The sequence below is a fragment of the Dermacentor andersoni genome, chromosome 3 (genome assembly GCF_023375885.2).
Source record: "Dermacentor andersoni chromosome 3, qqDerAnde1_hic_scaffold, whole genome shotgun sequence".
NCBI classification, from domain to species: Eukaryota; Metazoa; Arthropoda; class Arachnida; order Ixodida; family Ixodidae; genus Dermacentor; species Dermacentor andersoni.
In genome coordinates, this window is record NC_092816.1 from 100,684,843 (window position 1) to 100,756,931 (window position 72,089).

Below are 72,089 nucleotides of genomic sequence, written 5' to 3' on the forward strand. Positions count from 1 at the left end.
AACGGGGCACGAGTTAATCTTTTTTTACCTGTAATCTGCTCGACATGCTACGAAAGGCATTAGGAAGGAACTGCGACCCATCCAGTTTTCCATTCACATTTCGTTGCTCATGTGCTTCCAATGGTGGCTACTTATTGTCTTCTGTATTCCTGTGGCGGCAAATATTATTAATTTGCAATTACCCTGCCGTATGAAGGCTAGTGAAAGGAGCGACATGCATTTAGCTTTTCTCAAGTGTTTTCCTGTCATATGTCTAGTTTTTAAACATGCGGAATAGATATTTATAGTATTGCTGAGCCGTGAATGCGCCAATGTGGAACACCTCGCAACATACCGTATCTTTGCCTTGATTTCAGTGTCGCGAACTACTTTGGACGGCAACATTCAACATAAAAGAACCTGAAGTTTCCTAATAGGGCCATTTTCTACGACTGGAATTTGAGTCCGCTAACACTGTACTTCGTTTGCAATGCTGTCGCGCCTCTAGAATATAATAGTTTATATTAACCTGCTCTATTGTGTGCATTGCGATGCGCGATTATTACAATTGTGTAACTTGTGTAACAAAGTTTCCTGGAGATCATAAGCACTTTTTTATGAAGGCGCTTTGCATATAAGAGTAAAAAACCGCCTCGATGCGGGCGAATTATATTCGTAAATGTGGCCTGAGGTATATATTCCAGCAAAGAGGACCTGTGACAGCAAGAGACCTGGGAAATTTGATGTAGAATGTGGGCTATAATTACTTCGACGACCGCGGGCCCTATAACGTAAAACTATTCCAACATATTTTTATTCCAATCTCCTGACGTCAAATTTGCGTAAGCGCCGAAGCAAGCATCGGGTGGTCACCCGCAGGGTTGTCTGAACAAACCAATGAAATGCTCCCCTCATTCATAGGAGGTTCTTTTTGTTTGTTTGAAAAACGAATAACATTGCCTGCACTGAGTGGCTTGGCTTATTTAATTGGCTCACAAGAGGCGAGGAGCATGCTCAAGTGTAGAGGGATTCGATGGGGCCGAGCCAGTGCATTGAATATCGATAACCGGATGAAGAGGGTGGTGCCGGTGTCTGCGATTGGTCCGCTTTCTCTTACTTAGCTTGCGGTGGCTCGTCGACAATCGCGGCGGCATGCAACGGAAGCTTAATAATGACGCTAAAACGTATCCTCAGCAAAAAAGAGTTGGCAGAACGAGGTCGTAAACGTGCCGAAAGTGCTCGAAAGCGTTACACGGCCACGCAGAAACCTTTATTACACGCAAATATGCTCTCCGGCAGGTGCGAGTAGCCAGTGCCCGAGCGATCGACGGCAGCCATCTTTTATTCCCTTCGGAACGGGGCAGCCTGCAGCTATTCAGAAGAAAATTCAGTTTTGTTCGGCATATTAATGCATCTTTAACGCGTACACGTCACTTTAACGCGGTGAGTTTTCGCGGTTTTGTGGTGTCGCGGGACAGGCAGGAGAAGTGGGTGCAGCCCGGAAACGTTTGACCAATTGTCGATAGCTAATGGCGAAAAGGCGTCGAATGAGAAATAACTCTTTTTCTTTTGCGCGGTTAAATCATGCATAATCAGTATGTACACGTCATATCAGATGGGGAGCTATCGCGGTTTTCGTGACGTAGCGTAACAAACAGGTGGAGTGAGACTGGTCCAAAAAAGGTTTTGACCAATCTCGGAGGCCTGACTGCAGAAATGGAATAGAAAAGTTTGGAATAGTTTTCCGTTATAGCGCCCCACTTTTGTTGAAATTCACAACTGCCGCAACAAAAGCAAATATTTCAGGTGAGCCGATCAAATGAGTGACGAAGTACATTGACGCTCAATCTTAGTACTAACAAACAAAGGCAACAATATTTTCTTGGCCTAGCCATTCGACGCTCCCTTTAGTTGTGCACTGCATTGCTGACAAACATAAGCGCATGTAGAAGCCATGGTGCAGTACCTCTTCAGACTCGAAAACATTCGTCTGGATAATCATAGTAGCCCTCTTAATTGAGGTGTTATGACACGTGCATGTTACCGGTTAACCGCGTGACAGAATGGCATAGAGTTGTCGCAACGTATCCTGCCGCCACCATGCTCGCTGAACAGCGATACTGGCAGCTCTCTTAGACACGTACTAGAGCCTGAATTTCCTCCTTCTGCGGCCAGCAAGTGCCTCTTGTTTCTAGATTATTGAACATTACACCACAAATGTTCAGAAGTAGCTTTTTTATTTCTGCGAGGAATTCTTCAGCCTTGGTCGTCGTATCGCTTTGACCAGACAAGTGCTGCACGATGCTACTTTTGCTGCACATTCTGGCACCTATAATGTCCCAGGTGGTGAACAGAAGCTCCGATCATCTCTGTAAAAACAAAATACACATAAAATCACAAACCAGTTATGCGGTCTGCGACACCTTCATGGCGAACAAGCATTAAGTCTATACTGCATATCAGTAGGTGAGGTTAGGTAAGCACTCGCAGACCTCAAACCCTTATGAACGTCATGATTAGAAGCATGTGTAGAAGACTTTGTCTGTTATATCGTTGACAAAACTCAATATCTTATGAGCAACCGCAGAATATACGCCGTTTGAAAGCACACCTATTTTATGTGATGTACGTGCACAGATTGCATACATCGTTGCGCGAAGTTCCCCATCAAGAAAAAAGGTTCGTCTCTCGTCCAACGGGAATATACTCTTGCCTTATGTTCACGTTCATCCACGTCCAGGACATACTGTAGGCGACTCACATTTTTTGACGTGACCGACGTAGCCGAAGGCTTCCAATCCGTAGCCGTAATTGAGTCCGTAGGGGCTGAGGCCATAGACGTACCGTAGAGGGTTGTAGTTGTACCGGTGGCTATAGGTGTAGCGGGTTGGATAGTAACCGTGTGTGTAGGCGGGAACGTGATGAACGACACCGGTCACAGCTGTGGGCACGGAAGCGTGGACAGTATGAACAGCCGTCGCAGCGGGAGTGTAGGTTGAAACCTTGGCAACGGTATGTGGCACGCCGGGATTCGTGGTCTGGTAGCTTGTCACTCGGGTGGCCTTGGAAACGGCAGGAGTGTGGTGGACGGTAGTGGCCACGGCCGGAGCCGCCACCACCGCAGGAGCCGCTACCACTGTCGGTGCCACGAAAACTTTTGTGGATGTGGGAAATGCGGGCACGGCTACAAACCCGGCAAAAGCAGTGCTGACCAAGGCCAGGAGCAGGTACGAGTGAACCTGCGAAAGATCACGTTCAATTTGGCAACCACCACGTCAAACGGTTCCTGAAGAGTGTCTGTTTGGAAATTGCTGACATTGGCATAAGAAAATGCGGCTGTCAAAATTTACTGGCGTAAAGAAGTAGTTATATGTTTATAGAAATGTTAGATGTAAACCTCTCGTGGTCGTACCATGTACCAAACGCGTGATGAGCAGAGAACTTTGAGACCGGTGTAAGCTGTACAATTGCTTAGAAAAAAAGTTACAATGCCGGAATCGTAGTACACAATATTCGCAGAATTGGTGTCGGATGTAGCAGCCGAAAGATTGGCTATTTGCAAGAGAGCTTCAGGATATTCTACTTGTGTCAAAAACAAAAAAGCTTTATACTTTGATGACTGACTTCAAGAAATATGTACGCGACTTTAAATAGTGTCCTTCAAATCGAACGCCACAGGGTATGGAAGACACTTTCCCTTCTGTTCAAGATTACACGGAGTACATTCGGCGTGATATGTTTGCGAGCAGCGGGAGCTGAGAAGCATCTGAATACTTACACAGCCAAAGTACCGAGCCTAGAATTCGTATTGCCAGATTTTACTGGCATACGAAAACAACATAATGTTGTACAATTTTACTGGCTGTGGTCGCAAGGTGCTCCGAGCTTCGACATTTTCTCAAATCCTGTGTCCCGAGTGTCGTTTGCGCCCTACAGGTTTCTACAAAGATCTCTACAGGGAATTCCAGCGCGGCCATCGTTCAACAATGATGGGATTTATGACTAGCACTTAGATAAATATACGTGCTTGTCATTTTAATCACTAATGTGACACAATTGTTTCTTCTTACTTTTATCTTTCGAAATTTCGCAGCACTCATTTCTAAGCGCACGTGCGTAATCATTGTAAAGCGTAGCTCAATTTGAAAAACGCAAAGTTGTTTCAAGCCAGAAGCATGAAGTTAGCTAACTACATGCACTATCATTCCTACGCTGGTGGAACCGCGATACTCGCAGCTCTTGTAGACATTAGCGCCAGAGTTTTAGTTATTGTAGGAAAAACTCTATTCGTTGCGCAAGTCCTGCTAACAGGAAAAGGATGCAACCACGGCTCCGCTAATAACTTCTAAGAACAGAGATAGCTTGCTTACAGTGACCATTTTGTTGGTTGGCTGAAGTTGCCTCTGCAGAAGTGACTCGAGTGATGGGGAGGTGGCGGCTGGCCTCTTATATACCTGCCTAAGGCAAGACTAACGAGCTCCTTTTTTGTTCTTGCTTGGCGCTTCAACAAATAAATGAAAAAAAGAAAAAAGAACTTGGGATGTAACCATAAAAATTTTGCGAAACAAGCCCATAGTCACTGAAGTAGAACATTGACCTGGGAACCAGTCTGTTTCCATGTGGAATTTCAAGCGCATTACACTCTGCATCACTTGCCGGTCTTTCCTGGCCACTTATCAGCGCAGCGAACTTGACATACGAGGCGCTCCGAGTGTCTGTGTATTGCAATGCACTATTAATTCCTCATTTCCGATGAGATGTCCATTCGCGTTAGCAAAAAAAGAAATTCTTCTGCTCCCCTACATGGCAGCGCATTCTTAAAGTATAGAATTGCAATCCGGGGGCGCCCAGTTAATTCTTGCCGACGTCCAGAGTGGGTCGCCACCCCGAGAGATGAAAATCTCCCCTTAAGTCCCTTAAATGGTTATCAAGTCGAGTCCGGCCTTTTGAAAGATTCAGTAGGATAGAGACATTCGCATATTTTTGTGGCTTTCGTTATTCTCTCGTCGGAAAATTTTTAAGCATTTCCGTATTGTTTACGATCTAGCCACATGCTGACCACTCATCTCGTCAAGAAAGGTTGCGTTTTTTTTTCTCCGCAATTTCTCTATTGCATCAGTCGCCTTAATAGTTGTTCAGTAGTCGGTCGTCATTTCAGGGAAAAAGACAAAATTATGGCATTTGGCAGTACGTTCTGATATGGAATAAAAAATAAAGTCAACGTGCAAAGACTAGATTAGGTGGAAACTAGTTAGAATTAGTAGCAAATATACTGCGACAAGACAAAATTTCCCGATCATTTCCTTGACGCTTAGAGACATTCTCTCATCGTGTTCGACTGAACGTGGTATACACGAATAATTATCTGTAGCGCATAGGGCTTACCACTAACCGCTACTGTGATAACTGTAGCAACTTCGAGACAGCGAAGCACATATTACTAGAACGCCCCGCGTACCGCGAAGAGAGAATTGTTTGAGCAAAAAATGGACGTAATTTAACAAGATGCGTTAACATTACCCAGCATCTTACGTCGAACGCCCGGCCCTTCAAAACAGTGGCCGGTTTTGGATTTATTGTACAGGTACCTGTCAGAAATTAGTCTAATATTAGGAAGGCTTTCAAGATTGAACATTTCATATACAAAAGCCTAAATTTACCCGCAATGTCACCTGTAAATATTAGTATCAGGTCCACATGCGCATTTCATGTTTATTTTGATTCTCTTTTTTTTTCCGCTCTCCTCTGGAATCCTTTAATCCCATTCACCATCCCTATACAGAGTAGCATGCCAGCGGTTGTGTACGCGCCGGCAAAAATCTCTGTTCTCCTAATAAAGAGTCTCTCTCTCTCACTCTCTCTCTCTCTCTCTGTGTGTGTGGGACAATATGACTTAGAGATGCAAAAGCACAGGCCAGAACCACGATACTGAGTTATAATTAAATCTACGTAAACAGAGAGCTGTCGTAGATGTAACATTTCCGTGTGCGCACGTAGGAAGAGCTTGAGGCTTTCATCGCAGGGAGAGTGATCGGCATACACATATATGTCATACCATGGAATAGCTGTGAATATTGCGACAGCATCCGATGACCAGGAAATCGCTGCAACAGACCACATGTGCACAACCAGACAACTCAAGAACGTTGGTAATCATGTTGAAGATGTATTACGTGTTCCACGCCTTAATCAAGATTCATGAATTCATGCATATATGCATTCTTAAATCTCGTTTCCACTCTTTTTCTTGGTCGTATATTTGCGCATGATGGCATGTCCCACAGTGTTGTCTTTTTTTTTAAAGAAAGAACAGGGTAAAACAAGCGCATCTAAGGCTGTGTTTTTTTACGTACTGGTACAAACTACTTTGTTATATGTACCCAAATAAAGACAAGGCGACCTAATGATTTAGCGTCCGTGTCATCATTAGGCTCCATATCTTCAGACTAGCGCTGTAGTATCAGAGAGAAATCTTGCACTTTGCAACAACGCAAATTCTAAAATTCTGGCAGTAATTTTTGGAGTAATAGTCCAGAATGTACATCAGAAGTGTCTTCCAATGCAATGTAGAAAGCCGAGAAAGACGTCATGTTTGGTTGTCGGATTTGAATATCTTCTCAGTTGACTTTGTGTCAGCAGCGTGCTCTATAGTATCAAATATATCTGTGTCTACACGGAGGTAACAGCTACAGTCGACGGGATAAAATAATTAGAGTGGTACCGGAAGTAGGCCTTTGCAATAAAGAATGCAAGAAAGTGTTACAGATTGTGTCATACCTTTTCACCACGAAGTAAAGTGGGGAAATGTTAAGCCAGTATTAAACCTCCACATTTTGGAGGAAAAGTTCGTTCACGGCTTGCGGCAACTGCAGGTAACATCGAAGAAAATATTCTTGGCCTAGTTGCTGTATACGAATGAGTTAAGGTTTCGGCTCGGGGGTAGAGTGCGAAATTGATTAAAGAGCGCAACTTAAGACAAAACGAAGACAAAACACAGAATTTTGGCTATCAATAAGAATAATTTCGAAAAATTTGCAATCTTATATACTACAAGAAAAAGCGACAATAAAGTCACACGATGCAGAGACCACATGATCACACATAAAGAACTCTGAACAAGAAAAGAAATAAGCTTGTCAATATTCAATGGAAATGAGTGTCATCAATAGGAACCTATTTACCCCTCCAAAGACTTACAGGAAAGGATGAAGCAATAAAGTTGAATGCACATAATGTCCATGTCATCGCCCTTTTCATTCTTTTGTGCTCGTCAGCGTGTAGCTGCAGTTAATCTTATATTTCACGAAGTAACAAACAAAGTGTTTTCTCCAGTCATCTCCAATGTAGAGCAACAAATCCTCTAGATGAAATTGCGCGGCCAGGCACAGAAAAAATCTATGGGTTTCAAAAGGCAGTTATTGTAGCACAGGTTTCTATTATGGTGTTGGCTCCCCATTTTGCAGACATTTAATACAATGTGGCTAACAGGATGGAGCGATAAAAGAAGGCATACTGAAAACAAAAGACGGCCCTGAATGCCTGCCGGAAATGTCAGTACGATTCTCCAAAAGTGCTTGAAGCAATTGTTCACGTGAACGCGTACATTTCTCCGTTGCCAAGCCCATGCCCATGGCGTGCCTTCTATGTCTTTTGTTGCATCAAATGTGTCTTATGCTGAAAAGTCAATGCGGTGAAATAACCACAGGTTTTGCTATTTACTTCAGTTGCTATCTTGCATCCGAGTTTCCAACGTTTCCAACTGGTTTAGCAACAAGCGATGACCCATTGTCGCGTGGACCAACCCGGACATCGGAGATCGATTTGCGCGGCAACGCACCGTCGCTACCACTAAACACCTCGCTCCGAGATGCCGTATAAAGCCGTTCCAATCGTAATAGTTTAGCCCATCGTGGTGAGCTTTCGACCCCGCCAAATGAAAGTTGAATTTCATTGCAAGCTATTTCTCTTATGCAGCTAAAATTACACCTTTTCTTTATCAAGCAATCAAGCTTCTTTCCGGTATGTCACTCTTTAGACAGCCGAAAACTTCATAGCACAATTTAAAGGCAACTACAGCGTGTATGGTTATCCTAGACAGCCATTTCTTATTTTAGACTGCGGGTAATGTAAAGTTCAGTGTGAGGAGCCAAGGCCACCTCCTGCATTACTATGTATCACGTTATAGCGCGTGCGCATATCTTTGTGCATCGGCTTTCTATCTGCAAAGCAAACCTAATAAAATACTTCGCAAGGTTGTTCTGTGGTAATCATGAGGGGTAGTTACGCTAATACACGGTTTTATAGACACAGCTAGCTGTTAGTGTGTACATTCGCTATGAACTGGCTTTCGCAAATGTATCATTTAGGGCGACATCGATCACACTTGAATTTGTGCTAATGAAAGACGAGGAGAGGCTGCCTCCAGAATATTTTGTTATTACTCGAGCAGATTTGTCTACACAACAAGCGAGAAAAAATAAACTGCGCATCGCTAGCAATCTACTCAGCGGTGGTATATCTATTCAATGTGGTTGGCGAGGACACCGTGTAGGCCAATTATATAAAGTCTTCCTACAAACGGCGAACAGTAACTGATGCGAGGAGTAATGTGTCATTGCTGTTATGGGCTTTTAGTTAAAAAACATCAAAATTCTCTTTTTTCCTCCTACAAAGCATATGAACCCCAGGCTTTATGACCCGCAGTACAGACAAAGGAGATTCATATATCCAGTTCTGAAGTTCGAATGAACAAGCCAAATGCAACGTCTTCATATTCATTTTCTTAGATTTCCTAAAATATTTATTCGCCTCACACGTTCACCGAGATCGCTCTAAGGTAGCAGAGGAAATTTCTGTTATGTCCTAGGGTACGAGTTTCTTCTTCTCGTCGTGAAACAAGGCAATGTCGTTGCGTGGGCTTTAGAAGCAAAATTTTAAAGTAGAAAAATAAACTTTAAGGTAGACAAACAAACTAAGCTGAAGATGTGTTTCCGTTTATGTTAAAGAGGAGTGACAGCGAGCTAAAATTAGACGAACGCTGGAGTCGAGGTAAAAAAATATTACGTAGATAAGAGGAGGACGCCGAGCGCCTCGAACATGCACGAACGCTAGGCAGCCGCTGAGTGCCCACGTTGCGATAATGATCGCCCTTAATGGATGAGCTGCGGTTGTTGTTTCCGCAGCCACTCACTCACCCAGAGTGTATAAATTACCAGCTGTGCCTCATTAAATCTAATTTCCAAGCGTCCTTTTCCCTTAGCAGAGACACCGTAGAGGTCACTGAACACGAAGAGCACAACCTTTGGCCCGAAAGTGCCGACGCTCGCCTTTGCGTGGTTGCGGCTGAAGTTGCTGTTTGCTTATTTGTACATTTTTTCGGAAAGACGACCTGCACAAGTTAATTCAAGAGAGCTTGCATCTTGGGGCCTCGCTGCAGTTCAATTACATGAGGCTACTTCCCTTACTTTTTTTTTCGTTTGTGATATTTGTATCCGCTCCCTATATGACTCTTTCTGCTCGCTGTTCGCTTTTTAAAGTTGTTTTGCTTCTTCCCAACTTCAACCCAAAATACTTACGAAGCGCGGCGCTCGGCTGGTATATAAAGGTATATCGACCGTTTCTACGACAGCAATTCATCCTTTTACGGACTCTCCAATAGCACACCAAAGCAACCACCATGACCACCGTAAGTTCAATCTCGTTCTAGTGTTGGTTCTGCCTTTCTCGTTCGTCGGTCAAATTCAGCGACAAACGGTAAAATTCTTCTTCTGCAAACGCCAAGAGGCATTCAGCATTAAGGGTTTTTTATGAATGAGTATATGTCAGTGTGTTAGAGCAACTGCTTCTCTTAGAATTACAACGCAAGTACGTCACATGGAGTAATCGTTTGATGCCTGCAGGCATGTCATATTTATCGGAATTTCTTCTTAGAATTAAGTTATTTAAGAGAGGCGTTTAGCAAGCCTCCCGAAATTGCGAAACGGGGGTTCTCTGGTGGAGTGTTTAAAAAAAAAGAAACCAGCGGCATTTGAACATGTTCACGCAAAGGTGTATCGAATTAAGTTATGTCGAGGTAAAAAACACTTTATCTTACCTTTACTCCTTTCTCCAAATCTTTGTGTCCACAATGAGCGCAGTCGTCTAGTCACTGCGTCGATTGACATTCCTATTTTACTTTTTTTTTTTTCACTGTCAGCTCTTCCTCGTCATTGCTATGGTCGGCACGGCCTGCGCCGGACACATTCCAACACACGCGGTGCCGGTGGCATCTCTCGCCACGACATACCATCACTCCATCGTCGCGGCACCGGCTTACGTAGCCGCCGCAGTTCCCGCCGTGTCCACCACCGTCCACCACACTCCAGCCGTGTCCAAGGCCACTCGAGTGACCAGCTACCAGACTACCCAGCCCGGAGTGCCACACACAGTGGCCAAGGTATCCACTTACACCCCCGCTGCCACGGCCGTTCATACTGTCCACGCTTCGGTACCCACTGCGGTGACCGGTGTGGTTCATCCCGCTCCAGCCTACACGTATGGCTACTATCCTGCACGCTACAGCTACGCCCACCGCTACGGCTACCACCCGCTTCGCTACGGCTACGTCCACGGCCTTACCCCATATGGTCTCAACTATGGCTACGGACTGGACGCATTCGGCTACGTCTCACCTGTCAAGAAATGTGAGAGCACTACCTATTGTTTGCTACCACACATTAAGCTTTAAAAAAATTAGGATTACTGCTTGAAATGTATTCTGCTTGCCAGTTCTTTGTATAAACTTGGATTTGTAAGGGCAGCAAAGATTGTAACAGAGCATTTTCTATGCTACTATCGTTAGTCATTACCTGCAAAGAATACGCAGTCGAATAAATATTATAGATGGTGCGCAGTGCGGCCGCTTGCAAGAACCTGTAAATATCATTTTCTCCCAATACTAAAAAAAAAGTATTTGGCCTGCAGGTAACGTTAAGGGAGCTCAACATGTTGGTTATTGAGAATGATGTCATTGTTGTCTTCTTCACAGAAACGCCAAAGCCAGCACCTTGCGACAACGTCACCTTCCGTGGAACAGATGCGAAACTCGAGAAGCGACTGCTAATGATGTGGTGAAAGTCCCAGTACAGTTTGTTGTTCTGTGTTTGTGTCGTAGGGATGAGTTCCTCAGAAAAATAAACAAGATTTCCTCAGCCATCTGCCTTTCGGATCAGCCGACCATGAGCATTTTTGGCCTCCGTCCTTGCTGACGATCAATTAACACTTTCCCTCGCGTAGCCAACCACTGATACTTGCGTCGAAATAATCAAGCATTACCCAAGCAATGAAAAAAAAGAGAGAAATTGCGTTTCCTTAATATACACAAGCGACGCTTTGATGTGTGTGCCCGCGATTTTTCTTTACACCTAGAAGTAGCTCCACCATTTATATTTCAGGCGTTAGTGGTCTTTATTGAGCAGCGGAAAATGTGTGATCACAAGAATGTGAACAAGAGTAACTGTATAATTCCTGGATATGAATCAGATAGCTCTGCAGAAAACCCTGTATAAGCTCCGTGGTTGTCTATGAATACTCTCAATATGCAAAATGTTATTTAAATACCCTGTCGTAAAGACTACCAAAGTCACAAATGGAACCTGTGGGCATGTAAAAAATGTTTGGCGCATCGTTGCATGCTTTTAGTAGGCAGTTTAGTGCAGGCGCTACTTTGCGTGCAAGTTTAACTCAGCATCTACTATATTTCGCTTCTATAGGCCTTTTCGTTGCCTTTTGGTCATCGTTGAGCTACCACTCGCAAGCTGTGTGGATGTCCTCTTCAAAGCTGGTCCTGACATGTTTCACAAGTGTCGGGACAGGAGAAATAGAGAGCAATATCATTTATTAGTCCCAAAGGAACTGAGGCACCAGTCTAGGCCCCATGGTAGGCTCATGCGAAAAGAAATGTTCTTGCCGAAAGCTTTTGTTACAGCTAACACATCAAAGTTCCCTTGAAGAGCTCAAGGAGTAACTGCTCTTAGTCTTTCCAGACAATATGAATATTGCATGAGTGAAGCTGTATTTGTATTTGGAGAATAAGTTCTCTTACAAGAGGCCTCAGCTTTGATGAAGAGATTTGTTGCTGCTCTATTGCTGTCTAGAAATTTACTGAGGAATTGAGCGCTGAAATGACGGGGCACAAAGAAGTCAAATGTACCCAAACTTCGCTTGTCGTCGTCACTGTATTCTATTCTCAAGTAATAAACTACCAATACGTTTAATCATTTATGGTATTCACATGAAAGATAAGCGCATTACGTGCGATTGTAGTCGTACAGTTAATTGCACCATCATTCAGTATTCCTCACAGAGAGCCACCAGCCACAGCGCTCGCTTTTGATTATTATAACCATAACTATTTTGTTGCGAAATGCATGAATAACAAAGTCAGATATGGTCTGTAAAATGGGCACAATGTCCATGTGAGTCAAAAGGCAGGAGATGGGTTTTGCAATCCCTGACGAAACGTACGACCAAAATTTATTCGTTAATTACGCGGCAAACGACAATGTCCTTGTCCAAGCTGCACAAACCGGACAAATTCCGCAATAGTGAATTAGCTCGTACACTCGATTTGCAGGCCTACCGTCTTTCAGCTAAACTCAAGCACTGCCTTGTCTGTGTTCACAGTCTCGGCGGCTGCCGATGCAAGTTTGTTTTATTGAGCTACATGTCAAACAGTTGAATTTCTTCAGGCTACTTAGATGTATTTCTAAAATTATTGACTCGCATTCTCAATGACTTTGACCAGCCATGCGCGTTTCCAAATGCGAAATCCCTTAAAATTGATCGAAAATTGTTGTTTAATGTAACCCTGGTAGACCTTTACGGAACGTGTCATGCGTTATCAAGCGGCTGCCGAAACAGAGTAGCTATACCGCAACATTTGCTTGGAATTTCAGTGCATTGTTGACCTATGCACTATATGAATATTTGACTTTAAGAAATTGTTCTAAAGACCTGAGGTCGTCTCAAAATACATGGTCGCAACAGTTCTTAAAACAAAATCCGCCCAATCGGCCACGATTCATGCTGTGGTGAACAAGTTCCGTCTTCGGCAAGCCGGTGCATACTTTTTAAAATGAGCCGAGCTATGCACAATGACGAGGTACGTTTTTGTCTGCCGTCACAAGTTTCTGAATCAAAGTGCAGCGCTGATCCGCCATAAACTATAGCCAACGTCCCCTTCTCCCTCCTTAGTACATACAATGTGGTTCTTGGCATTCACAATACATAGCATAAAATGACAAACACGGCAAATCGCCGAGGAAACACGTAAAGCTGCGTTCATGAAGCATTCCAAGTTCATTTATTTCATTGGCAGCAGTTGTTGTCGAGTGACAAACTTGTCTTGAGAGTGCCTCGGCATTCAAGCAACTGTTCCCGAAGACGACAGAAATATAGCTCATTGAGGAAAATATCAGGACAGTAGGCTCCATCTGCGCAGCAAACATAAGAAAAGTAAAACATAACTGTTTTCAGTCCTTCCACGCTATGCAACCAAATCATGGATGGCATAATATTAGTACGTGAAATATAATATATTATACCAAGGGCATCAGGAATACTAAACAGGGGCTACTACTAATGTGTCGTTTTCTTTAGAATAATATTGAAGAAAAGAGTGCTCAGCTCGGCCGCACAAGAAGAAAAACGGACACAAAGTTAGTGGGTCGCCGTCACAGCTCTCTGTTATACAAGAATTATCTGCCAGAGAGCCAAACTATCCACCAGACTGCGTGTCATGTTAGCCGTTCTCTAGTACATAATGTAAGATTAAATGTTTCCTTGATTACGACGAAGACGCATTAAGGCGCCGTAGCCAACAGAAGGGCACATGGGATGAAGAACGGCGCATTAGCTTCAATAACCAAAGCCGGCATATGCGGCGATGTGTGCATGGTTATATAGGGTATGTGCCCAAGTCATTTTTACTGGTAAAGTTGGGTTCACTCGACGTTGGGTTCACTCGACGACAGGTAATCGTAACAGCTGTTACGATTACCTTCTGTTGGCGAACGCTGAATTTTTAACTAACGTTATTTTTAAGCTAGCACACACTGTCAGTAGCTATTTATTTGACAAATACAAAAATAAGACCAACCTAGCTTTTCTGGGAGTAACCAACGTATCCGACGGTGTCCAGCCTTCGTCCATAGCTGAATCCGTACGGGGTTGCACCATAGGTGTAAGGGTAGCGAATAGGTTGGGGCTCGACACGGTGGCTATAGCGGGGCAAGTAAGTATAACCGGGCACTTGGACACCACCAGTCACCGCGACGGGAACTGCGGTGTGGACCCCGTGGACGGCCGCGGGTGTGTAGCTAGACACACTTCCCACACTATGTGGGACTCCCGGCCGAGCAGTCTCAAAGCTGGTCACACGCGAGGCTTCGGACACGGTAGGCGCCTGATGCACGGCGGTAGACACCACGGGTGCCACGTAAGGAGCGGCTGCCACGCCGCCATCGTAGCGGTGGCTGTAGCGTGGCAAGTAGGTGTAACCAGGTACATGTACGGCACCAGTCACGGCGGTAGGAACCGCGGCGTGGACAGTCTGGACAGCAGCGGGAGTGTAGCTGGAGACTGCGGCCACAGTGTGCGGGACCCCCGGCCGAGCAGTCTCAAAGCTGGTCACACGCGAGGCTTCGGACACGGTAGGCGCCTGGTGTACGGCGGTAGACACCACCGGTGCCACGTAAGGAGTGGTTGCCACGCGGCCATCGTAGCGGTGGCTGTAGCGTGGCAAGTAGGTGTAACCAGGTACATGTACGGCACCAGTCACGGCGGTAGGAACCGAGGCGTGGACAGTCTGGACAGCAGCGGGAGTGTAGCTGGAGACTGCGGCCACAGTGTGCGGGACCCCCGGCCGAGCAGTCTCAAAGCTGGTCACACGCGAGGCTTCGGACACGGTAGGCGCCTGGTGCACGGCGGTAGACACCACCGGTGCCACATAAGGAGTGGCTGCCACGCGGCCATCGTAGCGGTGGCTGTAGCGTGGCAAGTAGGTGTAACCAGGTACATGTACGGCACCAGTCACGGCGGTAGGAACCGAGGCGTGGACAGTCTGGACAGCAGCGGGAGTGTAGCTGGAGACTGCGGCCACAGTGTGCGGGACCCCCGGCCGAGCAGTCTCAAAGCTGGTCACACGCGAGGCTTCGGACACGGTAGGCGCCTGGTGCACGGCGGTAGACACAACCGGTGCCACGTAAGGAGTGGCTGCCACGCTGCCATCGTAGCGGTGGCTGTAGCGTGGCAAGTAGGTGTAACCAGGTACATGTACGGCACCAGTCACGGCGGTAGGAACCGAGGCGTGGACCGCGTGTACGCCAGCGGGTGTATAGCTAGATACTCTCGCCACGGTGTGGGGTACTCCTGGTCGAGCAGTCTCAAAGCTGGTCACACGGGAGGCTTCTGACAAGGTCGGGGCGTGGTGTACGGCAGTAGACACAACGGGTGCTACGTAAGGATCGGCTGCCAGGCCGGTTGCTGGCACGCCGATGGTGGCGACGCTGTGGCCAAAGGCCGCACTGGCCAGGGCAATGATGAAGAAGTACTGCAAAAATCAATGAGAAGTTTGGTTACCTGTAGAGGAAACATCATGAGGGGTGTGTTCGTCACCGAAACACTCATGTTGGACCTGCGTGGCGTCACAACTACTCTGGCCCTATGGGATAGTGCTCCTTGTTTGAAGTGCTTTCAGGAGGTGGCAGGACTTGCATCGATGGCTCCCTCAGAAATTGTAACTTTCCTACAAATCTTTCAGGCGTGGTGAAATGAGCCATGATAAACACTTGTTGTCAGTAGCGCAATGAAAATTATGGGTCTTCAAGATGGCACAATCTCGCATGCTATGTGAATTGTTCTGGCGAAAATCCATGCCCTCATGACACCACCTGAAGTCAACTCATATAAACACTCTTCTCCGGCACTCATCGCAGGTAATTTTTACTCAGTGCTGCTGGTCATCGAGAAACACGGTAGGGGCTTGATAGAAAGCATTCGTAGGCTTCGATCATGACGTTTCTTCTAAAAAAATTATTTCATGAGCAATAGATGTTCACAGCGGTATCATTCACAAATAATTCACTAGGTGTCTTTACTAAACATACTGATGCCAGATGAAAAGAAGTAAGGAATATCAACCAAACTTACTGTTTTCATGGTCTAAGATGCTTTAGTTGTAGAAGCTCCTCCAACATTGATCTGGTAGAGGGACCACCCCGAACCTCCTTTTATACATCTCAACGACACGCTTTACAAAAAGAAAAATTGTAAAGGAAACTTTTGTACGTAGACGTGGAGCTCCTGAGGGTATGGGTGAGACAGGCATTTCGAAGTGAGAGAGTGTAAGATGATCTGATCATCATGAGCGACACACGTGGCAGTGAGAGTGCGAAACAGATCTCTGTGATTTGGAATATTCAGTGCGAGTTGTATTTTGCCAATAAACTCTAAACGTTGTTCATAGAATGAATAAAAGGAAAGGTTTCGAACAGCATTTACGCCTTTACTTCGTTTCAAACAGACTCGGCTTCGCGGTAGTTATGCATCGGACTTAATGTCAAGGACGTATTCACATTAGAGTTGATCCTATAACATTTAACGACGGACATACCGGAGCAGGCGTGAGGTAATGGAAGGTGCTCGAAGATAACATTTACAGTTTAGCCTTTCTAGCTTTAAATTTCGTTGCGCAGATAGTGCTGGTCTCGTATTGGGGTGATGCAGCAGACGTGTCCCAGATGTCACTGATAGCCTGCGGGGATTTCTCGTAAGAAGTCGGCGTCTAATTGGACCTAAGTTTAGCGGCTGTCGGCAATATTTTCTCCTCTGTTTTACGCTTTTTCTTACGCGCATGCCTGGAAAGTAAGATGTATCGCGCTAACGGTTGTTGTAGACTTGGTGAAATGCGTAGCACCATTTGCTCTATAGGTTCGGAAGCATTTTTTTGCGAAGAAGCCTGATAGTGGGCATGGTCTGATTCAACGACACGGCAGCTCCGAAAGATTTCAGGACGGGGATGAAAACGCTGTAAAAATGAGAATGCTTCACGAAAGCCCTTTGCACAGGCTATGCCCTGTCACTCAAATGCAAATACCAAGCTCAACTGTTGGGTAGCCGGTACAAAAGTGTGTATGAATTCCACCCGCACGTGAGCTTTGCTTGTGCCAACGACGAGTGAGACAGTTTTATCAGTCATAATTTGTTTGTAGCAAATAGCATCAGCAGACTTGAGCCCACATTTAAACTAGATCTATGCCGCGGGTATTTCTTGTCAACACAAACTACGAAGCTTTCTCTTTTCTCCGTGTGGCATGGTAAGGCTGCTTTTTAGGTGGATGCATAATGTGAAAGACGTCTTTTATGGGTAATCAAGCTTTCAAAGTATTCCAAGAATGTCTTTCGCTACGGTTGGATTTCCGTTCTGTACTTTGGCTGCATTATTGGTTATGTTCATATCGTTGTGACTCATTGATACATGTCCCTTCTACCCCTACGATGTCCAAATTAAGTATAGCTAACCACAGACCTCTCTGACTTTTACTGCGAAGCTGTCTATAGCTAGGATCCGGGCTTTTATGAGGTCCGCGCAGGAGTAACTATCCCCAAAAATGAGAGTGAAAGAGCCAACAACAACAGCAAACACATATCGCCGCTCGCGTCGAAGCTCGGTTCAACGGCCACCTGTGTCTTAAACGGCGCTCCGTCGCAGCTGTGTCTCTGTGAATGTATGACGTAGTGCGTGACGTAGTGTGCGTCTGGTAAGGTGACCAAGGGGAATTTTACAGCGAAAGTGTATAAGGCTCATGTCCCGGGTATAGTGGCGTATGCAAGGAGAAATTATCATTGTCAGCAATGTTTCGCGAGTCGTCAGCTTCTTGGTTGGCGACCCTTGGCGCAACCGCACGAACACGTGCCACTGCTCGCGCGTTGGTCATCATCGTCGTCTTCCACAGCTAGCTGCGTTGTGCAAAAAACTATCATCATCACCAATGGCTCTTTCGAGTACGGCTGACCTCACATGTCTATAGGTGAACGACTTAATTGATCTCAGTTTCCTTCCTCGGGTACAATTTTCTGGCTTCATTGTGCAAAAAACTGTCATCATCAGCAATGCTTCGAGCGTCGTCGTCTTCTTCCACAGTTAGCTCGTTGCCGCCCCTCGGAGCAACCGCGCGAAAGCGCTCGTGGCACTGCTCAAGCGTTCGTCGTCATCGTCTTCCACAGCTGGCTCCGTTGCCACTCCCTGTCGATCCCTGCGTGGGAGACGGCCACTGCGCGCTGACTAGCGTCCTGCAGGACCTTTATTAAAGTTTGTCCTATCCAATAATTCCATTGTATAAGTTCACTTCTCTTTTGTCATCGTAATAGGGAGGCCGCGTTTACGGTGATATGAGCTTATGGTATCAGTATGGTATGTTCACGAGGGTATGAGCCAGAGCCATTCATTGTTTTACGTGAATTTAGTAACACAGGTGATACGTGACTGTGTCTTGCGTCACGATGACCACAGATTAGGACAATAAGTTTGTACCGTTGTTCGATATGTTGTGTCTCCTCTGTGTTGTGCGCTAAACAGCTTCGTTGGTAATCCACCTTCACAAAGTGCAGTGGCTCATGGACTTTATTATATCTGAAACAAGGTCCATATGAAGCCGTTTCCACAGTTCACACAAGCTGTGATGATATTCAACAAGCTTCGATTAGACATAAATAAGCCACAGCCTTGTGCGCAAGTGATGCAAGGTCCACTCATTGATACCGTAATCTATAGATCCTATGATAATTCTCATGTGCACCATTTCCATGCCAATTTTTACTCATGTAACCACAGCGACCAGTTCCTAAACGCTGAGTTATTGACCAGCCGCTGTAGCCTTGTAACCTCATAATGCTTCCAAGTAATCTTGTCCCGAAAGTGAACGAACACAAGTGACAGTTAAAGAGACAAGTGGGACCGAATTCACAAAGCTTTTCATTCGCGAGTAGTGTATTCCATTGGCTGGCTGTCTTCTCTAAGACAATGGCCTGAATCAGGATTGCCTTGTGAATACAAGCCCCGCTTACTCTATCGCTTCTGCTTCCCCAGTCTTTCAAATTTAGTTATTTCCTACAAGCCGGAACATGTAGCACACTAAGATATGATTTTATTTATGTGCTCAAAGTTGACATGAAGGAATTAAGTCGGGTGACGTGAGCAGGAAACATGCCGAGTCACCGGTTCTAGCCACGAATGCGCAAGAGCAAAGAGCAGAGTAGGCGAGAGGTCTTTTGTTGTAGACAGTGGAAGAGGCACACGATTTTAGATCCCGTTGATCCATGGTACAAATCTAGACCAAACACACAGCAAAAACATTGCCTCAGCAAAACTTTCTCTTTGTTCTCACGTGTTTACTATACGTGTCTTGTTTTTCATGTTCCTCTTTCTGATTCAGCATCACTTGTAGCCATTGGTTCAGCATCACTCGTAGCCGTAATACTAGCACTTTGTCGCACATGAAATGTGCGACACGAATGCGTGTACGGGCCGATCCCGTAAACAATCCGCGTTCGCATGCACAGTCCATATTAAACTCAAATGGTCTGAGGACAGCCAAATGAGTTGTAGCGCAATAATAATAGAAAAAGAGAAGCTACGGGGCTCTTTTTTTATGTCAGACGAGATACAACGGCACCAGCCTAAAGGTGAACCCACGCTTCATCTGAAAAAGGCTTTGACAAGCACCGCATGGCTAGTTCTTCCCATTTACAAGGTATTACTGCAATATCACGACGCTCATTCCTTGGCATTGCGTGTAACAAGTATATCAAGATTATGTTTCATCACATGAGGAATCTATAGTCGGTGACAACCTCTAAATTATAAACAAGGTCCTCCTGAAAAAACGCAGCATACCTATCCTTCATCTTTGAGAGCGCCGAGCCAGCAGGAGTCCACCCACATTTATATACAATAAACAAGGTTCGCTTTTTTTTTCTAAGACAAGGTGTATTACGTGTTTAAAACAGCATTCTTTCGGTACACATCTGTGTTTTTGTCACTGCTTTCAGCATTAAACATGAATGTCTAGAGCAAAGCATATGGTTGATCCATACCTCTACCTAAGATAATGTTTTAGTTGAAACAACGAGCTTTTATTTTCCACTTAGCAGAGCGTGTACACCCGGTGACAAAATATTGCGGGCCACGAGATTTCAGAAAAAGCTGAATATCTACGCAAACTCACAGCACGGTTTGATATTTGCATTTCGGGCCTCGACTAGAATACGCTAACAATATTGTCGTATGCAGTTTTACTGGTATCGCTACAGGTGGCTCGGGAATTGAACGTTTTCGGTGATCCCACAGTCCGTGAACTTTTGTCTCCAGGTGTACATTAGCAGAGCAAAGTCATTCAACTGTCAGTAGCTTTCAGCTGGCTCGGCTCTCTTTCAGCGGTGAAGGGCAGGTGCACTACATTTCTGTGCTTGCGGCTTGTTTGTCACCGGCTATAGTCACACAAACTAAGAAATCAGCATTTTCTGCGCCGTACATAGCGTTCCCGCGCTTGAAAAACCTGCTTCAATCATCCGCGATTGCATGCGCATAGTAGCGTTTCTCAACGCATCTACCTTTTACGGCTAGTTCATAACGTTCCGCGTCTGCTTCCCAGAGAACCAAGTGGGAAGTAGACTCCCGTAATTACTTCGCAACAACTGAACTGCTGTGGTGTTCACATTTGAGCAGGCTTAAACTCTGCAATGGTAGACCGCCACAGAGATTCGTAATTTTCCCAACTTTTACAAATTTCTTGCGGTGGTTACAGGTCTTGTGGCCTTTATCAAACGAAGCGTTACTACAAGGAGAAGTGTATGAGAAGTGTATCCGGACACCAGGGGCATAGCCAGGGGGGCGGGCTTATGGGGCTTCAGCCCCCCCCCCCCCGATCTCTTTTCGTGCTGTCATAAACCGCCGACCAAAACAACCCCCGGCGCAGGAAATTATTCTGGATTTCGTCTAGAATCTATTTTTCACGCTCGAAAAGTCATTTACACGTGAAGATTGTGAGCTCGGGCTGGATTTCGTGGCAACGGCCGTGCATATGGAGTCACATAGCTAAAGAGCCCCATCGGAGCACCAAGTTTTGAGGACGTTTTGATGGATAGCGGGGTCATCGCGGCATCTCACGGATGACGCCGAATCTACGGAGCGCATTGATTTGAATTCCGAAGCTATATGGGTATAAAGATCACATAAACTTTTGATGTGAAAGGTGCATCGACATTTCCAAAGTCGTGCTTTAGATTTTAAATTACGCATCATTGTGGATTTAATATAAATATTTGACGCGAAAGGTGCATTGACTTCTCTAATGTCGTACATGGAACCATACGAGACACGCCAAATCAACAAACTATCAGACAAGTTGACAAAGCGCGCAGCGAAGTCCCATCAAACGAAGAGTTGCGATGGTTCATTTGTGACCTCATGTCAGAGAAAAGAATAACATTTTTTTTCACCTGCGCCAAAGCATCCATGTCAAGACACTAAAGCCAGCAAAGGTAACTACGTTCTTATTTATTTTTTCTTCTTTGACTTTTATACGCGAGTACACATTGAGCCTCACCAATTTTCTTGTTGTCACTAACCGCGGGCTGCCAGAGCCAGCCAGTGGTGAGGCATTTTTCACGTGTTGCCCTGACAACCACGCGGCGCACTTCGATGTGCTTTCGTTTTTTTCTGGCCGAGTAGATTTTGGCCTCACAGAGTTTTGGGCGCTTTCTGGCTAGCAGACGAGAAAAAGAAACAATGGTCGCACGCCACCATCACTGAGAGGACTCGACGTATTGCAACGCGTTCGCTTGAGCGCAGCCTCTCCGGAAAGTCTTGTCTCGCCGGTGTAGGATATCGACCAGTATACATATGGTTCTCATATACATATGGCTCTCAGTATGCAGTCTCTCACGTTTTCTTCTTTCTTCCTTCAGTAGCCACATTAGGGGCCCAAAGTAGGCATTCGATTGTGGTCAACATGCTTTCCTTTGCGTTTTTTTTTTTTTATTTCGGTGTCCCCGCCCCACAAAAAGGAAAGATACGTTGCGGCGCAGCGAATTGCTGCATGGTGAAACTTCGATTTTCTTACTTCTTCTTTTCAGAAAGTAATGAGCCACGGGACTCTTATGTTGCCGGATACTCTTACTATATTATTGCGATGGAAATTATATGGACACTCAAGGCGCATTCCTGTCGACGACGACGCCGTCATGTTCCGTATGAAGTCCAAGCGCGATAAGATCGTACCGCGCGCCGCATGCCTTATGCGCGAGTGAAAGCGTAAGGGGAGGGGGGGATGGGATGAGCCGACGATTGTTGGTCAGTCTTGTGGACGTAACGGAGAAAAACGGGGAGAATGCGCGTCGCCTTTCTGTCGCGCGCGATGTATCGAAGGGAGTGGAGGAACGCGGGGGGGAGGGGGGGGATGCCTTAGGATTCTGTGATCTGTGATAGCGCAACATGTTTATTTGCCTTGTTTGATGCGCTAAACGGGGTGTTTCAGCGAACTTTAGCCGCAGTTAAAAAATGTGCCGATGCACTTTAAGACGACGCGACCAAATGCATGTTGCTCACTTTTGTATGCAGTGTGTCACACTATTTCTTGTATTTGTTTAATTAAATGATTAGTCAAGAAAATTTTACCGACTTCTGAAGCGACGAAGCTAGGAAAAAAATTACAATTAGGAAGTTGCAGAGCCGTTTACAAAACATCCAAATAAGCAGTTTCTATCTATCTATTAAGTATCAGTGTTTTTCGGCTTACTGCAGATGCCCGCGAAATAGAAAAGAAATACAACGTGACATTGCAGCTTGCGCGTCGTGATTGCACTACTCCCAAACGTTCTGCGCACAAACAGCCATGGGTGCGCTGCCATTTGAAAAGCGACAGGGCAGAGACGCAAGCGTTGGCTGTTCGAGTTAAGCTAGCAACTGTTATCGCTTGCGCTGCGTAAAGCGACTTACGGACGTGGTGGTGGTCGTAGTTTGAGACAGCGATAAACAGGCTATCGTGTATCGGATGTTAAAGCGCGAGCAATTTCGTAATACCTTGTTCCAACGAGGAAAAAGCAAACATGATCTTCGTCCCAGAAGCTGCAGGCGGACAGAGACGGCAGGCTGCGAGAAACTGGCACCCGTGTACGCAGCCCAGCCCGATGACAATCATCAACACCTACGAGTCGCTGAAGCAAACCAGAAGCTTCACAAGAGGCAGATATTTTCAGTCATAAATAATGAGGTTCGCTAACACGTTTTGTCTTTCATGGCGGCTAATCCACACACTAGCACGCGCAGCGTGGCCCACAGCTCGGTCTGCCCAACTCATCTGGATGATGTTGAAAACAGCTGGACTGCGCCTTTGTCATCCGCAGCTGCATCAATGCCTGAAGTCAAGGGATCTCCAAAAGAGACTCGAGTTTGTGAATTGGATTTTGATTCAGGAGGAGCAGGATTCTGTCTTTCTCACCAAGGTACTCTGGAGTGACGAGGCGAACTTTTCCCGAAATTGCCAAGTAAATATCCACAACGCTATTGGAGTGAACAAAATCCTCACTGGCTAGGAAGATTCCGCCACCAATATCAGTGGTATTTTAACGTTTGGTGCGGAATCTATGACAGCACAGTCATGGGTCCAGTGTTTTTTGACGACACTCTGACCTGCAGTAGGTATGCGAGTTCCTCAAAGAACCGGTTGAAGACTTCTACTGCAACATGACACTAGCCCGGCTTGACGCAATGTGGTATTAGCGCGACGGAGCCCCAGACCATAGCTGCAGTCAAGCACGAGCATCGCTTGGTGTTACCTTCCCAGGGCAATGGATAGGGAGAAACGGGCCTGTCCCTTGGCCGGCAAGGTCACCCGACCTCAACCCTGCTGACGTTTGCTTGTGGGGCTATAGCAAGGATCACGTATACGCGACGGAAATGACGACTCCAGAACCCTTAGAGGAGAAGATAATTGAAGTCTACCATAGCATTCCACCGACGTTGATCAAGGCAGCGACAGCAAGCCTTCTCAGAAGTTCCCAGTGTTGTATCACTGCAGACGGTGACCTCTTCGAGCACTTGCTGGGAAAGCGCATGAAGAATAAACGTAAATTCACTGAAAGACTGCGTCTGGCCATTTAAGATACAGTTATTCTACCATTTTCAGCCGGTCTGAAAACTGAGTTTCTTTATATTTAGGGGCGTTCAATTTGCTTACAGCTATCGCGAAATAACGGACTTATTGTTTTTGGTAGCACACGCGATAACCGCTGCGTCTGCTTATAGCTCTAATGAACTTTCGCGAGGGGAGTATAGCTGGCGTAAATGGCACACCCAACGCCTACGTCGCTGCCCTGTCGCCGTTTAAACGGCAGTTCGCCTATCGCTGGTTGCGCGCGAAAGGTTTGGGAGCAGTCCAATCACGACGTGCTAGCCGGCATGCCACTTGGTGTTTTGTATTTCGCGGGCATCATTAGTAAGCGGAAATACACTAATACTTAATAAACAGAAAGAGAGAAACTGTTTATTGGGACATTTTGTCAACCGCTTTCCAACTTCCTAATTGGAATTTTTTTACTAGCTTCGTTACTTCACAAGTTGGTTGATTAATTTTGGCTAAATATCCAATCAAGTAAAATACAGAAATAGCGTAACACACTACGCAGAAAATGGAGCAACATGCATTTGGTCGCGTCGTCTTAGAGTACATCGGCATATTTTTAAACTCTGGCTAAAATCAGCTGAGACACCCTGTATACATTGACTTTTGCTTAGTTACGTAGATTTATTGGAGACATACGTATATTTAAATATCTTGGTGCGAGCTTTTGTGGATACGTGCACTGAACTTTGTTTTCAGCGACACTTTTTGGCCCTTTATCAAGCTTTATCTTCGCATTTGTGTATTCCATTGTATCTTCGTATTTCTAGTGTATATTATGCAGAACTCCTGCTTTTTATATGTTATCTTGTTGCGACTATAATTTCAGTGCAATTACAATACACGACCGGTGACAGCTGCTCCTGAGCAATACATTGGAGCGAAGGACAGCGTCATTGCGATTTTTCCCTGGCCGTTGCATATGTACATAAATGTAAACAAGGTTCTTGAATGACAAAGCTCCACTGAAATAGTTGTCCTCAACTCGTTCATTTCACGGCCTTTACATTTATCATATCAGCGGCATGCGCTGCTTTGTTGGTTCCGAACTGACATAGTTCTAAAGTTCGTGTGATATTTTCTTTACTTATTAAATAGATAAAATACGTGGAAGCGTTCATATCAGCTAATGGCGCATATTTGGGGACACAGGAATATATTCTTTTTTGTGAAAAAAATACATATTTTACTTGTCTTGATAGTGCGTAGCGTCCGATTCGCTTGCATCATCTTTGGCAATGACAATGCAGTTGTTATTCATGTAATTGGATCCCTCGACAAATTCTGTAAGGAGGAGGCCGAGCTGGAACGTGAGCTCCCCCCCCCCCCGCTCCTCGAACAATATTTCTGGCTATGCCACTGCCGGCCACGTCATAGAATTTTCGTAATAGGGGCCCTATTACGTCGCAGAGAAGAATATTGTCGTACCACTGTGCCCGCTCTCAGTACAAACCGGCAGAAATTGGGCCTGCGGTAGCTCTAGCTGCAAAATGCAGGATTGTAGACTGCCGCACAGGCCACAAACATAGAAAAGAGAAAATTCCAGGCCGCGACACTCGTCCCCTAGACCTTGAGCGCGCTAACCACTTTGTATGGAAACTGAACAGCACGATGCTCGCCAACTGTTGGAAACGCAAAGCTCTGCAAGGTCAGTCTTATCTTGAACACTGATGAGCGGGCGCACGCATTCACCGAATGTGATCTTTATGGCTTGCTTGGTCGCGGCTAATTTGTATGCATCCCTCCCACTGACAGGACAGAGTGAAGAGGCCATCGATAACAAGCAGTTCATTTAGCGTGAAGCAAAACAAAAAAGGAAGCTTTATTGAAGCTATCTGCTGTAAGCACCCTGTTGTACTCGATCGTTTCTTTTTGCTTTTTATGGTCATTATAGTTGTTTTCGTGCGGAGCGCAAAGATTTTAGCTATCGAGTTTGTTTTTCGTCTAGGCAGGGCAGAATCTATGCAGCTTATTTTGTTTTATTTTTTTTTTACATTTAGTTGACTCATCCTCTATTCCTGATGATCAGCCAATCGTCTGTTCATCCAGGTGTCTCTATAACGCGACACTTTCGGCTCACCTTGCCCCCTCCCCTCACGACCCGAGGCACTTTTCTCCTGCTGCTGATTCTTTTTTCTAAACTTTGCTTTAGCGCCTCAACCAAACGTATAAAAGCATGCTCTTGACGGTCGCTCTAGTAGATCTTCGTTGGAAGGCCTACAATCAAGAAACCCTCAACCATGATAACCGTAAGCTCCGCATGCATTTGTCATTTCCAGACATCCTGCACGAGCATTTCTCGCCTACCAGCAGTCAGTTTTTCGTGCAAGCTTGAAGCGTTCTTGCACTGGCTTTCGGCGCAACAACGCCACTTCGACTAAGAGGAATGGGTTTTTGAAAAACATCCTGAACTGCATCCTTGTACATTTGTCTGAGCTGAGTTTACCTCGCTTATGAAGATGGTGATTATAAGATTTATCATGCTAGAATAAGAGCCGGTTTGGAAATCTCACAAGACCGCGCATCGAGCATGATTTCGTCGCTTAGTGAAAGCTAACAGAAACTTTTGACAGCTTGGCTACATCATATTAGGTCAGAAAGTACTTGACGATCGTTTAGAAGCTAGGTGGGGGGGGAGGGGGCGAGGGCAAGTGCATAAGCATGCAGCTTATTTTGTCACGCGTAGTAGTTTTCACCCGATAACATCGGCGCTTGTGTTGGAGAGCCACTTTTGACCACAACTTTTCTCTCGCTGCATTTTTCGGTAAAAATACGTCTCTCCATCTATGTCGCAGTTCTTCCTCGTCATTGCCCTGGCCAGTGCGGCCTTCGGTGACAGCGTCGCCACCATCGGCTTGCCAGTGGCAGGCCTGGCAGCCGCTCCTTACGGAGCACCCGTCGTGTCCACCGCCGTGCACCACGCGCCTGCAACCGTGTCTGAAGCCTCCCGTGTGACCAGCTTCGAGACTCCTCAGCCGGGAGTCCCGCACACCGTGGCGAGAGTGTCGAGCTATGCACCCGCTGCGGTCCATGCGGTCCACGCCCCGGTTCCCGCAGCGCTGACCGGCGCCGTACACGTGCCGGGTTACACCTACTTGCCACGCTACAGCCACCGCTACGATACCCAGCCGCTGCACTACCCATACGCCTACGGGGCGACCCCGTATGGAGTTGGCTACGGACAGAGGCTTGGCACCGTTGGATACGTCGGATACACCTAGAAATGCTAGGTGCGACTTTTGTTTTGTATCTGTCAAAGAAATAGTTACTGATTGTCCTTAACCGACAATATATACTAGGTACCGTGAAACCCCGAATTTGTCGGTGACAACCGTACGGACACTTAGTATGTAGCCATGCAAACATTATCCTCTTCAGTCAGTTCTTGTTCAATGGGTTGGGGATGTGCACAAGTAAGGTTCAGAGTATGATGCAAGTCAATGAATTGCCGTATCCATTTTTTTAGCATCATTGCCTATGCAGTGCAAGATTTATTTGGGTAAATTTTATTCACTCGAGTATTTTTATTAAAGTGTAGGAATCGGGCATACATGAAGTGAAATTTGAAGCCTAACCCGATTCACTATCACTGTCCAAATAATTGAGAAATGATTAATTGCTCTACCGCTTTGCACTACGTCGCGTTCCAAGATATTGTGATTGCACCGTATTCTGATCCCACAGTATGCGAAATACGGGCTCCTGTCTGAGTAACGTACAGACGTATTCCCAGAAGCGACGAACAGATGTTTTGTATATCATGCATAATTCTGACGCAGCGGCGGCTCTTTCTTTTAGTCTGCGGAGCACCAGCTCGTTAAGTACAAGTGACCGATGCTCATTTGAGAGCTTGCAGCCTTAAGTCATGGAAACTGATAACATGACTTGACCAAGACAGCAGCATCGGCATTACACGACGCGCACACATATAAGTAGACGCCGGTATCTTGTGGGGAGAATGTTGTACGTTTCATATGATTACTGTTAAACAGCATGCAAGCTTTTCAATAAGAGCATTCAGCTTTTGCATTTGATGCGCTGCTACAGGCAAAAGTCTACCGGCTTGAGCATCAAGACATTGATATCTATGGCACAAGAGCATAATATCTGGTTACCTTATTGCACATTGTGCTGCTGTGAAACATATGTGGGATATATACGCAAAATTCACTGCGGTATTCCCAGTACTACATTCATCAACAAATAGCAATAATGTGTTTTCGTTTTCTTCCGTGCTCTCTTTGGCAGATTCGTAAAGTGGAAGGAGGATCCCCGCACAATCAACAGCTTGCTAGCTTCTCAGGCGACAACTACTCCGCACGAAGCATTGTAATAAATATTTGATGTCAAATGTATCGTCATGTCCGCTGTGGTCTCGAATCGTTATTGCTCGTCCTGCTCACAGCTTTGATGAAAATGCTTATGAACAGGCCTCATACAAAAAGCCAAAAACACAGCCCCCCCCCCCCCCCCAAGAAAAAAAAAATAAGCCTGGTTGGCTGTTTGCTTGTTGCACTTTGGTCAAGAATCTTCTCTTAAAATACCTTAGCAATCAAGAAGCGCGAAACAGGCAAATAAAAAAAAACACGGGTGCGGACTGACAACTCATTGTTTCGTTACACCGACGACATTATTACACACACATACAAATACACATGGCGCGTACGAGTCGCACCCGTCATCAATATCATTTTCCATGTTTTGCGAGACCATAGAAGTTTGGCTTACACGCGAGGGAGAATTCTACAAGGAAGCAATCAGAACAAAAAGAACATTGCAGTAGCTGTGCCTACAGATCGCCCTTAGCGAAATAAAACCGAAGGATATAAGCACAATAGTAGCAATTCATGAATTAGATCCTAAAGAATCAAGGAAAAGTGCGATGCAAAACTGGAAATATTGGGCACGAGCCCAGTCATGAAATGATAGCAGCGACATTGAATGGGAACGAAGATGGGGAGTTCTCCCAACAAAGATTCACTTAGCACGCTGCGGCATATCACAGGCGGAGAAATGCACCAACTGCGAAATCTGGTGTCTCAGAAACATTTTCCAGGAATGTGCACCTGCAAAGGAGGTATGGAGAGTGGCTGCGGCGAACTTCAGAACGCGATTGTTGAAATCGGAAATACAGAAAACCCTCTACGAGAAGTTGGTAACTATCACGATTATGTTCAACCTCTAGAAGAGGAAAGGGCCGGCGGAGGCAAAAAGAAAACCTCAACGGGCACTATATCCAGTATTGTAAAATGACAGAATAATGATGAGCGAAATAGTAAATAAGGAACTTGCCACAAACGGCTTGGATCAATGTTTAAGGAAGTGGCCTACTCGCTTTTGGATAATAAGAAGACACTGTCGAAGCGCCGGTTCAAAGTGTTTTCTCTGCCCTATGATGTGATGTATATGGCAATAAAGCAATTCAGTAAATAGAAAGTACGATTTTATTTGAAGACTCAGGGCAGTAATTGAAATATTGATTGTACCATATAGTGAATCGACAATTTGTTGTAGTGGTGACTGATGAATGGGTGTGCGCACAAATAACCTTCTCTTTGTGTAGTTTTCGACGACCGTGGTTCTTGTAGCCAGGTGGCCAGAAGTATTCACTGAATATACATGTACGTAGGTACCCGTGATTTCTGTGTGGTCTCGTACGCATAATCATCTTTGCATATACACATCTCGCAGCATCACTACAAAACTATGTAAAGCCACATCAACATTGTACATAACCACTGTGTATACTGTATATATTGAACATCATTTTGTGTAGTTTGACAATTAGATTATGTGTAACTGAGTTTCCGTGGGTCCATGTGGTTATATGTTAGTGAGCGAGGACTCGGACACCTCTTTAAAAACGTGCCGTCTACACAAGTCTTCGTACTTTGTACATATTAACGCGAAAGCGTTAAGGAGCTCGTGTCGCAGAAAATCCGGTGTCGTCGGCGTCCGCGTCGGCGGCGTTGGCCGTGAACGAAAAACCCGGAAGGCAATTGATAAATATAAACAACTTGCAAGATGGGCTGGGTGGGAATCGAAACAGGGACTCCGGAGTGTGAGACAGAGACGATACTACTCAGCCATGAGTTCGATGATTCAAAGCGAGACAAAAGCGCCTCTAGTGAATGCGGCGTTGCCTTAGAAACGTACTGTAGAATGTTATACTGCAGTGTATATTGGTAATTATGAGCATGTAAATTACGGAACCCACAGGTAAAGGAGTAGCGAAGTACGCTTTCGCTATATTTCTTCTGTGCTTGGCAAACACGCAGATACATCTTTCGGCAAACATAGAAGGCACCCTCCTCGCATTGTACGGCGTTGCCCCGACAGCTGGCGTGCCACTCGCCCGCTTCTCCCTTTCGTCTCGTTTGAGCGCATTGGGGCTGGGCGGGGACCGGTGCGAGGATGCCCCGGTGTGCCCTTGCGTTTTATAAGTTTTCTCGCTCTCTCCCCTTCAAACTTCCAGCGTGCGTCACTCGAACCCTCGTGTTTAGGCGACGTGGCTCCTCTTTCCGCTCACAGCGCGATTCCTAGGTGCAGCGTCCGATGCGGGACGCCTCTGACGTGATTGCTGCGCCGTACCGCGTCTGGTGGGAAAGCATCCCCTGCGATGTGTGCCGTGCTGCTGGCGAGCAGTCATGCATCTGCGTGGTGCTCCCAAGCGAGATAGAGGACGATCCCATCGAGGCCTCAGCCCCATGATCGCGTCCGCCTTCGTGGCGCGTCGTGGTCCGGCTGTCCGTGCCGATCTCGGCGTTCGGCTCGCGCAGATCGTTTATTCCTCCGAGACACCGCGTTCTTTGGTTCGTTCCGCTTGCTCGGGCGCAAGTTTCGTTGCCGCGCCGAACGCCGAACGTGATTGGTGGGTGTAAAGTCAGATGTGGGGCGCCTCGTAAGTTGTGCTGTGGACTTAGAGCTGTTGTATATGAAAGCTATGTCTGTGTGACTCAAGAGCATGCCGAGCGAATGACTGGGCGGTGCGAACATGGTGCGATAACGCTATAGCGTTCCACTCTTGAATACGAAGCTTAAGCGTCCTCCAATTTTTATCATCCTGATCGAATTTGCCGTCGTTGTGACTAAAAGTTCGTACCATCTTTTGTTGAAATAATTTTTTTCTAAAACACCACGACATATATACAACAGTTCTGTCTACAAAACGTCGGCTGAGGCATTAGCACGTCTTTCGAGGCGGATTGTGCAAGAGAGTATGGACCCTTTTGTTAAATGTTTTTTTCTGCGTAGGTACTTTGAGATAGTATGTAGGTTCTACAAAGTAGTATCTCGTTGCCCTGCCGTAACGATTGGCTCCGAAGACACCGTGCTTGCCCAGAATGTATGCCACGATATCTACAACATTTCTGTCAAGAAAATTTCGGCAGCGGCGCATAGCACAGCTTCCGAGTGGCAATGCGAAAGCATAACGGTTTCTCTCGTTAAATGTTTTTTTCCCGAACGTTCCTTGCCCGTGCAAACTTTCACCTGCGTTCTACAGATAGAGGCGCGTTCGTAGACCGACATTATCGGCGCGCGGGCGGGCGGGCGTCGCCCGACGCCAGGCGCGTCGCTGCTTGTTGGTCGCGTCTGGTTACGTTGGCTGCGCGAAGTATAGACTCCGCTGTTATCACCAACGTGACATAACGTGTGCGCTCGCTCAAGCTACGTCGGAATACATTTAGCCGTGAAGGCCAAATCAAAACGCGCCAAGCGTCTCAACGCACTCACTTGCCTGTGAGGAGTTCATAACTCGAATGACCGCTCAGTGGCGTCTAACTGGACTATAATGCCTTTTATTTTACACGTTCATTTTGTATGCTCATGACGTGGCGCCACCTACTTCCCATTGGCTGCACCATCACCTGCCCAATGACGCATGCACTAGGCCGCACCTTTATTCCGCCAGAGTACTGCGACGTGTCTTCGGCAATGATTCAAGAATTAGACAAACCACTAGTTAGCCAAAACCGTGGCGGCGGCGAAGCGTGGTCGTCTTGCACCCCGGAGGCCCGGGTTCCATACCCACCCAGATTAAGATTTAGCAAATTTCCGTTTCAAAGCCACTCATTTCCTTTGTACACAGTAAGCTCTCTGAGAAATGTGACGTCAATCCGCGCATTCTCTTTGCGTCTTCAACCATTATTGGTGCCAAGGCTCGGTGCCAACGCCGACGATGCGACGACGCCGGATTTGCGCGTAATGAGGCATATTGACACGTGTGCTTGTTTATCGGAGGAGGAGGAGGAGGAGGGGGAGGAAAAACTTTATTGATTATTCAAAAGGAAGAGGCGAAAGGAAAATGGTAGGCTGGGAGGGAAGCGGCTGGGTGGGCCCCTTTTCCCGGGCACCAGTGATTCTGTCTACGCTCTCCGCCTGGTCCAAGAGGCCCCTTTGGGCCCCCAGCCCCGGCCGGTCGACGAGGATCTCCCACGTCTCCCTACTGTAGGTAAGCACCTCAGGGTGACCGCGTTTCATTGTCTAACAAATCTCATGGCTCAGCGGAGGACGAGCCTGCATGTGTCGTAAGTTTCTGGTATGTTATCGATGGTACTAGAGTAATCGCTGGTGCCCACGTGTCTTCCAGAAAGTTATACACCCTTCGCGTCACGCTTACATGCAGCCAGATAACACAAGGTTCGGTGACAACAACAGCGCATAAAACCATTGATAACATTCCAGAAACTTCCGATACATGCAGGCGCGTCCTGCGCGGAGCGATAACATTTTTTAGACGATGAAACACGGTCACCAGATAAACCAGCACACGTGTCAATACAATTTGAGGACACCTAATAACTGGAGGACACTTAACAACGCCAATAGGAATGCGCATGGCAAGAATTACAGTTCATGAGCGGACTTGCCCGGCCACCTTCCTTATTTTCCAACAGTGTTTACGAGATGTCATTCTCGACATGAACTTCCTGAACCAACACTGCGCAATCACCAACCTGAGCTCAAAGTTGATAAGGCTGTCGGAGGAAAAGGGATACCGCCGGAGAGCACTCGTAATCACCACGCTTTGAGTGTGCTCGAATATCAAGTGAACATCAAAACTCACTCCAGCCTTGTTATTTCCGTCGGCACCGAAACACCCGATGACGTACAAGGCGTCATCCAGGGTGATCAACGTCTACTGGTCGATCGTGAAATTTGCATCGCGAGAGGAATTGCTCGACTTCATGGAAGGAATGCACCAGGAGTTCAAGCACGTCCACAAAGCATACATCGCATACATCAAGGAATTTGTAGAAACCATCAATGCGTTTGTCCTCCAGGATTCTGCCGCATCTACCTTTACGACCATAGTTCCCGAACGAGACTTCGACTAAACCCAAGTTTCCCCGTGCGCAAGCAGCCAGAGCTCAGAAGTCTTCTCTGACGATACAAACACTGTTTTTCGACGTCATCAAGGATTGCACGAATATTTGGAGTACGCTTAAGCTTCGCCTGTAAGAGTGGAACGCAGCAGCGTTTCAAGACGGCTTATGGCTTTTCATGCTTCCCGACAACTGCAACATATGTAACCATAACGTTTACCGGGGTACTTTCGCTGCGAATGCTATGCACGAAGGCAAGCTTTCTGATAGAAACCCGGCCTTTTGCGTGGGTGGATATCCTGTTATTGTTTCGCACTTTTATTATTTCCGTCTTAGAAGTGCTAACATAAAGGACATGTGCTGTCGGTGCTTTTTTTTTCATTACAATTGTTTGTGGGCTACGGTTCTCAAAATTCTTCCAATAACTTTGTAAAGAATGAAAGACAAGGTACGAGCGAACTTTGGTGGTCGAGGAGTGGTTGGGTATGCATGGTTCAGAATTTGGTTCGAAATTCATTTTGCCGAGACGACGTCAAACGCCGATGTGGTACGCTGACGCGGGACGTCGACGCCGGATTTTCTGCGACACGGGCTCCTTAACGCTGTCGCGTTAACACCAGTTGCCCAACATCGCATAATAACCACTCAATGCAGACAACCACTCCGCCAGCGGCCTTACCGAGTTTCGACGCGAGAACGCGAAGCTATAAGACAACAAGTCGACGAAATGCTGGGCGACGACATCATCCAACCGTCGGAAAACCCGTGGGCATCTACTGTAGTCTTGGTGAAGAAAAGGGCGGAACCATCCCTTTCTACCTCGATTATCATCAATTGAACAATATCATGAATAAGGACAGATAGCCACTCCCACGGATAGATGACGCATTGGATCGGCTCTGCGACTCTTAATACTTCTCTTCATGGATTCCAAGACTGGCTACTGGCAAAGAGAAGTCGATGAGAGAGATCGCGAAAAGACCGCCAGCATCACGCCAGACGGCCTCAATGAGTTCAAGGTCATGCCATTCAAACTCTGCTCGGCGCCTGCAATGTTGCAGCCCGTGTTGGACACGGTGTTAGCGGGATTGGAGTGAGTGACCTGTCTTGTTTACTTGGATGACGTCGTCATCCTCGCAGGAAATTTCGACGATCACCTTAGCAGCTTTGGACCGTACTAGAGGCTATCAAGTCATCGGGGCTCACTCTGAAGGCGGGAAAGCGCTGCTTCGCTTACGAAAAGCTTCTGTTCCTGAGCCACGTCATCAGCAAATCCGGAGTGCGCCACGACCCGCAGAAAAACGCTGCCATCGCAAAGTTCCCGCAGCCCATCGACAAGAAGGCAGTGCGTAGATTCCTTGGCATGTGTGCCTACTACAGGGGCTTTGTCATAGACTTTTCACGCATCGCGGAGCCCCTGGTACATATATCTTTATGTGAAGTCGAGTTCAAGTGGGAAACGCACCAGGCCGACGCATTTCAAGGACTCAAACGACGCATGCGGTCGCGACCAGTACTTGCATAATTCGAAGAGGATGCCGATACAGAAATCCACACTGATGCCTGTAGCCTAGGCTTCGGTGACATCTTAGTTGAGGGGGAAACGGACTTAAACGGGTGATAGCTTACGCTAGCTGGTCGCTGTCAAAAGCGGAAGGCAATTTTACTACGACCGAACGGGATTGCCTCGCCCTCATTTGGGCTACAGCAAAATTCCGCCCTTAACTGTACGACAGGCCGTTCAAAGTCGTCCGCGACCATCACGCGTTGTGCTGGCTGGTGAACTTAAAAGGACCCTTCAGGATGGCTGGCGCGGTGAAGCTTCAGAGTGCAAGAACATGACATGACTGTAATCTACAAGTCCGGACGAAAAGACTCTGATGCCGGCAGTCTATCACGCACCCCCCTTTACCTGCGGCCGCAAGACGATGAGGATGACGACGCCTTCCTTGGAATGATAAACGCGAAAGACTTCGCTCAACAAGAACGAGCAAAGCCGGAGCTAAAACGCCTCGTTGAGTATTTGGGAGGGAACACTGACGTTGTCCCTAAGGCTTCTAAGCGAGGATTGCCTTCGTTTTTGCTTCAAAACAATCTACTAGCCAACTACCTTCTTGTTGTAGCGCAATTACGTAACTTTGCATAACGTAACTTTGTAACGTAACGAGCCCAATTACGTAACATTCCATAGCCCGGTTTCACACGGCAGCCTTGGCCACACTCTTGGTCGTGTGACTGATGTGATGACGGTATTGGATCGCCACCATGCGTTAAGGTTGGGTCGTGTTGAGGGGTTGTTGAAGCGCCGCGGTGTGAAAGCTTGGTGTGCGTATCGTGCGTGTTGCGCCTTTCTGTTTATCGACTGTGGATCATGTCGCGCAGTCATACGCAGCCCTCTCTTCCGTTGTTTTTTCGCGCGCTGGCTCGCTTTCTTGGTATGTCTATCCGTCTGAAGCAACCGCGGTGAGCTGGACGTTGCCACTGTGCATTTCGCAAGCCTTTCATTTCCCCCTTTCAATTTGGACGCCGTCAGTGCTTCATCATTGCGGTAACAGCGTGTTCGCACTTACATTCATCGACGGCGGTTTCTGCGAAATGTTCTTGTATACATTGTGCTCGCAGTAGAATTCACCGCAACAGTTTCTGCAGAGCACCGTACCTGGCAACGGCTGTACCGATGTATTCCTTCGGTCGGATCGAAAGTGAAATTTTCGCTCTTTAACTCGATACATTCATTTATGCGTAATACAGAAACATTCTTATATACACACCGCATAACAATGCTTACAGATTGGAACAGGAGAAAAATTAACATGCCAATGGTAAAATATATCTCAATGCGTAAGAAACTCCGAAAAAGGCGTGTAAGAAGGAAGCACAAATAAATTAGGCAGGGCAACGCGCTTAGTGTGTAGCAGCTCCTTAAATTTTGCTGCGTATCCTTCAGAACCTACGTACGATGGCAAGTGCTTCCATTTGACGATAGCGCGCGGTGTGAAAGAAATTGCAAAGCGATAGGAGTGACATATTTGTCGTCTCACACTTGCGCTGATGGTCATGACAAAAAAAAATCATTGCAGGGGACTGAAAGAAATTGTCAGGAACTATCTAATGATGATAAAGAGAATGCGCTGTCAGAATCAGCACAAACACCAGCACGGTCTACTGACGCACGGCCTCCGAAGTCAATGTGGAGCCGTTGTCCAAGTCACAAAGAGGGGCTTCAATGTTACTGCACTCGCGCACCATTTCTTCGCGGCCTGTTGCAGTATCAACTTCATTCCTTCGTCTCTTCTGACGGGAGGTCAACACCACAAAAGAGTTCTTTTTCCTAGCCGTACTCATGGTAATGCAGAACGAATACAGCAGAAATTGACACGATGAGTGCCACTTGATAAACACATTCTCCGGCCAAGAACGGCGCCTTTGAAAACCCAGCACCCTAACTGAACAGATACGGCAAGTCTTATGAAAAATGTTTTCGAAACGAATTCGCTCCTCGTTTTTAAGCTATCCTACTTGCGACATTTATAATGCGTCGAGTTTGGTCAGAAATCTGAGATGTTGAATCCATTAATACGACGCTATGAAGACTTTTGTGCTACCTGGGACGCGAGATTGAGCCGCCTTCACCGGCTCACCATCGCAAGCTTTCACTCGCACATACAGCACACGGCGTGCGGCAACGATTTTATCGCCCTTGGACTTTATAGGGAACCTCAAGGCGACGGTCACGCCGACGGCAGAAATGTTCCCGGAGAATCCATATAATTACTAGCGCATTGAAATAGTGACCGCTATTTAGATTACTGTCGCTCTACGTACGTGTGCATGTATGTATTTCAGAAAATCAATTTCGCAGTTGCCAGCTTTCCTGTTCATTCGTTGCCGATCGTACGAAGTGGTTTTGTTTTAGTATAGATATATTTTCATAAAGAATCTCTGAACTGAGCAAACGTGGCATTTCTGTAGAGGAGTTTCCTACAGGCAAGGCGGATATACTTTTCCTCTAATAAGGTGAGTTTCAAGACAGTTAACCAATTCATTCTAAATCAGCTGTTGGTCCTTTTAGGGTTGTTTAAATACCAAACATGGAGCCAGCCAAATGTCAATGAACCCTCACTCCAAAAAGAACTTGAAAATTGCGCCTCATTCAAGATGTTCATCAACAAGTTTCAACGTTAAGTCCAGGCAATATCGAATGCGAGTGTACCGGGAGTGCAGAAAAGGCAGCCCCTCTATCATTATAGATAGAAACGGTCCGTGGCGAAACGCGCGACGAAGTTTGAAACATCGCGCCATTTAAGATCGCCCCAAATGCTGATACGGCACAGTTTGCTTACCAAAGCTCTGCCGCAACGTGCAGTATCATTATTTGCCGCGACATCCCATCATTCCAACTTAATAAGAGGATGTTTCCGTGTGACGTAGCGGGGAGGCATGCTCGGTTTCGATATTGCTCGAATTGAGCTTGAAATTCGACGAATAATGCCAGAACTTAGACACAGTTAGGAAGATTAAAGAATGGGAGTGCATTAAAGTTTGAATACCTCCAAGTTTGCAATTTAAACAAGTCATCCGAAGCACTAATAAAATAGCTATTATGAATTGCGCCTAATTGTTCTAAAATTCACGTTATTAGCGGCAAGGTACGCACGCCTCGCCTTGAACTGCTCTACAAACCCTCGCAGAAGATCCGCGTATTGACGTCCTAAGCATGTCAAGATATAAAGAGTGCACTGGACATTCGTATATCCCACGGACGTCGACTGAACGTAGTGAAAATCTCCAATAAAACTTGTAAACGTCTGAGCATCCGTTTCTAACCTCCGTCGGACCAGCCTGGGATGCACAATTTCTTTGCGCCTGATAGTCGTATGGACGTTCATTAGTACGTCCCCTGGCTTTTTTTGTACGTCCTGCGGACATTGTTAATGTCCGGGAACGTGATCGGAAGGATGTGCCAGGGTTTTTGTGCATTGGGATTTCAATCATACTATTCATAATGATGATAATTCTGGCCTAGACGGACACATATTATTAAACGAGCGAATAATGGCAAAATTTATCGTTTCTCTTCTCGCGCACATTTTATCGCTCCATTCAGCCTTGAAACTGTGGCATGCCGCAGGCAATGGCACGCAAACGCACGCAGCACAACTCAGGGATTTCCTTTAATGCGCAATGGTACCTTCGTTAAAGCTTGCTGCGCCTTAGCTGAAACATTGATTGTGCGTTTCCACTCTCAGAAACACTTCCGCTTGAATATTTGCCTTTGAACTGGGACAGTTATTCCTGCGAGTTAGGTTTGTCCGCTCGCTAACAAAGGCAACATTATAGATACGTAGTTCAAAATGCCGCTGAAAGGGGCTAGTTGGTGGCTGTTCATACCATCTACCCGTCCCATGACGAAGTCTTGGAGAGATCTACCATTTCTACGTACCCACGTGAATGTAGTTGGAGTATGTGTACACAAACAAATAATGTATTTGAGGATAAATAGCCGACAGCACGCGCTTCGCCCCTCGTAAACCTTAAGCCATCATTTCCTAATCAGTGAGCGATCATATAGCAGTGTGAGATCCTCTTCTTCTCGCCTTATCCAACAGTACGACAACAGTAGAGGAGCACGTGAAAGCCTCCTCGGTGCATAAAAAGCCCTCAGGTGCAAGCGCCATGGTGCGTAGAAGGAGTCGCCCATGCCCAACCACAATCTTGCGCTCTGTTGCAAAAATTCAGCGATGAGTGGGATATAACAGATCGTATTTCAACTTCAATATAGCCAGCGCCTCCCACTGGCATCAGTTGTTTACGCAGGTAAAACTTTGATTGCTGTATGAATTTTAATTTTCAACTCACGAGAAGGCTGAATGAACGAGCTCGACAAATGAGTCGTGTTTTTTTATGTATGTCAGCACATCAAGAACTTAAGCCTGCATTCAATTAAGCTTCAAAATGTATTCCTTTCTTTTTGTATAATTGTCTGGCAAGAAACCTTGTCGGAAAATTTTCTACGGTCGCGCATAAAAGTATCGGCGAACGTTGGCACGCAAGGGGAGTTTATGAATCAAAAGCGAGCAGTAGACATCCTTTGTAAAAGACAACGTAGATAGCGGCTATAATCTGTTGGGCAGCTTTTGGTCGCTATCAGGCAGTTTGAAAGCACCTGGCGAACGCAGCTCTACTCTTGTTATTTTGTTCTATTTCACTGCGCTGTGTGAGACTATGCCGCCCTACCACAATATCGTAAGTATCATCGTATATTTTATGACTTTACAAGCTCTAATTTCCAGAACACTACGGTGTTCTCTTAGGTCTCGATCAACAAAGACGCCACATTTTCTACACAGATCGTACAACGTTGTTTACAGGGTCAAATTTCATTTGGCGACAGACAACCCTCATCTGGAAACATAATTATGCTGCTTGTTACGCACACCCGTATACGTAATTTGTTTCTCTCGTAAAACTCGTACTAAAGCTGCTTTGATTGCTTCATTGCTTTCTCGTTTGGGATAGGCTATAAAACATTGCTATGCTCGCCTTGTGCCCATATTATCTATAACAATCTGCATCTTATTTATTTGCCGGCTTATTAACGAATCCAGTCATGCCTGGAACAAGGAGCGGCGCACAGTGCCGAGCATTTAGATATGCAGAGACGCGTCGTTCAATGAATCCTTCAGTAATGTGACGCCGCCGAGGGACAGCCAACCATGTAGCGGAGACGCTAAACTTAGACGCAGTAAGAAGAAAGAGCAACTACATAAGATAAGAGACAGGTTTAAAGAATGCGCTCATGCTCTCACTGACCGAATGACCTCCAATCTATTTACCCCTTCAGACATAGTCGCCATTGCCCCCGTCACGTCAGTGGTTGCTCACACGTCAATCTGGCCGCTTGCATGCTAGTGGGCGCTTTGTAGAAATAGGTTCACGCAACTTTTGAGCGCCTTTTCGAGCGACTGACTGGCCAGGTCGTCCGGGGCGACTGCGAAGAATTGCACACAAATGAAACGGACAGAAGCCCAAAGAGAGTACCAGGGGGAGGGGGGGATTTTTCAATACATTTCTGCTTTCAATTCAATCAGCCCTTCTTAAAGGCGGTTTTCATCAGAATGCAGAGAGACTGTTTACTATTCAAGTGCGTCCTGGGCCACGTCATTTCACGCTTCCCTTGTTTGCAGCAAAAAGCTTCCTTCGGAAATAGATCTGTTCCACAAGCATTGCGTCCCATCTTTTATTCATTTTAAAGCAATTCGTTGTTGTTCTTTCATTATTTTCTCACGAGTGCTGCTTCGAAGCCCTGCATCGCTATGTAGGACCAGTCTGGTATAAAGAGGGTTCCGGAAATGTCCCTGAAACAGAGCTTACCCTGAAGGCCTCCCAGAGACCACCTGAGAAAACACCATGATCGCTGTAAGTTTGTGCACGTTGCTCGATTTCTTCGGTTGTTTAGCGCGTGAGACTAAGGCGGCGACCTATATTCATCCATACGTTAAGACCGACGGAGAACTACCGAAAAAGACGTGGGTTGCTGGCTGGGTCGATCTTTTTTTTTTCGCATGTACCTTCTCAAATACTTCTTGACCGATGCTCAAGAAATTTTGGCAATGTTATTGGCATCAAGACATAACACAGTCAGAATAAGCGCGATCAATTAGGTTTTAGAACTTAAAGATAATATTTGTTTTACGTTAGCCGTGAAAACAAAGGCACACCTCCCAAATGACATGCGCGAAAATCAATCTTGAGGCAAGTTAGTTTTTGTTTACGCTTAACTCTAAAGCTCTCGAGTCCAAGTCCTATGACTTCAGTCTTTAGTCGAAGACAGCGCTTTTTCCCCACTTTAGTCTCAAAGTCTCTGGTTTTTCTAAAAACTGTTAACCTATTGGTTATGCTTTAAACGCGCGTGAAATTGTCCGGCGTAATCTAATAACTCTTACTTAATGAATGTGTGTGGCGCAGGTGCTACGGCATTCTATAGTGAACTGAGATTGTTGGTATATATCCTGAGACGATAAGATCAGTGCGACTGTTCCTGCTAGCCTCGTCCTACAAATGTGCTAGGTCTCTGACACTGGTCCCTGTCCGCTAGACCATGCGCTCAAACGTACTTCAGTAAGGAAGTAAGACTGCATAAACAAACTCAAACTTCCCTCCACGTGTTTACAAAAGCTGCTTACCACACGCCCCTGACCAACAATGGATGACGAAGGGGAAGCCTTACCCTGAAGCCAACGTTTCGAAAATAGCTACAACAATAGCTACAATAGCTGATGATGCGGTCGAGTTAGCTTGCCGGGCTGAAAACCGGTGTTCGGGTTAATGTAATAAGCGCTGGCCGGCCGGTTCCAGCGAGCGTAGATCCGAAATTGGCCAGCACGCCTGCAAGGGATGTGTTGACCAGCCCAATCTGCTTGGTATTATGCGTTCACACGCACTCGGGGTGAGGCAGCTAATTTCGACTTCTGGCTTGACTGCCTCGTGTAGAATTCATGCAAACGCAGCTAAGTTGGTCGAGGGATGAGGCATTTCCTTGTTCGCCTGGCGCTTTTAACTTGAAATATGCATTTGGCTTCATCTTGTTTTGCACCCCCCCGCCCGAACGTGGCATTCTTATTTCTCCAGTTCTGCATTCTTGTGGCCCTTGCCGGCACGACCTTTGCCGACCTGGTGCCCACCTACGCTGTCCGAGTGGCGCCAGTCCTTCCAGTCGCGACCAGCACCATCCACCATACACCGGCAGTGTCCAAGGCCACCAGAGTTACCAGCTACGAGACAGTGCAGCAGGGCGTACCACACACTCTCTCCAAGGTGTCCACATACACGCCCGCCGAAACTACGGTGCACACTGTACACGGGACTGCTCCCACAGCTGTGACCACAGGCGCCGTCCACGTGCCGACCTACTCCTACTTGCCTCACTACAACGTCCCCTTCCATGGCCACCCGCTTCCCTATCACAACGTCTACGGCTTGGGCCCTTACGGTCTCAGCTACAGCCACGTCGTGCCGGTTAAAGAATGTGAGTAAGCTGCTTTGCGCTAAGCCCGCATTGTACTACACTGGAAAGCGGGGAAGAACAGGCTAGGCTACACTTTTCTAATCACAGTAGAGGCCTGAAAACCGCGGCGCGGCGCTGCGCACAGGAGAGCTGATAGAGATCCGGTATAGAGGTGAGATCCGGTATTGAGCTGATCTTTACGCGGTTGTGAATAAGTTAGTTTTTTTTAATGCTTTACCCATTGTTAATTACGTCCTTCTGTTTTCTGTAGACATAGCGTGTTTTTGTTTTTGTGCTAGGTTGCCTGTTACATTAGCCCCCAAAAGAATACCTTCAATATCTCAACTGCGTATTAAGATCACTGGATCTGATGCAGGCTACGTTTTCTTTTCTTAACCGTTATTAAACAAAGAATCATCGAAAGGAGGAAGCAGCTTCACAAAGGCGATAAAAATGATCGGTCCATGCAACGTTTGGAAATGACTGACCAGATTATTACTATTAGCAATTGTTCTCGCGATTAGTGCATAATTGTTGATGATATGCTTTATATAACGTTTATCATGAAATGGCGGCACATGTCCAGTGACACATACGTAGTGAAAAAAGTTGGCATCCAAAAGTCTTATTCAAGACTGGCACATATCTATTCGCACATACCTGCTTACCAAAGTTGACGTGAAAGAAGATAATTAAATAGCAGCACATTCCCAGTGTCACATGTCTAGTAAACCCTCTTGACTGGAAAGTGAATTATTGAAGAGCGTCACATGCCCAATGTGAGATATCCAGCGACGAAAATTGGTCCCAGTGTTGGTTCTGAACCCGGTTCCCTCATACCAGTAGCTCGATAACACAATGGCGCAACTTTACGGGGAAAGAGGTTAGGCGACGAGATACATAGAAATATAGATAGATGGGTGCAGAGGTACTGCTAATTGAAGGAAGACCCAAAGAATGCTAATAACATTATTAGTTGGAACTTATTACTCAGGAAAGGTCGCATGCTTATTGTGATTTTCTTTCTCCATTTTACAGAAACAAAGTTTTCAGCCATTTCCAAGCACCCGAACCCTACCAAGAATGACGCTCATTACAGTGCTCGAAGATCACCAGAACTTGTAGAGTACGTGTCTGAGAAATAAACCAGTTTTGCTCATGCAGTTTGCGCCTTTTCCAACACAACAATGATGACTTGTAGTTTATAGCAAAACACACGAAGAACACTTGTGCCGGTCTCACGCTCTGTGGCAATCAATGTAGCAATGTTGCAATGTTGCACTGTGGCAATCAACATTATTCACAAGAAAAGAAAAATACAGTGCATGCGCAACGGAAAAAGCTACTATAATGAATTCCGTAGATTAGCCCTTGAGCCTAAACAGGAAATTAGCTCTGCGCGCAGCCACTTTTTTTTTTTGTACGACATATACGACTTTCATGACACATGAACGAAGCAAATTTTGAAGCTATCGCTCCAAGGCGGACAACGGTGTCGCGCAGTTAGAAATAGATAGTGCGACTGAGGACGATGCTTCCACTACCGCAAAAGCGTTCAATGAATGCTTTCAGTTTGTTTTCACTCGCACTTCAAAGCCTCCGATAATTCTACAATGGCATCAGTGGAATTTTTATAACAAAGGATTCTAAAACTTCTTTTACAAATAGACGCAATAATGTCACCAGCACCCGAAAACATCTCAAATATGTTTGTCAGCCGTTACGAAGAGCAAGTGGCACCTTTCATTCATGACATTTTCATTGCGTCCTTAATAACTGCTAGCGTTCTATTCGACTGATTTCGTGCAAGAACCATCCACATCCACAAAGGCGGCAGCATATTACAGGTGAATAAGTAGACTCGTATCACTAACCAGCTGCTGTTGTAAGCACATGGAGCAAATTATTAACAAAGCGATCACCACCTATCTAGAAAGAAACAACTTGTACACTAAACAAGATGCTTTCCTCAAAGGTGTTTCGACAGTAACACAACTTTAAAAATAGTTCATAACTTTACCGCAGTGATTAATTCTAGACTACAACTGGACGCTATATTCATAGACTTTTCAGAAGCGTTTGACAGGGTAACACACTGAAAGTTAATAAATAAGCATAGAAACATTGCAATAGATGAGAATGTAATATCTTGGATAAGTGCGTACCTCTATAATCGCATGCAGAATCAGAATGTTTAGAAGCTTTTTCTTTTTTTCAGGAGTACTTGAAGGCACTCTGTTAGGTCCTGTCTTATTCGTAATATACGCGAATGACACGCATCGTCATGTCGAACCGGACGTAACACTAAGATTATCTGCATAGGACTGCGTCATATACTATACAGTTCGAACCAGAGGCGGATCAGCTTAAATTAAACTCATCTTTACTCGGCATTACCAAGTGGTGTGAGAAATGGGGAATGAGAATAAACGTAACTAAGACCGCATGCATGTCGATAACACGGAACAAAACGCCATTACTCTTCACCCACAACCTCGTGGGATCAGAGGTTGCGGGCACAGAATCGTACTGGGTGGTCCTTTATGAAAGGGGGCACGCGAGCCCATGGCCCATGCTTGCGGAGGCTGCTTATAGCGCCGGCAAGTGGTAGCAAGGAGAAGCACGTCTGCTTGTGGCGTCATCTGTTGGCGGCCAGAATATACAGGCGTGGCCGATAGGCAAGCGCCTGCTAGTTTGCTGCTGCTGCTGCTAGTAGTTTGTCCGTCCGTATATCTGTCCATTTTTCTGTCTGCAAAGCGTGACACGATGCACTGCATGCATAGGTGTAGATGAGGTCCTAGGGAGGTGTGTATGAGAATGCTTTATGACTACGTACGACTAATGAAATTTATGATTTTGGCTATACATAGTGAGGACTGAGATGTATAAGTAAAGTTAATCAAGACTAATAAGATTAGTTATGATGAAATTAGATAAGTGTAACGGCGATTAATTGAGGGTAATAGGAATACTGAGGCTAATTACACTCAATTTGTGTTAAATTATTGGACTAATAAAAAGTTACTAGGTTTCAATCAACGGAGCCTAATCAAGAATTAAGGGTACCTTGATATTAGTTAGACCTAATTAAGTAGTCTTAATTATTAATTACTGACATAGACGTCTTCGTCATAACTTTAACTAAGGTGAATTAAGTAATTAAGCAAGCATTGTCATTACAGAAATAAGTAAGCCTTAATAATAAATAACAAAATTACGTTTACTTACCGAGGCTTAAGTTTCACTTGAGTGCACTTCTCTCCTAAACCACTCCGAATCAAGGTGAAGTTTACTTATGCTATGGGGGGAGTGGGTAGGCCACGGATGCGTACAGCAAAAAAGTATGCAGAATACAGGAGTTATCAAAGTGTGCATAAGCCTACCCCCAAATTTATTTTGGCCCACCCCCATATTTCAGCTTGACCCACTACCAAACTTGAGTTGGCCCACGCTCAATGTTCAAGTTGGCTCACTTCCCAATTTCTCCAAATTCCAACTTGGCCCACCACCAAAATTCCAAGTTGTCGCGCCACCAAAATTTGAAGTTCTCTCACCGCCATATTTTAAGCTGGCCGACCCCGAAATTTAAATTGGCCTCCCCCAAATTTAGATTGGCCCAACCCGAAATTTTAACTTGGTCCACTACCAGATCTAAGTTGGCCCATGGCGTTTCCCGAAATTTAAATTAGTTCACTCCGAAATTTATGTTGGCCTACACCCATATTTCAAGTTGGCCCACCCCTACTATAGGCTTCCCCAAGCATTTTCTGTGGACCCTATGTATCTCTATTGTTATTCTTTAGAATCAATCTTTTTTAATTGTTCCTCATCGCTTATGAAGCTACCAATTATCTACATTTACGTTATTATAATGATTAAATGTCGTAACGTCGTACATTAGGCATTCTTGGGCAGATGCAAGGCTTTGAACTTCTCGCGTGGCGGGCAGATCATGCGGCGCATGCTCGCCAATGAATGCTTACGCAATAAAATACGCTGGGAGCGCCTATTAACTAGCGGGCAATTGTTGGTCCTTCCACGTTTCCAATGTGCTAGCGTACCAAGTGCAGTTTGATAGCAGCAGATGCTACGTTGGTTGCAGGCCCCGCCTGTGTCGCATCCACCTGGAGTGGAAGGCCGTCCAGAGCCGCTTGCTTATGAGCCGTGCCTGCTCCTTCTGGCTGCCAAGCGATGGTGCCACAAGCGGACGTGCTTCCCCTTGCTGCCTGTTAATTGCGCTCTAAGCAACCTCCGCAGAGCACAGGCCTCGCGCTCACGTGTTCCCTTTCATAAAGGACCACTCTGTGCCAATACTTATGTGCAACATTAACGAGTAAGTTAATATGGGACACAGTAATAATACGTGCCAGAAAACGTTCAGACAGCTTGGGTTTCTGCGCAAGAAGCATGCAACAGTTCCTCCGAATGCCAAGCTGCCATGCTATAAATCTCTGGTACGCCCCATACTCGAATAGGGCAATATTGTCTGGAACCCCATACCAAGTTTACCTGATCAGCAAGTTAGAGGCAATGAAAGAAGGCGCTTCCCTTCACTTATTTTATACATTCTAGGAACGACTATGTGACGTTACTGTGCCGTCGCGCTGCCATACAAACACTTGAGATCTTCCGGCGCATTGCTTCTTTCAAATTTATGTATCTGTTATCGGACGATCACACTGCTATTAATAAGAACGACCATGTCAAACCACTGTATTCGTACTCGTCCAGAATAAATCATATCAAGTGTATCAGGCCAATAATAACACGCTGCGACACTTACAAATACTATTCTTTCCCGTCTACCATAGAAAAATGGAACAATCTGCCACGTGCTTGCATGAATGTTAAATGCTTGAAGGCTATCACCACTAAAACTGAAGAGCCCTTTTGTGTAATTCCTTGAAATTTCGTCGTTGCTAGATTGCTAAATTTGTTCCTATACTGTTAGTTTTGTACCTGCCTAACACTGAGGCATGTAAATTCAAATTTTCCTTGTTTTTTCGACGAAATATATAGACAACTTTGTCGCAACACATACTGGCGAAGAGTTATAGCTATTCTGTATGCGTATTCTTACACGCTGTCGACAATTATGCTTATGTACTTATTGTTCACTTTTGTAAGGGCCTGCTAAGGCTCCGAGTATCCAGTAAATAAACAATAAAAAACCTCATTGGTGGTTTGTGGCCCCAATACTAAAAGCTGGGTTAACTTGTATGAGAATAATAAAGAAAGATCGAAATGGTGCGCAATAAACTTTTGTCAATAAGAACTCAATCTTATTACTTGCCTTCTATCATTATTGACAAGCTCGCCATTTCAACTAGTTGCCACCTTATTTTATAGAAATTGCTCCTGGAATGTACTTCGCGCCTACGGACCACAGGCTCCTTTGCACAATGTCTTTCGGCAGCGGACCCAAAAAACAACTTGGCGGAGCAGCGTATAGGTACTGAAGCATATTGTGCATATTGTTCGGACGCTGTACACTTTGGACGCTTTCCCTTAATCTATGGGCCAGTAACGTTTCAACCGAGTTAAGATACGGTCATATAGCTTTTGAGTAATCAGGAGGTCTTGATAAATACAGCAGGTAGGTGTAGTTACGAAGCGGCAAAACATTTAATTGAAGCTGAAAGACATGGCGATTCATATTCTCCAGGAACCTGAAGTGAGCGCGTTCTATTTTTACTACATATGCCTATAGCGACGAATTCTCCGAATAAAAAAAAACCTGAGAATTGAATTTCGTGCCAGGCGTGCGTAGCATAATGGCTGTGACTGTCTTTTCTCAATAGTTTCTCCTTCCTGAATGCGATCAGTGGTAAAGTCGTCATTTCTTTCAGTTCGATTGCCTTTATTTTAGAGGGAGTTTGACATTTTAACCGTTATCTATATTTGGCTGTGCAGATAACATTAAAACAAGACATAATTTCTTGTGCACTTTATTTCGCTTTGTTGTCCCTTTTTTATGTGTCTAACATCCATAAAAATCATGCTACTATTCATCCGTCTTCTTTACATGGACAAGCATGGGCCTACACAAGCATAATATTGTCACGTGGTAGTGACGGTCAAGAAAGAAGCAATACGGTGGAATACAAAACTAGCTTTTATTGGGCGAACCTGTGCCCACAAAAACAGGCTACACTTATAGCACAACGATAGCGGCGAATACGGTCGGCGATCGTCGGAAAACTGATTAGCGGGTCAAGCGCGTCGGCTTTTATAGATCAGTCGTCGAATGTTCCAGATTAACTGATGGGACCCGCGTGTCTTCCACAAAGTTCTACACCATTCGTGTCACGCGATGAAATCTGATAACACAAGGTTCGGCGACAACAGACACGCGGAAAAAGCGTCGATAACTTTCCAGAAACGTCGGATACATGCAGGCGCGTCCCTCGCTGTGCGATTACAGTGGTTAAGCGGCGAAACGTGGTTGCCCGATAAAGATAAGTACACGTGTCAATATTACACGTAAACACACGCACACATACGGGCACGCACTCACGCACCGACATATGAAAACAAGTTTGCGCCTTGCACAGCAGCATACGGATAGTAGCGGTCGAGCATATGCAATGACTACGTCGTTAGATATTTATTAAAATAACGTTGACAGCCCTAACCGCGTTGCTACTTGACCACGGCTATCAAGTGGCAATTGCCCTCCCTTTCTGTAATTTGTGGCTCATTGCATTTATGCGCACTGGTAGTGGTTGTAGCTCCACAATTTGCCGACTCTGCCATTCTCATGGCTAAAAAAATATTTTTAAATACGAGTAAGAAGCGCGCGTACCCCCACCTCAAACTTTTAATTCTGCTTGCCTACAAGAAACAAACGCAAGCACGATCAAAATCTGGAAGACGTTAAAAAAATAAAAAGAAATAGCTCTTGTTTATTAGAAAAGGGACGCAAATTAGCGCACACACAGTCGGAGACAAAACGGGTGACTTTTTTTCCCCTTGGTGCATTCAAACAGGTACCGTGATATACGACTTGAACAAATAGTAGTGACACCACTGCAGCTAAATGAAATGCGGATGGAATGACAGTAGTCAGGCTATATATTCACAGCTTTATACGATCGAAGCCGATAACACTTGAGATAGCTGTCAGATGCAACAAATCAAGCTGTTTTCAAGGAAAATTACGAGCTCTATCCGTCCTGGTTGGTGTCCTGGTAATTCTCCAAGCGTCTTCCTCGATTTAGAAGTCCATAATCTTCCAGGTACCTACGCTACGGAGAGCATTTCAGAAACACGCGTTTTAATAATAAATTATGGAGCTTAAGGTCCCGAAACTGAACAGCAGGTTACGGGGTATGCCTTAGTCGAGGGCTCCAGTGAAATTTTGGACAACATGGTTCCTTTGAGGTGCACCTAAATCTGAGTATACAAACGCTTTTGTATTTCGCTCTCATGGAAATGTGGCCGCCACATCTTGGAAACACCTGCGAACTCAGCAGCGTAACGATATAGATACTGCCTCCAAGTTACCGCGTTGATTCAACACTTGCTTGCAGTTGGCTCTGCCCTGTTCAGCAATGCTGAAGATTACTCTGCAACAAATTACTGAAGACATTAGCCAAGAAGGTCCGATGATAAATATGCAGAATGCTATAGTAATTTTCAATAGCCTAACAAGAAAACGAGAATTCATGATTAGATTTTGTAGCAAATGTCGCTACGAAAGGGGCATGAGCGTATAGTCACGGGTTCTTGAGACCACCATCCGGAAAGACAATTTAGTACCCAAAAAAAGTAATTAACGTAGCTTTGGTCACACGTGACGACACATTCAGATTCAAATTCAGATTTATTGGTTCCAAAAAAATAAGTAATTACAACTTGAGAAATATACAGTCGAGGGTCCCAAAGTGAAAGAACTGTAGTGGGACCGTCGGTAATAATAACAACACTGATGGTGATATCAGTAGTCAGCAAATTAGCGTTATTATAAACAAGATCTACAGATCAAATACATCATTAGACATGTCATTTACAATCAAACACGAGAAAGCACGTTATAAAAGAAAATCGGAAAAAAGCATGGATGAAATACAAGAAATGACATGTGAGAGAAAAGCCAAAGGTACACCGCCAGATCGTAGTTAAGTTATCGCAGGAAATGATGCTTAAGGTGATTTTTAAAAATTTCAAGAGAAGTACAGGATTTTATAGTTAATGGTAAATCATTCCAAAGAGAAATTGCAGCGAAGGAAGGTGTTTTTTTTTGTTTTGTTTTTGCCGTAATTGGTATGAACCATGCGTAACAAGAAATTGTTGTTAGCTGCAAATCTGGTCATATTTTTATCCTGCAAAAGGTCAACTGCAATGAATGGAAACGTAAGGTTATTATGAAGCAACTTGTTTATTAAGACGAGTGTGTTAAACTGGAACAAATTAATAATAGGCAAGATATTATACGCGCGAAGTAACAAAGAGACATTGGATTGTATGGAGCTAGAAGTGACAATGCGTATTGACTGATTTTGGATATGTTGAATTGATGATAAGTGACAAGCGTACGTGTTGCCCCATGAAACAATGCCGTAATTAATGTGACTATGAATGAACGCATGATACAGCGCTAGCAGAGCCTCACGAGAAAAAAAAAAGTGAGCTTTGGTTAATGCACTTATACCAAACGCAGTCTTGCGCTTGAGGTGTTGGAAGTGAGAGCGAAATGTAAGGTTAGGGTCAAGATGTATGCCAAGAAAAGTAATATCGGTGCTAACGGGAATTGAATGAATTCCAAGCTTTACTTCAGGAATAGAAGTTAAGGTCCTTTGAAACATTGACGTTTCTTGCTCACTAAACGTTGCAAAACCAAGGGGACTCTTGCACATTGAATGCATATTACTGGCCTGAGCAACAGCACGGCGATGATCGTTGAGCATGACAACCTACAACTGACTCGCAATTACGCGGAAGGAAAGATGGCGGACCCGGCCAATGCTGCCAGAGCACTATCCAGTATGAGCACAGCATTTATGGTATCGCAGCAAGCGCTGAGAAAATATGAGGGCAATATGTGAAGAAATATGTAAAGACCCATTTGAACGAACTTCGCGAGGCTTGCTCGAGCCGAGATGTTTCGACGGTATCACCAAACCCGTTGCGCTTGGTAAAAAAATGACGGGTTTGATCTCAATGCAATATTGGGAAAAGTGTTTCTAAATTTTACCCGAATTAAAGCCACAAAGCTGTCGAGAAACGCATCGATGTTGCGACCGAATCTACTGTGATCTCGAAAAACTGCCCGACTAAGGCAAATTGCACGTCATTTGCTTGAAATGAAGTGAGGTCCACGCTGTCTCCAACACCAGACACTGGTTGCCGATGTCGACAACACATGAATGAAATTGAACGGAATGCACCTTTGCGTAATACGGCCCCTGCATACTTCTTGACATTTATCACCCGCCCCCACCCTTGTCGTTAGACTAAGAGAAAGTCGTTGTTACTGAACGTGAGGCGAAGTAGTCCCTAAGCATCAAAAGACAACCGAACCGTAAACACGGTTGTTCACAAATGGATTGTTAAAGCTACTTCAACAAATCACGGCAATATCCAGAGGCGACAAGAAGATACAAGGAAAATACGCGTTTAAAATGAAATCACAGCCTGACCTCAAACGATGAAGAGATAGCGTCTTAGTGGAAAGTTCAAGGCAGCGCAAGGTCTTCAGCCGGCCCTACCCTTCAAAGAGAAGTAAATACAAGCCAAGGAGGCATACACGCACGGTCGTCACTAATCATGTTCCCTTTATTTACTGGAAGAAGTTATCCCCTTAACTTAGCACTGAGTATCTCACTTAGAGAAATGCACCAGATACGCACTCAGTTCACTGATCTATAAACCTTATCTTCCTTTCGGTCTTAAACGTCGTTTCGCTTTGGTGCCTGAAAAGGAAAAACAATCATAGTAACTCCGCATTTGATACTATGTTTAGACAGTAGACGCCCGACATGACCTTTGCACCCAAACTGCGAAACCCGTATTGATATGCAAAGCAGTACGTTAGACTCGGCCTAATTTTAACCTTCTTTCGTGCATTGGAGCTCATCACATCCCATATAAGGTTTCAAAAAAAATGCGACTCGTGTTCTTTCACCTCTAGGTATAAAAGCAGGTACCGTATCTGTGCCCGGCATTAGTTCTTTTGAGAAACTACCAGCTCCCAGAACACCACTCAGCCATGATTGCCGTAAGTAGACACAAGTAACCTTTGCCAGCGCAGTATGTGAAAATTCTACATAGTATGAGAATAACAGGATCTATGATCCTTCGCGTCGGGTGACGACTTCAGAAGCTTAAGCACTCGCCTAGCTCATTTAGAAGCTCACCCTGTCAAATGTTTACGCTGTCACTTGTGGATATATTTCATAAGTATCAAAGGTGACCCGTGCTCGAGGCTGTTTTAGCAATGCTTTGTCATACATCAGTACCAAGGGCAGCGTTCTTTAGCAGTGCGTGATGTTAAACTACAGTTGGCTTTTCATGTCTACTGAAACGCGAGACACCGAGGCAAGATGAATACATATAAAGAATAGAGTTCCTGTAGCATTTGCCGCGCTGCCTAACTCTTGAATCCAGAATTATTATTGCTATTCGCCCCCTGCTGCCTTGTATGTGGTTATTTAACTATAATTTGGCCCCGTGCAGGTCATGTGCCTCCTTGCCGCTATCCTTGGCAATGCCATGGCCGTGTACGTCCCGACATACGGCGTGCCGGTGGCCGGCTACCACGGTGTGCCAGTTGTCACGGGTGTGCACGCCGCCCCCGTGGCCGCCCTGCAGACAGTCCACCAAGCGGTGCCAGTGAGTCCCACTGTCCACAACGTGGCCACCCCATACGGCTACCGCACAACCGGTGTTAGCTATAGCCACCGAGTCGACGCCCACCCAGTGCGCGTACGCTACGCGTATGGCCTCACGCCGTATGGCCTCAGCTATGGATACGGGCTTGGTGGCTACGGATACCCCACCGTTCTCAAGAAGTGGTGAGTTGGGGCAAACATATCCTGAATAATTGAGCTTCACGCCTTCTGGTGTAAACGCGGCGATCACAGAGTTGATGGCAGTGCAGTTATTTTCCTCTTACTCACTAAACATCTTGTATGTTATTTCTGAAGATTCTTTCTTTTTTGTTTCACTGATGCTGAAAGAGGTTGTACAGGACTAATAATTTGTCCTAGTGAGCCTTGAAAAAATATGTGGCAAATAATGATGCCGTTTACAAGGCCCGGAAACTATGTGAGCATGAAAACTCTGTGTGAGAAGCTAGAGTAAATTGCTTTCAGAACTTAAGCGCAATATGTGCTTTGCGTGCCATTGAATATTCTATTGAACTTATGGCGCTTCAGAATGATGAAGAAGAACGGCTATACAATAAATTGTCACTGCTCATAGCAGGAAACCGGCCGTTTATTTCCAATAAGACAGCTATTTTAGCCGACGCAAGAGCAGTTTTCCAACAAGATGTCCATTAATGTGCAGATGAAATTCCCATCAATATCAAATCAAATGCCCAGCATGTCTTGGAATTTCAAGAGTACCGGATCTAATCTTGAGCATAGTGTAAGCTCCGACCCACTCCTTAAAGTGTCCTCAGGTTAGCCTATTATGCTCAAGATGCTAACAGAGTGATGTACCTTCTCCTTTCGGCTTGCACAAAGAATACGGCTGTCCTAAAAAATTACTGCTATCTATTGTGACAAAATAAAACCAACTCTATTTTTGTCTTGATAGTTTTTCAGCACTCAACAATATTTTATTTCTGTTATTTTTTAGAACAAAGCACATGCAGATGCTGAGGTTTAGTAATTCACAGGAAGTTGTTCCAAACTAAAACTGCAAGTGCGATCCCCTACAAAATGTTCGTTTCATCGACTGTAGAAACAAAAAGCCGCTCTATGCTTACTTTACGTGCACGTGTCCTTGCGCAATAGTCATGGCGAACTTGTTTATGCGATCCAGAGTGCATGGTGATGCACCACTGCCTTTTCGCCTACTATTCGATAAGGAGAAAATCTTATGTTCCATTACTTCGTACTCTTACTGGAGCTACACAAAGTTTTAAATGTGTTTTATTTCTCCACACGTATTTTTCTAATCTTTCAGAGACAAGATGAAGCGTTGACCATGATTCTTCATCAAGACCTTTTGACAAACAAGGAAAGCGAGACACTTTCACGAGTAGAGTTCTCGGGGAGATCTGTCAAGTGCCCTCGTCAGTGCATAGAAAAAGCAATAAACAAATCCATCTAACGTGGCGTTCTCTTGAGCTATCATTGACACTTCCTGTCTTTTTTTTTTCATAAGCTGGCTTAGCATATTGCCTTGCTGGAATAAATTATTTTAGCACCTATTAGAGTGAACAGGCTGCTCAATGGAAATTGTGAATAAATTTCTGTTAGTAACACGTAGAAGTAAAAAAATGCGTAGTTTCTTTTAAGCAAGAAATTCTTTTAGCTATCGTTGTCGGTGACCTTCAAGTGACCTTGAGCCAAAAGCTAGAGCCGTTAAACGGCACTCAAGTCACAGCATCCGGGTGTCATTGCGAGAACAAAGCGAGATCATCCGGGCAACATGACAAAACCTAAGAAAATGCGGTCTCTGGCCGTCAACCCTTTCTACAGAACCGCATTGCTTACTCTATTTACTTTCCAAACAAGTTACAAAAATATTGCTGCCAAGTTATGTCTTATGGTTGTTCACAATATCACTCAAGCTGTAACTTCTAGTTCAATGAAGTTTTATTTGTCATGTCAAGACTTGGAGCCGCCACCTGAGGCCACCACAACGAAACTGCCGGCCATTCATTAATAAAGTTTCTTCTCTCTCTCTCTCTGTCATTTCCAACAGCGACGTTTAAAAAGCAGATACAATGCACCATACACTTCAGTTTCATCTTTCGGCGTTGAGGCGGGGTCACCTGTGCCCTTTTCAACGCCAGCGGTCCATGAGTTCCGCGACGCGGGCTTCGCGCCACCTCCTCCAAGAGATGGCGCCACGCTGTGCGATCAGGCCAGCAGTGTCAGGCGCCCCACGGATGGTTTTGAAATGGCTGTGAATAATCATCGTAATTATTCTAACCAATCCGCTTTGTCGGTAGTCATTTTATGCTTGCATCTACTCTCGATTACGGGAGAGCCAACATTTTTTTCTTAGTGAAGTGCACATCAACCGAGTTTTTCAATGGCAACATTCAGCTTCGCAACGTATGAAAGTGCAAAATGCAAAACAAGTCAACAAATGAGCAAAGCCTGAACTTTGCACCAGACTTTGATTCGATAACAACCTTATGAGCACCGTGAATGATGCATTAGGATGCAATCCGAAAGTCCGTGTTATACCACTACATATTGCGCAAAGTCAAGGGGATATTTTATATTGTTTGTTTTACCTCGTCCTCCAACTATAGGAACCCTCAGCGTTTCATGACTGTGTGGACTCAAAAATAAAGCAGTAGTATAATCAAAGGCGCGAACCCAATTTAGTTTTTTTCATAACATTATGAAAATTGCGGTCAAGGCAGGAGTGAGGGTGGTGTGCAATGCCCCCAATAAACTGAGTGGGTTGTGCAAAAGAGTCAATAGGGACGTCACGCGCGAAAGCTGCTATAAGAGTCATTTCCAGGGCTTTGTTAACTGTACAACGCAGGTCGTCCATAAAATCCCGCTTGATTGTAAACGTTGCTATATCGGGCAAACGGGGAGGTGCATTAATGATCACCTGCACGAGCATGCCGCTTCACTAAAAGGAAACCCGTACAGTCATCTAGCTGCGCACTGTAAGACGTGTGGTTGCACCCCAATATTTAATAAGTGTGAATAATCGGCAGATATAGTGAAAAGCGTGCGCGGGAAATCTTTGAAGCATATTGTATATTCAGAAGTGGCGACGCGTGCGTCAGCTCTGCGTCCCTCTCGCTCTCAACAAAAGAAATTGATTATCTTCGTGGCTGACACTTATCCTTCAACGCTCGTGGAATCAATCAACGCTCGTGGAATACTTGTTTTCCTCTCTTTGCTTGAACGAATGCAACCGCACTCCGCTGTTCTCTTGCGATATGGTCCGATCTTCACACCCGCGTCACCTGGCTCGAGCCCAATGATCACACCATAAGCACAGGCGAGGGTTGAATTACGAAGCTGGAATGACAATGCAATCACCTTCACGGCATCACGAACACGAGAATATAGCCATCGGTTCAAAATGCCATGCCGTACATGCATGACATGAATTTGTCTATGAATCATGTCACTGGCTTAACATATAGATATGTCATATGCATTCATGACATTCGTGCAAATCATGTTATAACATGCATCTCATAACATGTCACTAAATTTCGCGCGTGCTATTCATTACCACCATGCCATCTCATTTATGACATTTATGTCATTACATTATTTTCTTGCCATCGATGTCATGACATAATGGTCATTCATGTCAGGTGCATTTTTACTAAAGTATTAGGACATGCACGTCATGGTTGGAATGATATGAGATGCACCACATGAATAACATCACACGTGCGTCATCATGCAATTTCGTAAATGACATAAATGACATGAGTTGATGGCATCGTCGTCGTTTCTTTGCCTGCATATCTAGCACAATGTGTACCAGGATATTTGTGACAAATTAAGGCACGCGTATGACACAACAGGAATGGCGTGGCATGGCAGGCCAATACATGTGTTGTCATAATGTAATCTGATAATGTAACATGATATGTTATGCATTTCATGGCATGCATGACAAGAAACGCATGTAATTCGTGTACTAAAATAAAAGGCGTATCATTTATGCAAGATCACACACGCATATCATGTCATTCCTGTGCACATATCAACAGCCTAACTACATGTCTACTGCTGGACGAAGGCCTCTCCCAACGATCTGCAATTATCCGTGCCTTGCTGATACCAACTTGAGCTTAGAATGTTCCTAATTTCATCACCAACGTAATTTTCTACTGCCTGCGACTGCGCTCCCCTTGCCTTGGCACCCATTCTCTAACTCTAATGGCCCACTGGTTATCTGCCCTATGCATTATATGTCCCGCCCACCGCGATTTTTCTTTCTCCTAATGTCTACTAATCCCCGCTTGCTTTCTGATCCCAATTGATCTCTTCCTGTGAATTAACATTACGCCTAAAATTGTACGTTCCATCGCTTTTTGCGGGGTCCTTAACTTCTGCTCAAGCTTCGTTGTTAACCTCCAAGTTTTTGCCACATATTATAGAACCCCAGGTGGTCAAAATTAATCCGGAGTCCCTCACTACGGCTTGCCTTATATACAGATTATGGTTTTCGCACGTACAATCCCAGAATTTATTTTTTTAATATGTGAGCATCGGCAGAATGTAACAATTTTTATGCCCTTTCTTGAACGACATTGGTATGCTCCAAGCCAGTATTTGGTTATGCCGGCCATATGCACTCCTGCCAATTGTTTTTGTGTGAATTTCCTTCTTATCGTTCGCGTTCCCTGTGGGTAATTAGCCTTGATAAGCGTACTGCTGTACAGGCTCTACCGGCTAACTGGCTATCAGGAATTCTTGTTTTCTTGGCAGGCTGTTCAACGTTACCTTCGTATCCTGCATAATATTCTTCTGCCCCACTTTTGCAATTTCTTGGTTAAGGTCCTCCACCATTTTTGCAAGCCATCATTTTGTATATCCAGATATATATCGAGTTAAAGAAACGACCTCGATGGTATCACATCATTCATACCATTTATAGCATGACACGTACGCAATCAAAAGCGTGTGATCTCATTGATGTCCAGACGTGAGATGCCTATGCGTGTCTTGTCATTCGTGTCATGTAATCCACGTCAGGTCATGCAAGCATGTCATTCATATCAACACCTATATCGGTTTAAAGAAACGACAACGACGACATCATGTCATCCACACTGTTTGTGTCATGGCAGACATGCCATGACAAGGATGTGATGTCATGAAATGGAATGTACATCCATGTCTTGTCATTCATGATATGACGCACATGACATGTCATGCAAGCTACGTCCTTCACTTCATCAGACGCATTTCATCCATGTCATGTCATCCATGCCAGGCCAAGCGTGCCTGTCATTCATATCCTGATATATACCTCGCTTGAGCGAATAAACGACCACGCTGGTATATGTCATTCATACATTTCATTTCATGACATACAAACCATGACAAGCATCGCATAGCAACGATGTCACGACATGTCAATAATGATATGTATGCATACATGCCATGCCCTCCATGTCTATTCTGATATATACGCGTTTGACGAAACGATCACGATGGTATCAAGACGTAGGAGGCAAGATAGATGGATACACTCAAATCGCCTAAAGTTAGCAAAGAATGTTTCGCATTAAAAATATTCAAGCATCCGATGGTGTGGTCGAACCTCTATCGGCGAGCACAGCTGCCCAATGCTGCAACCATTGTTATGACGTAGCGACTGGAAAGTAGAGCTCTGAGACGCTGTGCTAGACTGCACCGCCTTCAGGATCGCGCTCAAGTGCCCTGTTCTATCCTCGTAACAGCTGGCGCTAAGCACAACATTGTACCAGCTTCATGATCAACCCAGGTTGAACAGCAAGTCAAAGATTAGGGTCACCGACCATTTTTGCAATTGTTCTAACACGAAAGTTACCTAGCGTATACTTACTTCACTGTAGCATACAATACTTCCTTGCGAGTTTATTTTTCTTTTCTTTGTTTTTTTTGCCAGTAATGCGTAATTGTTGCTTCTCCCGTCGCATTTTACCGACTTCATGTTGGAGTTCATGTATGAGAGAGTACGGCGACGGCACTGAAAATTCCAGTCATTGCCCAGCAACACCTTCTTTTATGTGGTGCTAATGGGAGCCCCAAAACGACCACATGACTATTGAGTCGGTGATAACGTGCAAGCTGTGTCAGCTGATGTATCGTCAGCCGCTTAGTAATTCTGAAGAGTGTGATGAGTCGCTTATACAGCTTCGCTTTGATGTAGCAGATCTTCCCATAAGCATACGCTTGCGAAAGATCTATGTCTAATCATTTCTGTGTTCTGGGCAAGGGGTAAAAAAAATGGCTGTGGCTTAGCTAAGGTTAAGCCCAGGATGCGAAGCATACTAGAGTAGAAGTACTCCCAGATACACTCGCAACTTCATCCTTTACCTCGGACTCTGTGGAGGAACGCTGCTGTTTAGCCGCGTACTGTGCACGTCGCTTGGCAAGCCGAACTTCTCGTTCTTCGGCCGTTTCCGTGGCTCTTTGCAACTTGCGCTTTGCGGTCTGACGAGCGGCCCTTTCCTTTCCCGCCATCGCGCTATACAACTGGCCTCGACGAGAGCGCGCCGCTCTTTTATACAGCTGTTATGACGCCAGTGCCCTAGCGGGAGGAACGGCAGTTAGGCCGCAGCACCGGCTGTGCGACCCATAGAGTTTCTCACTACATTACCTAGATGGAAATCTGGCGCTGCTGCGCTGTGGTATGCATGGGAATGCCGGTATATTGTGGATTCGGATTGGCATCGTTCTCGTAGAGACAGGACACCTTGAAGACGCGCTTGGCAAGTACCGTTCCGTCTGTCACAATGATTCATTTTCTACTAGAACAGCACGTGAAAAGCTGTTTTAGCGTTATTATTACGCAAAAACATGTTTTGTTTAACTATGAGAACTTGTTATTGTGTGTACGACTACATGTTACGTAAAAAGTATCAGCGGGCCGCTAAAGTTGGAGGACAGAAGACAAGGTTCGCGCTCGCTTTGAAACAGTTGGTCGTCTGTTCTTGCTTTTCTTCGCTTGGTCATGCATCGTGGATGAGTAAAGATGTAATATGCGTGAATAATAACATTTTCTGAAGATTTTACTTTGAGAACGCGCTATTTGCGTAGCCATATCCACGTTTTAGACGAAGCCTCTTACAACACCAGCCAACACGAGCCTCGCAGACACATATACCGTCATTCCCATGACGGCACGGTGCCCCCTTAAGAAACTCCCATAGACGGTGGCGCCAGATTACCCTCTAGGTGTTATAATGAGAAACTATGGTGCGACCGCAGGCGAGCGCAAGAGTTGAGCCCGGCTTGCAGCTGTTGTGACGTCAGTGCCCTAGCGGGAGGAGCGGGAGTTAGGCCGCAGTACCATCTGTGCGACCGCAGGCGAGCGCACGAGCTGAGACCCGGCTATGTAGCTACGCGGCCGCAAGCGAGCGCACGAGTTGAGCCTCCGCTTTTGCAGCTGTTATGACGTCATATGGGAGCTACGCGGCCGCGCGCGGCCCAGCAAGGAAGATCGTGGTTGTGCGGCTAGTATGCTTCGCATAAAATAGCTACTTCTTACACCGGGGTTCTGGGGCTCTGCACTATCCTGGGCAGGTGAATGTGCGCATGTGCGTAAGTCGTGCCGTTTAGAATATCGGCAAGGAGGTTCCGAATCCTGCGTTCTAGCGGAAGCGCCACCGTGACAAGGTGAGGGACTGCCGAGCACTGTCAACGGATCCGATCGTGCGCTAACTGCTAACATAAGACATCTTAAAAAGCCCGTGTACTTGCTCTCCCCAACTTGCAAATTTCGCCCTATTATTTAATTTGCATTACAAGCAATGATATTGTAAATGAGCACAAAGAAATTTTTTTAGCCTTCCTTTATATCCTTTAAGATAACTGCTCCACAAGCTAGGAAAATATGCCTGACACTATATGTCGACGCAAAATGTCTATCAGTATTGGCAGCATAGGGGGCGGGGTCACTTGCTAAAACCGCGTGTAACGAAAACGCAATACGTAAGCATGGCTTGCCCCCGTATTCAGAACTGCAACTTTAGAGCGCGGCTATAAGCCCCGCATTGCTTCTTCTTTTTCAACCCTCTTGCCTTTTTTTTTCTTTTTTTTCTCCGCTCTCTTTCATTCTCTCTTAATCTTTTCCTTCCCACTTCCCCTACCCTGTGCAGTGCTGTTGAGGTGTCCTCCTTTGAGAGACAGTTACGGCACTGCACTTCTCTCTTCCCTTCACCCTTACAATCACTACACACACTACACACAACTTAAGTTGAAGCCCATGCTTGAATTGATCTAAGTGACGCCTATCGTGAACGCGCCAAAGGAAGCGCAGTGAGCGTCTTCGGGAACGTCAACTCCAGGCGTAATTTAAGTCAACTCGAGCATCGGCTTCTACTTACGTTGCATTTCTGAATACTGGGTCAGTTCCCTGGAACTACTATTGGCACGCATACTTCAATTTTTATCCTGTGACCGAATTTCACTGGCTAACAGGCTTTGGCTCAGCGAAAGAGGCGCATTTTTTAACTCGAGTTACTTTTTCCATGTAGCAGCTACACGTTTAATATACTGAAAATTTTACCGTTACCTACGTTTCCTCCTCTACACCAATTAAAAAAATGTTATTTTTATACGATTTACTTGGTGTAGTGCTGTATGAGCATGATATAGTTGTCACATGAAGAAACTCGAAAGTATTTTCGATTCCTCTGCACATACTTGTGAGCACCACATAAAGAAATGTACGCACGCCCAAATACACAAGCAAATTCGAGCTCCGCAGAGCCACCTAAAGAAGGCCGTCGTTCCATGTCCAGATAGAGGTCGTTAGATATGTCTGTTTTCCTTTTCAGAAAGATTCCTTTTCATAATTCGTGGCACATCGCATGTATTTGTAAAGTGTCCAGCGATGGAAATGCGATACCCAGACAGCATGGTGGCCGGCGCTTTTTCTGCCACCGGCGATCGCTGGGTGATCGCTGAGGAGGCCGAATGCGGTTACGGTGCATCCAAAAGGTAGTAGCTTTCCCGTGACGCAAAATACTTGCCGCCATGTACTCGGAGTATAACGTTTCAGTCTTTAATTAATTTATTTATTTATTTATTTATTTATTTATTATTTATTTATTGTACATACTTTCAAGGCCGGCAGGCACAACAGAAAGGAGTGGTAGAGTACATTATTTGCAGAACGAGAGAAAAATGAAAAATAATGAAGGAACTATAAGGCACTTTGAACAGCAAGCTTGAAATTGGTGCTGTCACAAATGGTGACTAAGGAGGCGGGAAGGCGGTTCCATGCAGTGGCGGTTCTTGGTAAGAATGAAGAATGGTATAAATTAGTACGGCAAGATGGCACTTCAACTTTGTGTTGATGATCGATGCGAGATGAGATGTAACTGGGTCTGGTGAAGAGATTTTCTTTCAGGAAAGGATTGAGGTAGTATATTTTATGAAAAAGACAAAGGCGAGAATGCTTGCGACGTAGTGAAAGGTCAGGTAGATCTAATGTTTTTTTCATGGATGTTACGCTAGAATGACGTGAATAATTAGACAGGATAAAGCGCGCTGCACGGTTCTGAATGCTTTCAAGTGAAATAATGAGATTGGAATGAGCAGGGTCCCATATGGCACACGCATATTCTAATTTTGGACGGACGAGCGTTTTGAACATGGTAAGCTTTAGTGAGGTCGGAGCGGATGCAAAGTTACGTCTTAGATAACCTAATGTTCGGTTAGCACTGTTAGTGATATATTCAACATGCATGTTCCACGAAAGATTGCTAGTAATATGCAGGCCAAGATACTTATAAGAGTTAACAACCGACAGGACAGTACCATTAATAGAACAGGAATGGCAGGAATAGAATGGCAGTGACACCAAGCAGCCAAATCAGATGCATACGGAATGACAGTAGTCCGATTCGAAGTTTAATGTAGATTTAACAAGCCAGCGCTAATAACGCATGAGATCTTAATCAGAGGCGACAAATCAGGTCGTTTTCTGGGTGATTGGTAAGCAGGAACGTGTGCGCTGCCGTGAGCACTGCTGTGGCCGCTTTGCAAGTATCTTGGTTTATTCTGAACCTAGACCTCCTTCAGGCCATTTCAGTTATTAATGTTCAGCTCTTTCGTGACAACGCGATCAGAATCCCTTTCGGGAAAAAAAGATTCTGTCTCCATAAACAGCGATCGAGCGAGCAGTGTATCATTTTAAGTTGTAGAAAACCATTTTGTGTTTCCCAATATAGTTTAGGTTGCAAGAATGCAATATCTATCATAATAAACAAATTATTGTGAAACCAACATATTCGCAACAGTAGAAAAAAAAATGAAGTTATACAAATTTGGAAAAAAAATATCAAGCTTTTGACAAATCAAGAAAGTTTGTCACAAAGGTTTGTTTTTGAATTTCTCGCACGCCCCGTTGTTTGTGTACTAAGCAAAACCAGTTCAATTTTCATGTGTTCGCACTACGCAGTGTAGTTCCTCAACCTCACGTGAAAAGTGTTAGCAATGCAGGTTAGACAACAAACGTTTCTCGTTTTTTTTATTAGACTTTGGTTTCCAAGCAGCGGAGAATTCAATTTCTTCTCTGCTACGTCATCTTGTATAGGTTTCGAAGCTCTGCTACTCGTATTGAGAAGAATTTATTCCCAGTCTTCACTGTTCGGGCAAAGTAGTGGCTGCTGGAAGAGCTCGATAGCGAACGACTAGTCAACGTTTGAGTTTCTCGTATGCTACGACTGATTTAAGAATACTGAAGATATCCCATTCTGCATTTTAGAACTTCGGGAAAATTTTGAGTATGTTTGAGGAAAATAAAAGCAACTCAGAGACACAGCCTATATATTTATTGGCAGGCAGCTGCCTGCTTTTTTTTGTAAGTTATTGTCCTTCAGCGCTGTGAGATTGTAAATCTGACGACGCATTGTCGTTCTCTGATTTAATGCTGCTCCACTCGTCCCAAAAGTTTGATGTTGATGTGCCGCAAACACGAGCCACACACTTTTCAAAATGACATAGCCCATAGGGCACCCGAATTTGCACCAAAACATGCTCGCCTTAGTTCACGAAACACCGGCGTCAAGAAAAAAAAAATATCAATCAGAAATTACTGATTTGCCCCAAAACAAAACCGCAATTGATCCTGAGAGTCATGTTTCGTAGCTACCCAGTCGATATCGTTATATTAGGATTCAAGTTTCAATGTTCTAAGTTTCGGGTTTGAAATCGACAGTCGTTGGTGATCGATTTCAAAATGGGGCACAATGGGAGATGTAATATCGGGTCAGCCTACTGCACAAAGCAGTCTGCCCTCATATGAGCAGTGTTAAGCCTAAGCACCATCTGATAACATTTGAAAAAAAAGGCATATTGTTCGCGACGCCACGTATTACGCAAACCGATTTAACCAACTTTCTGCAGTGCTGCTCCTGCCGAGGTGCTTCGAGGCCTTCTGCGAGCACATTCCACTACGCCTTGAAAGGACAACTTAATCTCTTCAAACACTGTCGGAAAAAAAAAGTAGCTAAACTGCAACCGCGGAAAAGGAAACGTGGCGATGATCCGCCCGAATACATTGTGCATATTTAACAAAGTGACCCACACTGTACACTTCAGTGAATGGAATTTTTTTGCTGTAGATACAGCTCTCAGCACTTGTTGGGAGCAACTTTTCTCAACCAAACAATATATATGACACAAATCGCAGCCACGCGTACAGTATCACGTAGTAGCAACTGATGATGGATTTCCCAGTTCCAATCAAATGAATGCGTACTAAATTTATTGTATTTTTTAGCCTTCTACTGGACCCCCAAATTGAACAGGAGGCAGGACATCGCCTGGAGACAGCTCCAGACGAACGCCTTCCCTGACCCATTCCATATGAAACGTATCTTCCCAGATAAGCGTCAGGACGACACGTGCAAATTGTGCAAGGAAGGACCAGCAACACTCAAACACATGCTGTGGAAGGGCCATGTAATTATAGGAAGGATGGCAGTTGCTCCAGAGACCCTGTCGTCGAGGTGGGCCGCCGCTCTGCGCAGCTCAGGCCTTGGCATTCAGACATGAGCAGTCCAGCAATCCCGTGAGGCGGCGTTGAGGCAGGGACTTGACATTCCCCCGTGGGAGACCTAAGCCCTTGGTTGCGTTAAACCTTGCCAGACGTTCAATAAAGTTCCGTCCGTCCGTCCGTCTGTCCGTCCGTCCGTCCGTCCGTCCGTCCATCCATCCGTACATCCATCCATCCGTCCATCCATCCATCCATCCATCCATCCATCCATCCATCCATCCATCCATCCATCCATCCATCCATCCATTCATCCATCCATTTATTCTTCTGGATGCTCATATTGAAGTTTAGAAAGTTCTGCGCTGCCAGTTGAATGTATATGGCATACCTGAATGTAGCATTCCATTATTATCATTTATCTGATCTCAGAAAATTCTACGCGATCAACTGAATTGATATGTCATATTAATGTAGCCTCGCATTATATGGCCGGTCTAGTATCGCAGAAAAAAAGATATCTGAAAACGGAGCTTTGCCTATTTAACCACTCCTTGGACGTCCGAATAAGGTCTCCGTAATTATTGGTTCAATTATTTTAACAGACTTCCAAATTATTGCCAAAACAAAAGAAAACCGAGTAAATTTGTAAAAAGAATTATTCTTCACACGCTGTATTACGAAAAAAAAAACACAAAACGCGGCGTTGCTAAACAAGAGAGCAGCATTACGGGAAAATAGCACTTTTTGTATCACTCGATCTTATATAAATACCTGGTAACCTTCTTACCGAAGGATAGTAACATTTGTCAGTATACCTGAATTATAGCGATTGACAGGCAAGACTGAAAGCCATGAGTGAGAATGCACACGGCTTATCCAGAGATAAGCTATATCTCACAATTCAATTTTCGCAACAACACCACACACTGAAACAGCTCAAATAATGCTGCATGACGTTTGAAACTTACCCGTAATGCAACTGCAAAACAACCGTTGTTTACCTTACGGCAGCATAATGTAACGGAACACCAAAAGACAACCGAATCGGTCCTGAAGTTATTATGCACAAACCACAGAAATCCACAGGCACGAAAGGATGCAGATAGAATTGTTTATCTCGCTACTAGTCGATGTAATTTCACGATTGTTTCCCTCAAATATAAATCGTGTTTTTCTGTGAGGGAAGGCTTTTAGCATGGACGTGCTTTCACTTCTCATTTCACAAAAAAAAAGTGCATTTGCGCGTATCAGTCGTTTACACGCACCAACAATATCTACTGAAAAATTAGCGCATCTATCCAGTATCTGCAAATCGAAATGCGCATAAACTAAGCAGCCTTTCAGACGCCTAATAGTTATATGCATTGCTATATTTTGGTTGCTATACTTTTTGCAATCTAGGCAGTTGATTCATGGATACTGTTTATTGGCGCAAGAGCCAGAAATGACCAAAGAGCGTCACGGCAATCTAGGGTGTGCCAGCAAGAAATGTGTGAAATCCTCGCGTGGCACACCAGAATAAACATCCACAGCGTTCGGATGTACGGATTGGAAAATGTTTTGCAGAACGCGAAAAATTCACCGCTCTATAAATGGTCAAAAGGGGACAAACCTCAATGATGGAACAGCCGCGCCGATAAAACTTTTCCACCTGTGAAAGACTGCTCGGCAAAACTACTTCAAGATAAATTTTGTCACACGGTCGTGTTTATTGGCGAAGTAATCAGCGTTAAATATACAGCATCGACTTATACTTCCCATCTTCGAAATACGCGCCCCAATCAAACTTGAAATCTGCTGACAATTAGCACACAAACTACGGTCAGATTCAAAATATTATATGTGTCTTCCTCAACGTGGTGGTTCAACACTCGTCTCATCTTTAACGGTGATTTTTCTTATGTGCGTTAGACAAGAGTGATTGCTCGTTTGAGGGTGAAGAAATCATTAAACAGTCGTAACATAAGGGCAAATAAACACGACTCTTAACAATGCCAGCCGCGAACGAGTTGACGTAGCGTAGCAATCTTGTGCTGACGCTATCCATAGGTACTGTCAATGCATGCGGATTCTGTGGTGTATAATGCGAGTTTCACTGCAACGATAATAGGGTGTTTCGCAAGGTACGACATGTTATCAATGGTGTTGCCTATATATGTGTTACCAATAAGACCATGTCGACGCATGTTTGGAAGCGCGTTCTAACTATTTTCTGATCAGTGTAAGTTGTCTCATCTCTTGCAAAAACTATGAATTCAGTTCCTTCTACGTGTTGAAGCTTATTACGAGCTTCAGCATTAGCCAACATAAGGGAGAGGAAATGTTGCACTTTCGCTCATAATGCGAAGCAGTGAGACAATAGCTGGTACAGAATTATGCGCATTGTGTCATGTACTGTTTCGTGGAGTATTTATTCAAATAAACATTGGCAGAAACGCGAGAAATCAGCTTTCGAGAAGCAACAACTTCAGTCAATCCGGTTCGTTTCTCTTCTCTCTGCAGACTATTTCCCGTACTTCGAACTAGCAATTTCGGCCCAAACTTTTCGAGATATTAACAATGCTGCTTTGGTGCCTGTCGTTTGCGTAGAAGCCACTTATCAAATATGTCGTCCCGAACAGTTTTCTGTGCGATTGAAGAGGAAGCTACATGGCAGCAATTCTGTGTATGTGTTACTGCGCCAAGTAGTCCGGCAGAGTTTTACAGCGGTCTGGTGTACCTTAACAGCTCTTAGTTTATTAAATGAGATACTGAATCAGCGTCCCTTCCACAAGTGATGTTTTCATATTTGCCCAACATCAGTATGGAAAAACTAAATACTGCGTCAAATTCAACACTCAGTATTGTATTTTGTCGCAATGTGGTGGGGCAAATTAGGCATTGAAATTATGTACACACTTGCCCAGCCTAAACTAGTACGATTGCTAATGTAGAACACTTTTTCATAGGTGCTCTTATTCCCCAGCGTTTTGCCTCTGTAGCTTTCCCTTCATTGCCACCGAAAGTGCTCCACCACTAGTATATATAGCCGCGCTGAAAAAGGTCACTGAAGCCTCCGTGAGCTTACGCTGCTAGGGGTGCCGAGTGTTCTGCTATAAACATCTTGTAATCAACATTACGTTGCTGCTATGCTGCTGAATGTTTCATTTTTATGACTTTTTTCCTCGCCTGCTTTTGTTGGCCGCATTTTTCTTTACAGCCAGCGTGGCCCAATTCGCTAGCCTTTGTGAATCATCATTTAAGGCCACTGAAACAATGCAGTTAATCCTTGTCGTCTTCGTTTGTGTAGTGGCCGATCAGTTGTGGTGCCGTTGTGGAAAGATGCGGGTCTTTCAAGTCGCGTATTTTCGCTCCTCGCCAAAGTTTTCATTTATAATGCTTATAAAGATTCACGGCTATTGCGAAATCAGAGCAACGTTCGGCTGTCTGGGAAACACGCGCCAAGCTTCCGTTTCAATAGCCGTCTCCAAACTGGCAGAACGCTCGCTCTTCTCGCGCATTCCAAGCGGTCTCGTATCGTGCGATATTTTTCAGATCCCGCAAACTGGATTCGGCTACAGTTGGACGTGCAAGACTGCCTCGCTGTGCCAAAGGGGACACTTCTCCCAGAGAGCCCTAACACCACTGTTAAGGTACCCACGCGTGTTCATGTTCGTACACTTGAATAAGCTTTTCGACAAATACGCGATGAGGCAGACATCAAAGCGGCATGAGAAGCAAAGGTAGGCATCTGTGCCGTGAAGTTCGTTTCGGCTTTTCTGATGGATCGCACTTTCAGTCCGACTAACACAGGGTAATCTAAACAGAAGAGATGGCCACAAAATTGGCATGCAAGGGGCTTGATGTTGTCGTCGATGTTGGTCAATGTGGTTATCACTGATTTTTTTCATTGATCAAGCAAGTACTTAGTACTTGCTTGATCAATTAGTACTTTGATTTTAGAATATACATTGGCAATTTCACCCTCTTGACAAGGAGAGGCGCCATTAGCACCAATAAAATATATGTGAGGTCACCTCAATGCCATAGACGGTTTCCGAAAACACAGCGCGCGATATGCAATATTGTACACTTCCCCTTCAAGCAAAACAAACCTTCAGCATGAGTTGTAGCGGGCAAACTTTTAAGCAAAGCCACTAGACCGGTGATGACCCTGGGAGTCTCCACAGATACAACAAAATAGCCGAGCCCTTACGAAAGACAAGGCGCCACATTGTACATTTACTCAAGTGGGCATCATCCCTCAGTAAAGGACAGTGACACTGCCTAGAAACACCTCAGTAGTAGAATCGAAGAAGAACGAAGGAAGCGAGCCTTACATAACGTGGTCCGAGAATAACTCTTCTTTGCATTTTAAACAACTGTCGCGTTAAACTGCAAGCATGACTTTCATTTGTTTGTTATACCCTCAAGACCAGCGCTATAAAGGTTAGCTAGAGCAGTGTGAGCTTGACCATGGTAATTTATTACATTGGTAAGAAGTAACCATAAGAAACGACTGACCCGAAAGCACAGTTACTCTAGAATGTGTCGGTTAAGCTACGGCGAGAAATCACGACTGCATCCAGAGGTGACATGCACATGTAGGTCAAATACATCGCTCAATGTTAAACCACCGTCCCGTCGATCCCCAGACGATGAAGAGATAGCGTCACATTGAAAAGTTAAAGACAGTGTAACGCTATCAGCCGTCCCTACCCTTCGATCAGTAAAGCGAATACAAGCCGAGTAAGCGCTATACTCACGGCCCCCCCCAAAATTTTATTAACTTTGTTTACCGATAGAACTAGTCGCTTCCCCCTGAACTGAGATCACTATTTAGAAATACACGTGATACGAACTCCCAGCCATTTATCCATAAACGTTCTCTCTACATCGGTCTTAAATGTCGTTTGACGTCCGTGTAATAAAATACATAACATTCACAGCGACCAAGCGTTTCATACTATTTTTAGACTGTAAGCCCTTGAAGTGCACCATAAAGCACAGCCGCACAAATCGCAAAATTTCCCATGGCAAAGGCAGATTCCTGCACTGTTTTTCTATCAAATGGCCACCATAACACCTTTACAGTGAGAGCAGAATTGATATGCAAAACTATACGTTGGACACAGGTTGATCTTAATCTTTTTTGCGTACAGGTCAGCTTACCACATCACAAAAAAGGATTGAGAAAAGTTTGAGGTCCGTTCTTTCCCATGTAGGTATAAAAACAGGTTGGAGATCTCTGCCCAGACATCATTTCTTCCGAGCACCTACCCGTTCCCAGCAATCCACTCTACCATGATCGCCGTAAGTAGTGAAAACTAGCCGGGCTATCACCGAAGAATATGAAATTTTTAGTGTTAGACTAACACAATTCATGCTCTCTCGCGTCAAGAGACAACTTCAGACGCTCCACCAGTCTTCTTCGTTTGTTTAAAGGCTCATTGCGTTAAACCTGCAAGCCTCCACTTTTGAACATATATCTAATTATCAAAGGTGACGCGTCAGACAGGCTCGAAGCAGCTTTAAAGATGCTTGGCCATTATGGGTACCTAGTGCAGCGTTCTTTAGCAGTGTGCAACTTTAGACTGCAGTTACCTTCTCATGCCTACATAAAGGCGAAACACCAAAGCAAGACGAACACAGGCAAATAGAGGACCTCAAACATTTCTCCGCTTTGATTCGCTGGGTAACACTTGAATCCCGAATTGTTAACGTTGCTCACTTCGTGCTGGCCTGAATATCTGTATTTACCGATAATTTGTGCTCCTTTAGGTCCTAGGCCTCCTCGCCGCTCTCCTTGGCAATGCAATGGCCGTGTACATACCGACCTACAGCGTGCCTGCGGCTGGCTACCCCGGCGTACCGGTGGCCGGCTACCCCGGCGTGCCAGCTGTCACCAGTGTGCACGCCGCCCCCGTTGCCGCACTGCAGACCGTCCACCAGGCCGTGCCCGTGAGTCCCACTGTCCACAACGTGGCTACCCCGTACGGCTACCGCACTACCGGCGTTAGCTACAGCCACAGAGTCGACGCCCACCCAGTGCGCCCACGCTACGCGTATGGCCTAACGCCTTACGGACTCGACTACGGATACGGGATTGGCGCCTACGGATACCCCGCCGTGCTAAAGAAATGGTGAGTTGAGCCGAAGATCGCCTCCCCGACTGCGCTTTGTGTGTTGTGCTAGAAGTTTTGCAACCATTCCGGTAGTGACAACGAAGTTCAATCTTGTTGGCAGATCATTTTTTTTTGTTTTATATTTAGGTTGCTTAATTAAGTGCTGCAGAAGTTGTGTCCGACTGAGCCTACGTTCGAGCTGCTCATAAAAAAGCTAAATCTTTTATTAATGCCCCTCATAAGACCCGCAAACTACGAGAGCTGGAAAGCTCTGCATGATAACTTGAAGGAATCACTTTTAGAACCATATCACACGATGTGCTAACTAATAATCTTGCGGTGCATTGGCTAGCCACCGATTGTTATCTTCAAAAAAATGCACTCACGAATGACGAATATATCGGCTATAGGGAACAATGTGACTGCCCCTAAGAAAGAACTTTCCATTTCGTTGCGATGAAATTAACCTATGTTTACCCAGAAATTGAACGTTTTGTGGGTCTATTTAATATGTCCTTACTCATTTAAGTTTATGACGTGAAGATGGAAGATTAAATATACTGCAATACGCTACCATTTCAGAAACATCTATCCCGGTCTGTAAGGGCCCGTGCGATAGACTCTGCCG

General features: G+C 45.2%; 2 protein-coding genes and 3 long non-coding RNA genes across 5 annotated transcripts; 3 read left to right on the plus strand and 2 right to left on the minus strand.

Annotated features, from left to right (window-relative positions):
- Nucleotides 1-2,199: 2,199 nt before the first annotated feature.
- On the minus strand, nt 2,200-4,665 carry LOC129387205 (uncharacterized). The gene is made up of 3 exons (XR_011893040.1): nt 4,350-4,665; nt 2,741-3,218; nt 2,200-2,348 (listed from the first exon to the last, which is right to left on the minus strand). It is a non-coding gene; the product is annotated as an uncharacterized lncRNA (long non-coding RNA).
- A 4,945-nt stretch (nt 4,666-9,610) lies between these two features.
- LOC126540972 (uncharacterized) lies at nt 9,611-11,170 on the plus strand. The gene is made up of 3 exons (XM_055075957.1): nt 9,611-9,664; nt 10,175-10,661; nt 11,006-11,170. Coding segments are annotated over exons 1-3 (498 nt in total). The 5' UTR covers nt 9,611-9,655; the 3' UTR covers nt 11,008-11,170.
- A 2,178-nt stretch (nt 11,171-13,348) lies between these two features.
- Nucleotides 13,349-16,176, minus strand: LOC126540961 (uncharacterized). Its single transcript, XM_050187781.2, has 3 exons — nt 16,168-16,176; nt 14,117-15,568; nt 13,349-13,451 (listed from the first exon to the last, which is right to left on the minus strand). The coding sequence occupies exons 1-2, from the start codon at nt 16,174-16,176 to the stop codon at nt 14,117-14,119; spliced, it is 1,461 nt and encodes a 486-aa protein (XP_050043738.1). The 3' UTR covers nt 13,349-13,451.
- A 24,681-nt stretch (nt 16,177-40,857) lies between these two features.
- On the plus strand, nt 40,858-43,693 carry LOC129387203 (uncharacterized). The gene is made up of 3 exons (XR_011893041.1): nt 40,858-40,942; nt 42,155-42,551; nt 43,569-43,693. It is a non-coding gene; the product is annotated as an uncharacterized lncRNA (long non-coding RNA).
- A 9,588-nt stretch (nt 43,694-53,281) lies between these two features.
- Nucleotides 53,282-54,812, plus strand: LOC140216387 (uncharacterized). The gene is made up of 2 exons (XR_011893042.1): nt 53,282-53,545; nt 54,666-54,812. It is a non-coding gene; the product is annotated as an uncharacterized lncRNA (long non-coding RNA).
- The last annotated feature ends 17,277 nt before the right edge of the window (nt 54,813-72,089 follow it).